The sequence below is a fragment of the Cololabis saira genome, chromosome 22 (assembly GCF_033807715.1).
Source record: "Cololabis saira isolate AMF1-May2022 chromosome 22, fColSai1.1, whole genome shotgun sequence".
Lineage (NCBI taxonomy): Eukaryota > Metazoa > Chordata > Actinopteri > Beloniformes > Belonidae > Cololabis > Cololabis saira.
Window position 1 is genome coordinate 4,108,049 of NC_084608.1, and position 72,089 is coordinate 4,180,137.

The following is a 72,089-nucleotide window of genomic DNA, read 5'->3' on the forward strand; positions in this document are numbered from 1 at the left end:
GGGAGATTGAACGGACGGACAGAGGCCCATGAGGGACGAGAGTTGATGAACAAGAGTGGATGGACTGACGTACAGAGGCCCATGGGGGCCCAGGTGGTTGGGGAGCCCCCGGCGAACTCGGACCGGGGATCCCTGTTGGCGTGGGCCAACAGGGAGGGGGCACTGAGAGGGCACTGGAGGACAGTGAGCCCAGAAAGACTGAGACTGTCCATCTTTAACCTTTTTTAACCTTTTATGGATTGGCCATTTTAGAAACAGTTCTATTTTTAGTGACTCCCCCACCCCTGATTTTATAACCGTCTTTTGCACAATAAATGTTTGTTGCTGCACCCCTGCTTTTTGTTGTGGGTTACTAAGCGCTGCTCACCCTCGAAAGTATTTAATTGGGGACTTGAACCACCCCTGTGACACTAACACTGGAGAGACGTGGTCTCTCCTGCTGATTCCTGTCAGCACTCGTGCTGCTGCATTTTGGATCAGCTGGAGCCTATTCAGCAAATTACTTGGACATCCTGCTAACAACACATTACAGTAATCCAGTCTAGAAGATACAAACGCATGAAATAGTTTTTCTGCATCACTCTGCGAGAGGATTTTCTTAATCTTTGCAATATTACGGAGATGGAAAAACGCTATTTTACAAACCTGATTAACATATGGTTTAAACGAGAAATCCTGATCGAAAACAACACCAAGGTTTCTCACAGTTGCACTGGAAGCCATCGCAACACCATCTAGTCCCTTCCTAAGATGTTCTGGACCAAGAATGATAACCTCTGTTTTATCTGAATTTAGAAGCAAGAAATTTCTGGACATCCAGTCCTTGATGTCCCTAAGACATGCCTGAAGTTTAACCAACGGTTCTGTCTCATCCGGCTTCATAGACAAATAGAGCTGCGTATCATCAGCATAACAATGAAAGTGTATGCCGTGATTCTGGATTATACTTCCCAACGGCTGCATGTATAAACTGAACAAGATTGGCCCTAGCACTGAACCCTGTGGAACACCATAACAGACCCTTGACTTTTCTGAAGAAACCCTATGTACTGAAGAAACCTCATGTACCAGAACCAGAGCCAATTACCCAAACTCATACAGAAATAGGGGTAAAACCCCTAAGACCAGAATCAGTGACCCAAATAAACTACACAATACTGGTTAAACCCCCAAAACCAGAACCAGTGACCCAAAGTCAACCAAAGATACTGGTAAAACCCCCAAAACAAGAGTTAGTGACCAAAACTGAAAATACTGAAAAAAAAACAGAATCCAAATTTGTACTAATTTGTACTAAATCAGTCACCCAAACTAACCCCAAAATACTGGTAAAATCCCCAGAACCAGAATCGGTGAAACAACCGTATAGAAATACTGGTAAAACCCACAGTGCCACAATCAGTGAACCAAACTCACCCAAAAAATACTGGTAGAAAACCCCAAAACCAGAATCAGTGACCCAAACTCACCCCCCAAAAAAGGTAAGCCCACAGAAACAGAATCAGTGACCCAAACTGACGCAAAGATACTGAGTAAAACCCCCAAAACCAAAATCAGTGACCGAAACCCACCCAAAATGCTGAAAAAAACCCAGAATCCAAATCAGTGACCCAAAACTCACCCAAAAAGTACTAGTAAATCCCCAGAACAAGAATCAGCCAAACTAATCCAAAAATACTGGTAAACCCCCCCAAACCAGAATCTGTTACCCAAACTCACCTAAAAATATAAGGAAAACCCCCAAAACCAGATTCGGTGACCCAATCTCTCACAGAAATACTGGTTAAACCCCCATAATCAGATTCAGTGACCCAAAGTCACCCAAAAAAACTGGTAAATCCCCAGAATTAGAATCAGTGACCCAAAGTACAAGATTCCGTTATCTAAAATTACCAAAAAAAAAAAAAAAAAACTGGTACAACCCCCAGAACCAGAATTAGTGACCCAAACTTCCCCCAAAAACTGGTAAATCACCAGAACCAGAATCAGTGACCCAATCTCACACAGAAATACTGGTAAAACCCCCAGCACCAGAATCGGTTTCCCAATTTCACCCCCAAGAAACTGGAAAATCACCAGAACCAGAATCGGTTACCCAAACTCACCTAAAAATACAGGTAAAACCCCTAAAACCAGATTCAGTGACCCAAAGTCACCCAAAAAAAACTGGTAAATCCCCTGAACCGGAATCAGTGACCCAAAGTACAATATTCCGTTATCTAAAATTACCAAAAAAAACTGGTACAACGCCCAGAACCGGAATCAGTGATCCAAACTCACCCCAAAATACTAGTAAAACCCTCAGAACCAGAATGGATGACCCATACTCACCCAAAAATACTGGTAAAAACCTCAAAACCAGAATCGGTGAAACACAACCGTATAGAAATACTGGTAAACCCCCCCCAACACCAGAATCAATGACCCAATCTCACACAGAAATACTGGTAAAACCCTCAGCACCTGATGCTGGATCCCCCTCTCTTCTCATTCTCCTGGATCTATCTGCAGCATTTGACACAGTTGACCATGACATACTCCTAAACCAGCTTCATCACACCATTGGTCTCTCCGACACAGCCCTAAACTGGTTCAAGTCATATCTTACAAAACGAACAGAACGCAACTCCCTTGGTAACTCCCAATCCAAACCCCATACTGTCACCTGTGGGTCCCCCAGGGGTCTGTGCTTGGCCCCACCCTCTTCACCCTCTATCTTCTCCCCCTTGGCCAAGTCATCAGCCGGCATGGAATTTCATTCCACTGCTATGCTGATGACACACAACTTTATGTCAAAATTCAATTCAATTCAATTTTATTTGTATAGTGTCTAATACAACAAAAGTTGTTTCTAGGCGCTTTCCAGAGACCAGAACATGACCCCCGAGCAATGATTACATAAACAATGGCAGGTAAAAACTCCCCTAGTGGGAGAAAAGCCTTAAGCCAAACAGTGGCAAGGAAAAACTCCCCTTTAGGAGGGAAGACTACAAAACTACAGCTGCAGCCCTGTCACCAGTGTCATCATCTTCACAACTCACCATTGGTCTGGAGGAGATAAAGGCGTGGATGGAGCAAAATTTCCTTCAACTGAACAGCTCCAAAACAGAGGCCATCATGGTTGGCACCCCTCACCAGATCCAGTCATCATAAATAACCAGCATCACCTTCTCTGGCCACAACATTCCCCTCTCTTCATCTGTCACAAACCTTGGTGTCAAAATGGACCCCCAACTCTTCTTTGTTTCCCACATAAATCACCTCTGCAAGATCTCCTTCTACCACCTTCGCAACATCGCCAAACTCCGTCCAACCCTCACCCTCCCAGATGCTGAAAAGCTTGTCCACGCCTTTGTCTCCTCCAGACAGGACTACTGTAACACACTTCTCATGGGTGAAGAGTCTCCAGAGGCTCCAGTACATCCAAAACTCTGCAGCTAGGATCCTGATGAGAGTGTGGAAATACGACCATATCACCCCATTCTTCACTCACTCCACTGGCTTCCTGTCTCCACCAGGATTGAATATAAGGTCTCCCTCCTCACTCACCAGAGTGTCCATGGAAATGCCCCCCCCCCCATCTCAAAGAACTACTCCTCCCACAACCCACTACATCTCCCTCCGCCCTTCCCAAACTAACCGCCCCCATGTTCCCAGGACCAGACTCTGCACCCATGGGTGATGGGGCCTTTAGTGTCGCTGCCCCACGTCTCTGGAATGCCATCCCTTACAACCTAAGGACACCACAAACCACGAACAATTTTAAAAGAGGACTAAAAACCTTTCTTTTTAGCAAAGCATTTTATCACTAAACAATGCTGTTGTTGTTTTTCCCTAGTTGCTGTTTTTAATTGTTTTACTGTTTTCTGCCATGTCTTGACTTTTTATCCCCTTTATCTCTTATCTTCATTTTATTATTTCTTTTTCCTTTTAATGATCAAACTGTAGCACTTTGAGATTTTCGGTAATGTAAAGTGCATTATAAATAAAATAATAATTATTAAACTCACCCCCAAAAAACTGGAAAATCCCCAGAACCAGAATCAGTGACCCAATCTCACACAGAAATACTGGTAAAACCCCAAGAACCCCCCAAACCCCCAGCACCAGAATCAGTGAACCAAACCCACCCAAAAATACGGGGAAAATCCCCAGAACCAGAATCAGTGGCCCAAAGTCACCCCATACAAAGATAATCAAGGTGCTGATTGTCACAAGTGTGTGTATGTGTGTGTGTTTGTGTGTGTGTATGTTTTGTAATCACTTCAGTGTTTCTCCCCAAACACAGAAAGTCATTACTCATCAATCTGAAGAGTGTTGCCCTGACGACCCATCCGTCTAATGTTGGCCCCCTCCACCCGTACAGTACATCCAGCAACGACACCTGAGACCTCTCCGTCCACGAAACTGTTGCATCTCTGGGCTCTGAGGTATCTGGGAGGGACCTGTTTGATAGTTGACACTGGTCTGATCATCTGGCTGATGGTTTCAACCAACCACTAAAGGTCAGTTATTTTTATTTTGAAGATATCATGGCTTCTTCTGCTGTTAAATGTACCAAAAGAACCGCAACAACCGGTTCTGGGTTGCTTTGGAAGGGCTTTAGGCAATAGGCAGCAGCTTCTTTCATCCATAGACAGACATCTATTAACTGGATTAAAGCAGCACAATGTAACTTTCAGTTTTTGTTGAATGTGGCGGCTCCTTTGGACAAAAGCGGTAGTGCTTTACCAGAAAGAACACTACATTTCCCATGAGCACCAGCGCGTACAGCCGGAAAGATCCTGTCCCCGTCGTGTGCATTTGTTTTGATGAGAGAAGACGGGACGGACTTTCAAAACTACTTTTCTGTTTTCAGCGGTGGTTTGCAGGATGGATAGTGAAGAGGTAATGTATCTATTTTTGGCTAAACAATATAATATGACGATGTTGAAAAACACTAAGTTCAACTTGGCTTTATTAAGTTGTTTCAGCGAGATAATGCGCCTACAAACTCATACGCTCTGCACCTTTTTCCTGTCACGTTTTTTAGAGGGACTTCGTCATAAATTAGTAGTCCAACATACTTACTGACAAAATAAAAAAATACTTTATAACCTGTGAATAAGTGAATGCCCATTCCTTATATTTTGCAGATCAGCCCTGCACAATTTTACAGTTCTCAGGAAAAATACTAGAACCCAAGACGAATATGTGAAAACATTCTAATTTTGATTCTTATTGAACATAGAACTCCACATTTACATTTGTATCATAACAATTCTGTCTCTCTTGTCGGACATCCCTCCTCGTCTTTCTGCTCACGCCACGGAGTGAACGCCGGGCCAATGTTTATTCTTGTCCGGGCATTTTAAAAAAAAATTAATTAATTTATTTTTTGTCCGGGCATTGTTACTCTCGAGCTTGTTACTCTCCCGCTTTCTTTTTTTCGCTTCCTCCAATAAAACTTTTATTTTCTTGGGTTTTTTCGCTGCTTCGGCCATGACACCAGCTTCTGCTGAGCTCTGCGCTCCACGCCCCGCCCAGCTTTGGTCTCCACTACGAATGGGGAAGGAGGGGGAAGTGACGTATGCCGTAAAACAGTCAAAGCCAGGCGCGCAGGAAGACGTTTTTGCCAGGGGGTGCGGGGGTTCTCCCAAAATCACTTGCCCCTCCCCTGCATGAAGAACAGCTGACAGTGCGCACAAGCTTTACCAAAACATAGCGAACCAACCATCTACAGTAAAAAAGCAACATCACTATAATTATTATCATAGTCACATAGGCGGCGGGTGACAGAAAATATTTGGTGAAGCTACAGGGAGGAATCCTCGGGAGGAATCCTCGCGCCCGCGCGAAAATTTTGAAGTTTTTTTTCACCCAAAACAGTTGCGTAACAATGATTTGAGCATAATTTGACCAATATTACCGGCAGTGCAGTCTCCTCCTCCCGGGTCATCACTGCTCATATAGCCGGCTGCACCATCAGGTGAGCCGGTGTTAGACACTGGGGGAGTCGCTGACGCGGTGACTGCAGGTGCAGTCGCTCTCCTCCGACTCACTGTCACATTGGCAGCAGCTCCAATGTTTTGTGTCTGTTTCTCTTTTGGTTTAAAAAATGAACTTATATCCATCTTGGTCTTGACTTGGAGCTTTGTGTTGTGTTTTGAAAGGAGCGCTGCTGGCTGTGCATTTGTAATTGGCGGACAAAAATGCGGATGTTTACAAACAACATTTGCGGTTCTGATCACCTGAGCGTTCCGCAGACCAGGGGGTGTGACTGGCTACTTTTCTTTTTTTTTAATTAAAATTACCCCTATATTCAGCCTTCATCTCAAATGTGGCTTACAATGTTGTGGAACAGAAACAGCAACCACAAATATTTATATATTTATAATCTTTTATTGTCATTTCAATTTTTCCAGGGGGTGCTGCAGCCCCTGCCGCACCCCCACTTCCGGCGCCTATGGTCAAAGCCGTAAAAATGTGTAGTTTTTTAGTGTGGAAGGGTTCCTACCATGCTCCTCAAAGTTACATAGTGCCAGTGAAGGTGATACAGACCCCTCAGACCATGACAGAGGTTCATTAAACCTGTTGTAAGTTGATGTACCATCACAATGATGATGATGAAATATTAGATTAAGGTGGAAAAGTTACATAGTGCTGCTTTAAGTGGTGGAGGGTCTCCAGTGTAACCTGTTGGCAGACAGAACCGCTGGTTCCTTCAGCGGAGACTCCATCTAGGTTAGCCTTGAACCTTTCTGGACTGAGTAGCTTTATCCAGATGTCTGCCTAAAAAAATCTGGACTCACTGGCTTTATTCTGACCTCCGCCTTGAACCTTCAGGACAGAGGACTGACGACCTTCCTCTAGATCTCCACCTGGAACCTTCTGGACTGACTATCTTGGTCCACTTGGAATTTTCTGGACAGGGGATTGACTAGCTTTGTCCGGAACTCCATTTGGAACCTTCTGGAGTGAGTAGCCTTTTTCACATCTCTATCTGGAACCTTCTGGACAGAGGACTGACGAGCTCCGTCTAGATTTCCATCTGGAACATTTTGGACTGACTATCTTCATCCACCTGGAACCTTCTGGAAAGAGGACTGACTACCTTTGTCCAGACCTCCATCCGGAACCTTTTGGACTGACTAGCATCAGCCAGCTCTCCACCTGGAACCTTCTGGACTGAGTAGCTTTGTCTAGACCCTCCAGCTGGAACCTTCTGGACAGAGGACGGACTAGCTTTATCCAAACCTCCATCTGGAACCTTGTGGACTGACTAGCATCAGCCAGCTCTCCACCTGGAACCTTCTGGACTGACTAGCTTCATCTAGCTCTCCACCTGGAACCTTCTATGACTGAGTAGCTTTGTCTATTACAGGGATCGGCAACCCAAAATGTTGAAAGAGCCATATTGGACCAAAAACACAAAAAACAAATATGTCTGGAGCCGCAAAAAATGAAAAGTCTTGTATAAGCCTTAGAATGAAGACAAAAAATGCTGGGGGAGGATTTCTTTTTTCATTAGAGTATGTACTTCGAGAAAAAAGTCGAAATGTCGAGAGAAAAAAGTAAAAATTTCGAGAAAAAAGTCAAAATGTCAAGATTAATGTTGAAATACAATCTTGAGAAAAAAGTCGAAATGTTTAGAAAAAAGTCAAAATGTTGAGAAAAAAGTCAAAATTTCAAGAAAAAAGTCAAAATTTCGAGAAAAAAGTCGAAATGTCGAGATTAAAAGGGAAAGGAAAAAGGAAGAAAAAAAGAGAAAAAAAAAGAAAAAAGAAGGAAAAAAAAGGAAAAAAAGAAGAAAAAAGGTCAAACTTTTTTGAAAAAGCTCCAGGAGCCACTAGGGCGGCTCCGGAGCCGCATGCGGCTCTGGAGCCGCGGGTTGCCGACCCCTGGTCTAGACCCTCCAGCTGGAACCTTCTGGACAGAGGAATGACTAGCTTTGTCCAGACCTCCATCTAGAACCTTCTGGACTGACTAGATTCAGCACTTTGGCCAGACCTCCACCTGCACCTGGAGTTAGCTTTATTGGTTACTGTGAGCTAAACTGAGATAGCTGACTGGTGGTAACTGGGACTAAGGTCAGCGTAGCTTCCAGTTCTGCTCTTTTTGGCCAATTTTGGATTAACTGGGGTTGGGTTGTCCCTGACTAGAAATGGATAAAAAAGGTAAGCTGTGTGTTGGAGCAGAGCAACATCTAAAACATACAGGACATACAATGAAGAAGGAAAACATACATACAGTATATATATATATATATATATATATATATATATAATTTTTTTTTCAGGATTATTTTACCCATTTCTGAAGGTTTTACAGTTTTTTTTAATGACTATGATGCAGCTGGAAAGAACTAAAGGACAAAAACGTCTCCTGTCATGATGAAACGTGGTCTTCTGATCCATTTGATAGAGGAAGCACCAAACTGCACAACATCTGTGAAGACTAGAAGCTTCTGACATTGTCTTCAACAAATCCATCCTTAGTGAACTTTTCAATAACATTTGTATGTGTAAAGCTGTTGTTTTAATCACGTAATGAAGTGACATCACGTTTGTTGTGGGCAGGTTAACAGCTGTGTCCTGGCCCATGTCTCCATCTAGTGGACAGAGGTCGTCATTGCATGTGTTCACGCAGCTCTGCAAGGACTTTTTAGGGCCCGAGCACTGAGGGTGCAAGGACCCTTCTGTATATGTAGTGGTTATTATTATTAGGTCCCGAGCACTTACAGTGCGAAGGCCCTTTGTATCTGTAGGAATTTTTTATTATTCTCATTTTTCTCGTTTTTCCTCCGACGAAATGAGGGCCTTTTTGCCCCCCTAAACATGACCCAAAAGTCACCAAATTTTGCACGCAAGCCAGACCTGGCGAAAAATGTGATATTTAATGGTTTGCATTAATGGGCGTGGCCTAATTGCTCAACAGCGCCCCCTAGAAAACTTTGTGCCTCAAGCCCCACAATACGGTTTGACGTACATGCACGAAAATCGGTACACACCTGTATCATGTCGCAACTTAAAGAAAAGTCTCTTGGCGCCATGGCCGAAACCGAACAGGAAGTCGGCCATTTTGAAATCGTGTAATTTTGGCGCAATTTATGCCATTTCTTCGGCCGCTTCTTCGCCCGAACCGTAACGTGCACCCAGGTGTGTTATACATCAAAATGTGCAACAATGCGCATTACTTTTCTCAGTCAAAAGCGTTACCGTGGTGGCGACGATAGACGCCAAAAAGCGCGCCCCAACTTCATCTGATTGGTCGATATTTGATATTCCTACTTTCTGTGATAACTTTTGAATGGTTTGATAGAGTCGTGGGTGGTGTCATTGGACTCGGTTTTGAGTCAGTGAACAAAATTGGTGCAAATTAGCCCCGCCCCTTCTTCTGATTGGTCGATATTTGATAGTCCCTATTTCCTGCTATAACTTTTGAATGGTTTGATATAGAGAGTCGTGGGTGGTTTCATCCGCTAAATGTCCAGGCCTGAAAAATCTACATGCAAGTCGTACAAGCTTCCACTGCAGCCTGAACGTGCACAAGGGTGGAGGGCCCGTTCATCGCTGCTTTCAGCTTTAATTGTACTTTTTATTTTATTTTTTTTACTCTTGGGGGCCCCCTAGTGGTCACGCAGCCCTAAGCAGCCGCTTAGTTCGCTTATGCCTTGGGCGCTTTTTGACTCTGACGTAGGCACAGAATGCAGAAATATATCTCGACCATCAATCAAAAAAGCTTTACATGTATAACATTGGCAGACATTACAGTATGTAGGGAAAATAAATTAAATTGATCATAAAAGCATGAAACTTGCTACAGTGTAGTGGCCTAAACATGTTCAGATATGAAACAGAATGGCCTTGTGGTTTCCATGGCTGCCAGTTTACATACAGGTGTACCTGAACCAAACTTAATATTATTGATGGTCAAGATTTACAGCGATACCAAGCACAACATCTGTTCAGACGAATAGTTCATTGTGAGTTCAGTCAAGCAAGAGGTGGTTCAAAAAACATAAGTAAGACTGTAGCATGGCGAGTGCTACGGGGCCCGACCGACAGGATAGAGAGGACACAGAGTTTAGTGCAGACCCTTTTATTACAGCAACTCACACCCACATGTGCCCAAGCATCACACAGCTCCTCAGCAGCAGCTCCTCCGACTGACCGAACCCAGCTGCAGTCTCCCAGTCCTCCTTATCAAGGCCAGCAGGGTGGAGAGGCTGATGGGACACACCTGTGTCCCGTCAGCCTGAGTGGCTGCAGCTCCTCCACTCTGCCACACACCCCCAACGCCAAACTCGCGCCGGGGTCCGTCCGGCCGAGCCTACTCCCCCCCCCCGCCCCTCTCGGAGCGGGAGATGAAGCCGTCCGCGCCCCCAGACCTTCCTGGTTCAGACGGCCGCCGAGCCCCATCGGGAGGTCGCCCTCGGTGTCGGGCCGACCAGCGGGAACGGTCGGGCGGCCGTCCTCGGCGACGGGCCGACCAGCGGAAACGGTCGGGCGCCGAGAAAGCCGCTCTCGGGCCCATGGTGGCCTCGGGTCAGACGGTGCATCCAGGACCCGCGCTGGCCGCTGGTCCGCCTCCAGGACCGCCTCCTTCACGGCGCAGCCCTGGTCTGGAGCTGGTGTGTCCAGGACCGCCTCCTCCGTCACGCAGCCTTGCTCTGGCCACGGGTCTGCCTCCGTCTCCGCGGGTCCCGCCGTCGCTAGCGCCGCCGCCTCCTCCGCAGCCGCCACCGTCTCAGTAGCCGTCGCCTGGCGACCAGCAGCCTCTGCCTCCCGGCCTGTGGGCTGCTGTGCCGCCAGCGCTGCCGCGGCGAACCTCAGGCGTGGTGCAGGGGTGGGCTGCTCCGTGGGTCCCGCCGCATCGGGAGCCGTCGCTTGACGGCCCGCAGCTTCTGCCTCCTGGCCTCTCAGCTGCGGCGCCGCCAGCTCCTCCCGCGCTGCTGCGGTGAACCTCGAGCGTGGCGCAGGGGTGGGTCGCTCCGCGGCCACCAGCGCTTCTAGTGCCGCGAGCTGCCGCTCCCTCTGGCTCTGAAGCACGGCTGCCAGGTCCGCCATGGCATGGGCGAGCGCCTCCAGGGCCCGCTCCGTGCCTCCCTTCTCCATCCCGTCGGGCCCCACGTTGGGTGCCAGTGTAGCACGGCGAGTGCTACGGGGCCCGACCGAGAGGATAGAGAGGACACGGAGTTTAGTGCAGACCCTTTTATTACAGCAACTCACACCCACATGTGCCCAAGCATCACACAGCTCCTCAGCAGCAGCTCCTCCGACTGACCGAACCCAGCTGCAGTCTCCCAGTCCTCCTTATCAAGGCTGGCAGGGTGGAGAGGCTGATGGGACACACCTGTGTCCCGTCAGCCTGAGTGGCTGCAGCTCCTCCACTCTGCCACAAAGACTTTGTCAAATCATGTCTATTTCATTAATGATAATTATAACAATAATAATAATACATTTTATTGTTAGGCGCCTTGAATGGCACTGAAGCTTGCATACAACAATCAAAACATAAAACACTATTAAAACAGCAGAGACCCGATTCTGAGAGCACCAAACCAGAACCTTCCACTCTTCTGCGCCTCAAATTCTGTTAAAGTCATGAACAGAATCGGTGACAGTCCAACCCCCTCAGGAATCCAAAATAGAAAAAAACAGGAATGTTACAGGTGAGTTTCATAAAGAAAGCAAAAGTACTTGTGGGAAAATTGGGTGAGAGCAGGAGTAATACTAATGGAGGACCTGTTCGATGGGAACCACTTACTCTCCTTTGAGCAGCTGGTGTCCAAATATGACATACCTAGGAAGGATTTCTGGAAATGTATGCAAATTAGGAGTTGTATAACTACAGCAGATAGGAAGAAACATGTTGCCCCTGTCACTGATATTCAGGAGTTGTGGCGATCGAGCTGGAAGCTTAAAGGAGGGACATCCAGGTTTTATCATAAGTTTAGAGAATATCAACTACCAAACTATGTGGGTGTCAAACTAACTTGGGAAAAAGATTTGGGAACAACTATTCAAGGGGATAGCTGGAGGAAGGACATGCAAACACGCCTAATTAATTTCAGAATAATAAATATAAATTACTGGACACCAGCAAAGATGTCGATCCACATGTTGTATGAATGTGAAATGGTACAGGACATTTGTTTTTTTTTTTTCAATTTTCAATTTTATTTTATTTATATAGCGTCTAATACAACAGATGTTGTCTCTAGACGCTTTCCAGAGATCCAGAACATGAACATAAACATAAACATAAACATAAACATAAACATAAACATAAACATAAACCCCCGAGCAATTATTATATAAACAATGGCAGGTAAAAACTCCCTTAGTGGGAGAAAAGCCTTAAGCCAAACAGTGGCAAGGAAAAACTCCCCTTTAGGAGGGAAGAAACCTTGAGCAGGACCAGGCTCATAAGGGGGGACCCTCCTGCCGAAGGCCAGACTGGGGGAGTCAGGGACGTCGACAGCACACAGCAGGCAGGTGGAAGCAGCAGCGGGATGACCAGAGGTGGGGGGGGGGGGCGTCAGCAGCACACAACAGTCATGTGGAAGCAGCAGCGGGATGACCAGAGGGGGGGGGGGCGTCAGCAGCACACAACAGTCATGTGGAAGCAGCAGCGGGATGACCAGAGGGGGGGGGGGGTGCAGGCAGGCGGAAGCAGCAACAGCAGACATCCACGTAGGCAGGTGGAAGAAGCAATGGGATGACCAGAGGGGGGGGAGGGCCGGGAACACAGGCCAGAACGCAGCTCCTGAGGCTCCGGCCTGCAAACATACACAAAAGAGAAAAAAGGGGGGCCGGCACAAGAAACTACAGGAACAATGGACAAAAATGATAGCTATGAGATATTTATAATAAATAAAAATGGTAATGGAGAAGAGAGGCAGGGAAAAGGAGAGGAGAAGAAGGGTGAGAGGCACCGCCCAGCGGATCATGTCGGTGCCCCCCTGCAGCATAAGCCTATAGCAGCATATCTACCGCGAAGCTATATTTGAGACTAACTATTATAGTTTTGTTCTATAGCTGCGACAATGACTACTGACTCTAACACACTAAAGTTTACACTACCTAGAGATTTACCAACACCAGCTAGAGGTTTACTTAACACTAACTATAAGCTTTACTAAACAGAAAGGTTTTAAGTTTAGTTTTAAAGGTGGAGGTGGTGTCAGCCTCCTTAACCCAGATTGGAAGTTGGTTCCAAAGTAATGGTGCCTGATAGCAGAACGCCCGCCCTCCAAATCTACATTTAGATACTCTAGGAACTACGAGTAAACCTGCACCCTGGGAGCGGAGAGCTCGGCCAGGAACATAAGGCACTATCAAATCTTGTAAATACTGCGGAGCTAAGCCGTTTTGGGCTTTATATGCAAGTAATAAAATTTTAAATTGAATTCTGAATTTTACAGGTAGCCAATGGAGCGACGCTAACACTGGAGAGACGTGGTCTCTCCTGCTAATTCCTGTCAGTACTCGTGCTGCTGCATTTTGGATCAGCTGGAGCCTATTCAGCAAATTACTTGGACATCCTGCTAACAACACATTACAGTAATCCAGTCTAGAAGATGCAAACGCATGAACTAGTTTCTCTGCATCCCTCTGCGAGAGGATTTTCCTAATTTTTGCAATATTACGGAGATGGAAAAACGCTATTTTACAAACCTGATTAACATATGGTTTAAACGACAAATCCTGATCGAAAACAACACCAAGGTTTCTCACAGTTGCACTGGAAGCCATCGCAACACCATCTAATCCCTTCCTAAGATGCTCTGGACCAAGAATGATAACCTCTGTTTTATCTGAATTTAGAAGCAAGAAATTTCTGGACATCCAGTCCTTGATGTCCCTAAGACATGCCTGAAGTTTAACTAACGGTTCTGTTTCATCCGGCTTCATAGACAAGTAGAGCTGCGTATCATCAGCATAACAATGAAAGTGTATGCCGTGATTCTGGATTATACTTCCCAACGGCTGCATGTATAAACTGAACAAGACTGGCCCTAGCACTGAACCCTGCGGAACACCATAACAGACCCTCGACTGTTCTGAAGAAACCTCATGTACATGAACAAACTGGAACCTGTCAGATAGATATGATTTAAACCAACGTAGAGCTGTCCCTTTAATCCCAACAACATGCTCTAACCTGTGCAGTAAAATGCCATGATCAACAGTGTCAAAAGCAGCACTGAGGTCCAGTAAAACCAATATGGACACTAATCCCTTATCTGAGGCCATAAGAAGGTCATTCGTAACTCGAACCAGTGCTGTCTCTGTGCTATGATGCATTCTGAACCCTGACTGAAAGACTTCAAACAGATCATTTCTATACAAATAGTCACATAACTGGCTTGAAACTGCCTTTTCCAGAATTTTAGATACAAATGGAAGGTTAGAAATTGGCCTATAATTAGCTAAGGTGTCTGGGTCAAGGGAAGATTTTTTAAGTAAAGGTTTAATTACTGCCACTTGGAAAACCTGTGGTACATATCCTAAGCTTAGGGATAGGTTGATTTGGTCCAGTATTGTCACACCAATAAGAGAAAAAACATTTTTGAATAGTCGAGTCGGGATGGGGTCTAACATACATGTGGTTGACTTAGCTCTATTAACGAGTGAAGTCAGCTCAGGGAGGTCTATAGGATCAAAACAGTCTAGAGACAAGTCAGAGCCTAGGGAAGTCGCTAAAGCTGAAGAAACGCCCACAACCGGCTGGTTGATTTCTTCTCTAATTCTCGTGATTTTACTGTTAAAGAAGCTCATAAAGTCCTCACTACTGAGAGCTGCAGGAATACACGGCTCCACAGAGCTGTGACTCTTTGTCAGCCTGGCTACAGTGCTGAACAGAAAACGTGGGTTACTTTTGTTATCCTCTATCAACGTTGAATAATAAGCTGTTCTTGCTTTGCGAATGGCTTTTTTATATACTATTAGAATATCTTTCCATTCACGATAAGAGTCTACAGACCTACAAGAGTACCACTTCCTTTCCATTTTACGCACGCTTTGTTTCAACATGCGAATATCTGAATTGTACCAGGGAGTTAAGCTCCTGTGGCTAGAAACCCTCCTTTTCAAAGGAGCAACTTCATCTAAAGCTGAGTGCAACAGATCAGCAGTGTTACTAACAAGAAAATCAACATCAGAGGTAGAACCCAGGTCACTGGCCTCTATTGCTTCAGTAGAGGCTTCACTATTTTCCACTGTCGCAAGACGAGCAACGGTCTCCTTAAATTTAGCAATAGCTTCATCAGACAAACATCTGCTAAAATAATACCTCCTGCCCTGCACTTCAACATCAACAACATTCAATTCCAACGTTATTAAATAATGGTCGGATAAAAGGGAGTTAACAGGTGACACCAACAGACCATCAGTTTCAACACCGTAGGTGAGAACGAGATCGAGAGTATGACCAAAACAATGCGTCGGCCCGTCCACTTTTTGTGAGATACCCATTGATTCTAGAAGAGAATTGAAAGCTAATTTAAGATTATCGCTTTCAACATCCATATGAATATTAAAATCACCCACTATGATGAATTTATCTGTACTGATCAATAATCCAGAAAGGAAATCTGAAAATTCAGACAAAAACTCTAGATAAGCGCCAGCAGGGGGCCGATACACTACCACTAACACAACTGGCTTCTCTGATTTCCAGCTCGGAAATTTCAGACTAAGCGTGAGGCTTTCAAACGTATTATGATTGCACTTAGGTTCAATTTTTGTTTGGAGACTGGAGTTATAAATTGCTGCGACTCCTCCGCCCCGGCCCGTGTTTCTAGGAATGTGATGATTAAAGTAGCCGGGCGGAGTTGATTCATTCAAACTAACATACTCTTCATCCTGTAACCATGTTTCTGTTAAGCAGAAAACATCACTCCTGCTCTCTGTGATTATATCGTTTACTAACAGAGACTTGGAGCTTAATGATCGTATATTTAGTAGTCCGCATCTAATTTTTCGGTCTCTTATTGGTACCAAATGTGCATTGGTTTTAATTTTTACAAGATTATTTTGGTTAACGCCTCTATAACGCCGCACCTGGTGAACTAGTGGAGGGCGGGGAACTGCAACTACTTCTATTTTGCTAGGCACCTGGTTAGAGTTACCAGTTACATCATGTAATCTTATAGTTTTGTTGGCAGGCGTTGGTCCTCGAGAAGCAGCAGAGAAGTGTGTTAAACTACAGCTCTGCATCCTGGCCTGGACCCTGCGATGTCAGGGAGAGGGTCTAATGAAACAGGCCAAATTACTAGAGACAAGAGCAGCACCATCCCGGGTGGGATGAATGCCGTCTCTTCTAATCAGACCGGGCTTTCCCCAGAACGTTTCCCAATTGTCAATAAAGGCCACGTCGTTTTCTGAACACCACCGATACAACCAGCGGCGGAGCGAGAGCATGCGACTAAACATGTCATCACTGGTCAAATTGGGGAGGGGGCCAGAGAAACCTACGGAGTCCGACATGGATTTAGCGAAGTTACACACCGAGACAATATTCATTCTGGTTACTTCCGACTGGCGAAGACGGGAGTCGTTAGCTCCGACATGGATGATAACTTTACCATATTTACGATTACCCTTTGCCAGTAGCTTCAAATTTGCTTCTATGTCGCCCGCTCTGGCCCCAGGGATACACCTAACTATGGTCTCTGGAGTCGGCTTCACATGTCTGACTATGGAGTCGCCAATCACCAGGGTCGGCTTCTCAACGGGTGTGTCGCTGAGTGGGGAAAATCGGTTAGACACGTGAAGCGGGTGGTGGTGTTCCGTGAGCCCTTTACTACGCTTCCCCCGAACCGTCACCCACCGGTCCTGACTGGCCGGCTGCTCGGGAGCTGCAGGGGAGCGGCTAGCCTCAGCTGCTATGGGCCGGTCCGCCGCTAGCTTAGCCTGGTTAGCTGAGGAGGCTATCGGACTATGGTCAAATTGGCAGAACCGGACCTCTAACTGACTGAGCCTCGCCTCCAGCCCTGTAAATAAACTACATTTTAAGCACTTACCGTCTTCACTAAAGGAGGCAGAGGAATAACTAAACATTTCACACACTGAGCAGCAAAGAGGTGAAACGGTGGGAGACGGAGAGCCCATGCTAAGATGCTAACGGAGGCTAACGGACAGAAAATGTATTGGTGATTGGTGACAGTGAAAGTTACGGAAGAGAAAATGAGCGAGTGTTGAAATAAAGACAGTAATGTACCAGATATAGTGCTATTTTACCAGAAAACAGTCTAAGTTTAGGACAAAAAAGTCGGGAGAGATCTGTGCCCGCACGCCGTGCAGCAGCAACGGACCGCAACACCAGGAAGTGACGCGATGCGTGACGCAGTACGTTACCCAATCAGCAAGCACGCAAGAGATCCAAGCACGCCCCTCAGCGGTGGTCAGCGGTTGTTAGGTGTATTAACAATATATTGGGAACAGGACTTACGGAAGATCCAGCACTATGTATATTAGGCATCATACCAACAGAAGATAACTTGTCTGCACATAAGTGTTCTTGGGTGAAACTGACCCTTTTATCAGGAAGCAGGATAGTACTTATGCATTGGAAGTCAAGAGAGAAGGTCAGTCTTAAGGAATGGAGAGATGAGTTGGCTAAAATAGCTTCATTTGAGCAGCTTATTCAAATAGTTAACAACAGTCTAAGGGCCTGATTTACTAAAGGTAAACGTGCGTAAAAATGTGTGCAAACTTGACATCACGCGCAAACCAATGTGCAAGCTGATCTACTAACAGCGTGCAAAGAGGACTGCGCCTCTCAAATGAGCAAAATAGCACACGCTGTTCATTTAGTACTTTTGCCCTGATGAATAATCAATATGGAAAAGTAGACATTTTCACCATCATCTGATTCATTCTGATAAAATATTGGCGCCTCATATTTACAGCCTGCTGTGCTGTTGCCGTCCCTGACCCACCAGTCTGGCCCTCGGCAGGAGGGTCCCCCCTGATGAGCCTGGTCCTGCTCAAGGTTTCTTCCCTCCTAAAGGGGAGTTTTTCCTTGCCACTGTTTGGCTTAAGGTTTTTCTCCCACTAGGGGAGTTTTTACCTGCCATTGTTTATGTAATAACTGCTCGGGGGTCATGTTCTGGGTATGGGTCTCTGTAAAGCGTCTAGAGACAACTCTGTTGTATTAGACGCTATATAAATAAAATTGAATTGAATTGAATTGAATATGGGGCGTACCCGCCAGAAAGCGCTAAATACTGGGAGGGGAAAATGCAAATATGTTCATTTACCACACGCAATGAGATTTACCAAGCCTAACAGTTTTGGCGGGGATTGTGATTGCGTCTGTATTTAATACGTTCGAAAGGAAGGTGCTAATCTGCCCAGCATTATGCAGGGATGCTTGTTGGTGCCTGATTTGAGGACTGGGGTGGGGATGGCTCAACTTGTGGTCAGGATTCTCCACATGCAAAAGGAGAAATATTTTATTTGAATGTTAAATCGAGTATTATTCAGCAAAAGGTTGCCACAGGAGGCACATTCATTTTTTTATTTGTGATAATAAATAAATCACGTGTTTTCATGGAGAAAAAAGTGTTTCTTATTGTGCGCCTATACTTGTTCTGCAGTTGTCATACCCCGGTGTTGTGCCGTATTCAGCACCTCTGCCGTGAAAAGCACCCCCTCGTCTGACAAAAATGATATTCTCATTCCGTGTCACGTTCTGTTTAGCGTCCAGTTTTGTGTTAATGATTCATGTTTAAATGCGCTCATGGATTCCACAATAGTCATACTTTCCCACAATCACAGTCACAGATAACAAAAATCGGGTAAATGGTTATTGATGTCATTAATTAATAGCCTGCTTACTGTGTTGTCTTCCATAATATTTGTAAATATATATAATATAAACTCCTAAGTATGTGTTTGTGTGAGTGTGTATATATAAATATATTGAAGTGTCAGTGTGTTGTTTTTTTTCTTGGTCTACTTATCATTGAATATACGAGGGGGTGCTTTTCACGGCAGGGGTACTGAATACGGCACAACAATTTGTCTCTTCCACTAATATCTCTAACTCCAACTCGTCAAATTTCATTTTGCGCTCGCAAACCGTAAGACATGCAACACCTCATTTAAATACTGCGGTTTGTGCCTGTTATCAATTGCGCAAGCATTCTTAGTTGATCACCCGCAAAACACACAACAACAGCACGTGCAAACTTTTTCAGTGCACACGCAATTTAGTACTCTTTATTTAGGATCTTAGTAAATCGGGCCCTAAGTGTGTTCAGAAAAGTCTGGGACCCCTATCTGGAAATGATGATTGGAGAGGTTAGCCATGATAATTGAAATCTGTGTGTCATATCCCTGATGTATGTGTATTATCATATAATGCGCAGTAGATGAATGTGAAGTGCAATGTTATATGAGGAAATGCGGTGTTGCATGTGGTGTCAAGAGGAATGTGCATGTTATCTATGTTTTCTGTTGGTTTTCTGTTTTGTTTTTTTTTTTTGTTTTTTGTCTTTTCTTTTCTCGTGTTCACAGCTTGGTTTTGTATGGCTGTAAACGGTCATATTATGGACATGTGAATTGCTTGATCGAGTGATGGAAAATCAATAAAAAAGTTTAATCACAAAAAAAGAAGGCAAAAGTACTGAAACTGGTCAATTTTCTTTTAAAAATGCATTATTTATTTTATTTCTGAAGACTTAAGAAAAGCTGTGTTTAGTTATTTAAAGACAAACAAACATGCATCCAGGAAAGTACTTTTTGCAAATATCATGAAACGTAACAAATAAAAACTGGAAACTTGACAAACTCCCTAATAGCATTTTTTATATATATATATATATATATATATATATATATATATATATATATATATATATATATATATATATATATATATATATATAATATATTGCTTAAGCATGATTTTCAAAACAGGGCCTGTGTTTTCAAAACACTACACACAATTAGCACAACAACACACCAAATTAGCAAAGCACTACAGATCCTTTGCAAAATTAAACACGCTTGTAAAAACTATACACTTCTTTTTAAAAACCACACTTTGTTACCATATGAAACACACACGTTTCACATTACTATACTCTGTTTGCACGAGTTACACTCTGCTGTGATAAACCTAAAACACTTTTAGCACTTTTACTTCCCTATGATTAGAGTAGGCTACTATCAACAAAGTACAAATATAATGTAAATTCACTAAACACTACACAAGACCAATGCTGCAGACTGAAGAAACTCATTTATTTCTCAACACACCCAAAATGTTGACATGGAGATTCACAATACTGTAACAAAACGTCACTTTACATATTGTAAGTTACTGTAAAAAAAACAAACGGTGCGGGGCTGCCGGGCCGTTCTCGCATCGCCTTCGCACAGTGTCTTGATGATTTGCAATTACAGGCTGAGCCTACCGCTAGTTTTTAAACTGTAAAAAGTGGGGGGGACAAAAACATGATTTTGAAAAGTTGGGGGGACATGTCCCCCCTGTCCCCAGGCACTCACAGCGTTTAGCACAGCAACGACGTGCTGCCACTCACTCGCTTTAATTTATACTATTTATATACTTTTTCTACTTTTACTGTGACCACCAAATAATGTGGTTTTCCTGCCTCCACCTCGTCCACAACATCTCCATCTCAGTCTCTGGGAAATTTAGTGGCACGGTGGCTCGACACGTCTCATTCATGCCCAAACAGACTGCAGGAAGCCGCTGTGCATGCTCAGCAGGCTCATTCATATGCAAATACGACTTTGCATTGCCCATTTATGGTAGAAAATGGGTGTGTAGAGGGCGGGATGAGGCAAATTCAGCTGCGCAACCTTCCAGCTGGACTGTGATTTATAAAGCGAACATTGCGTGCAAGCAGTTTTATAAATCCAGATTTTTTTTTGCGCCCGCCATTTTCGGCTTTTGGCTTTACGTGCACTTTTAGTATGAATCCTACACACTCTTTTATAAATGAGGCCCCTGGATTCCTTGCGAACAGAGCATGCGCAGAAAACAAATTCCTGTTCCTTTTGATGGGGATATTCCGTTTGGCGTTTACATGACCGAATATTCAGGTTTTAAAAGGAGTAACCCAGGGCTCATATTGGGGTTTTTAAAAACCTGAATATGAGTAAATTCGGGTTATTCAAAGGGGTTATTGGTGTTTACATGGCCGTGCAAATTCGGGTTATTGCCAATATTCTGGTTTTAAAAGGGTAATTGACTGCATGGAAACGCAGTCAATGTTCTTGGTTTGTTGCTATGTTGCTGGTAAAGACAGAGTTGTGTGTGTGCACGGCTGCTGGTACAAGTCCCCCAGGTTCACACTCCTTAGAAGTGTGTCAGAACTAGGGATGTAACAATATATCGTGCCACGAAATTTCGCGATACAAAAACATCACAATACGTGTCGTGGAGGTGACAAACTGTAGTACGATATTGGGTTATTAATATTAATATATTGTGTTGACTAGTAACATCCTATTGGTGCAGCGGGATCACGTGACGTGACCGCACCTCGACCCGCGGACCAAAATCTTCCTCCGCTCAGAAGAAACTAGTACCGTTTTGCGGCCCCGATCACGGGACACTTGCAGGGTTTTGAGCTCTGAACTTTTACTTCTAAGGTGAGCATGAATCAATCTTTTTTTATGATGTAAAGATTGTGTCGTCCCCAAAGGTGGGAGAATGAAACGATAACGGGGTTCACCTTACGGCCTCAGGCTGGAGCAGTTGAAGCTCTGAGCTTTGGCAGAAGATAATAACAGTCATGGTGCATTTGGAGTTTGGGACTTTTCATAGTTTATTTATTTACTTTTATTTATTTATTTAATTTTAGTTGTTACATTTCTAGAAAAGAAAAAAGTCAAGTCACACATGAGAGAAACTATTCAGTTTGTGGCAAAATATTTGTACTTGTATGAAACTGAAGATGCATAATGCAAACCTGACATTTACTTTTAGTTCAGTTTGTGGAAAATGGTTGGCCTGGCTTTCTCTTTAAAACTTAAACAGTTATAAAGCATTACAAACTGGAACAATAGGGCAAACGCACAGCATTGTTTTGTATTTTGTGTCTTTCAAATAAAAGACAATTTTTTCTAGTCATATGTTCCTCATTCAAGGTTGTTAAAAAAATACTGCTATAATATCGTATCGTATCGTTATCGTGACCTCAATATCGTGTATCGTAACGTATCGTGAGATTAGTGTATCGTTACATCCCTAGTCAGAACATACGTGAAAAACCAGGCTAACTTCCCACAAGTAAATGCGTAAAAATAAATGATAACGAAAGTGGCTGATCCATCCAGATGGCGCAGCAGCATCTCTTTCTCTGAAGCGTCCCGGTTCATTTACACCTGTATGAAGGGTAAAAAACAAAAACAAGCTCTTATTTTATTCCTTTGACCATGCCTGAAATAGTTCAGTTTAGTTTAGTTTATTGTTTTGCACAGTTTTAAAAATATACAGGAAATATCAAATATAAATACTATAGTTGCAGGAAGAGGCAAAAAACCCAATGGGCTTATTTGAAGCCTCCACCGAAGTTATTAAAATTTAATGTGTTATAAAGAACACAAGATTAACATACAAAAACAAAAATTATAACTACACAAAAGTGATGGCAAACTAATAATGCAATATATAAAGAATAAGGAATAAAGACAAAAAAATAAGTGTGTGTGTGTGCATGGGATATTGTTTTTACAACTTATATTATTTATATTGACTCCTGAGCAAATAAGACGGTACATGTCACTATGAGTGAAACACAAAAAAACAAACAAAAAGAACATGCATACATGTACAACATTACATTGGGAAAACAGTTACAAAACAGCAGTCAAGTTCCTTCAAACGTCTTTTGTAACATTTCAAAGAGGAAGAGCTCTTTGCCAAGTGGGAAAAATCATTCCACAATTTAGTCCCTAAATCTCACTGAAAATTGACGTCTGCAAGTGAGAAATTTAGGAGGATGAAGATCTGAGGATTGTCCAGTTGAATAAGAATGAATCTGTGAATTAAATTTAAAGTAAGTCTTGAACTGTCCAGGAATATTCCCTTCACTTGAATTTAGCTTATAAATAAAAACGCTGGATGGTTGGATGATGATGGCGCCGTGAGGAGGGCGACGTGTTGGGAGCTCCGCAATTGTTTGTAGTGACAACTGATATTTAAAAATATCTAGTTGATCATAGGACCTTAGGAAACTGATGTCTAGTAACATCAGTTTAACACAGTTTAGGGGACTTTTGACAGCTACAATGACGATAATCACCTACAGCAGAAACATGCTATTAAACATCAGAAGGAAGAGCCACACTCATCGCGGGACACACTCGGATCGCATCGCCCTATTCCCCGAACTTCAGCGGAGGAAAAGAGGCAGGAGAGCCGGCGTCCTGGTTCGAATGAGGCGGCGTGCACACCGTGCTCCTCTTCCTAGTATGCTGCTGGCTAACGTGCAGTCTTTGGAAAATAAACTGCATGAACTACGCGCGCGGATATATTTCCAGCCTGACATAAAAAACTGTAACATAATTTGTCTTACGGAGACCTGGCTGTCAGCTGCAGTACCGGAGCATGCCATCGATGTCCTGGGCTTCTCCGTCCACCGAGCGGATCGAGACACGGTTCTCTCCGGGAAGAAGACGGGAGGAGGTGTCTGTCTTTTGGTCAACCGGGCCTGGTGTGACCAGAGGAACATCGCGACCGTAGGAAAAGTCTGCACACGCGATCTGGAGAACATCATGCTGCAGTGTCGTCCTGTTTGGCTCCCAAGGGGAATTTACTTCGGTCACCGTCGCCGCTGTTTACATCCCGCCAGACGCCAACACAAACACAGCGCTTGAGGAACTGCACGGCGCGATCAGCAGGCAGGAGATACATCAGCCAGATACAGCGATGGTCGTGGCTGGAGATTTTAATAAGGCTAATCTAAAAAAGATTATGCCCAAACTCCAGCAGCATATCCACTTCGCAACCCGAGGCGTAAACACGCTGGATCACTGCTACTCTGCCTTCCGCAATGGTTACAGAGCCCTCCCCCGACCGGCTTTTGGCAAATCCGACCACTGCTCCATTCTGCTCCTCCCCGCCTATAGGCAGAGACTGAAACGGGAAGCCCCTGTCTATAGGACGGTACATCGCTGGTCAGACCAATCAGAAGGCATCCTTCAGGATTGTTTTGATCACACGGACTGGGATGCGTTCAAGGCTGCAGGGAATCTGAACGACTACACTGACACTGTCACCAGCTACATCAGAAAGTGCACAGAGGATGTGGTACCCACAAGGAAAATAAAAATCATGCCCAACCAGAAACAATGGCTGAATGCTGAAGTACGGACAGCTCTCCATACTAGGCTCATAGCTCACCGGTCTGGTTCTCAGGAGGAGTATAAAAAGGCAAATTATTCACTCAGGGCAACCATCAAACTGGCCAAGAGGGAATACAGTCAAAAACTGGAGTCCAAGCTCGTTACCAACAACCCGAGGCACCTATGGTGTGGACTCCAGGCTATAAGTGACTACAAGGGGAAAACAAACCAAACCCCACAAATAACATCTACCCTCCCAGATGAACTTAACTCATTTTATGCCAGGTTTGAGCCCTCTGTCAGCACAACTTCCCCCACCCACACCGTCACCTCTGCGGGAGAACAGACCCCCCCTCAACCCCCCTTGGACTGTCCCGTAACCATCAGCGAGGCCGACGTCCGCCGCTCCTTCAGCAGGATTAATCCACGTAAGGCAGCAGGTCCGGACGGCATCCCGGGACGTGTCCTAAAAGCCTGTGCCCACCAGCTGGCGGGGGTATTCACGGGAATATTCAACCTGTCTCTCTCCCTCAGAACTGTTCCCACCTGCCTCAAGTACAGCACCATCATTCCCATCCCCAAACAGCAGAAAGTAACTAGTCTCAATTACTGGCGCCCCATAGCCCTCACACCAATAGCCAGTAAGTGCTTTGAGCAACTGGTCAAGTCACAAATAACCCCCATGCTTCCCCCCACCCTGGACCCCTTGCAGTTCGCCTACCGTGCCAACAGGAGTACGGAGGACGCTATTTCTCACGTCCTCCACACTACCCTCTCCCACCTGGAAGGGAAGAACGCCTATGTAAGACTGCTATTTGTGGATTACAGTTCAGCGTTCAACACAATCGTTACATCTAGGCTAGTCAGTAAGCTCCAGGACCTGGGTCTGCACACAGCTCTGTGTGACTGGATCCTGGACTTTCTGACGGGCCGCCCCCAGGTGGTGAGAGTGGGCGACTGCACCTCCTCCCCACTGACTATTGGCACAGGAGCACCACAGGGCTGCGTTCTCAGCCCACTCCTGTACTCCCTCTACACCCACGACTGCATGGCCTCACACCCCTCCAACACCATCGTGAAATTTGCAGATGACACGGTGGTGGTGGGGCGGATCACCGGTGATGACGAGGCAGCTTACAGGGAGGAAGTCACCAGCCTGGAGCGGTGGTGTGAGGAGAACCACCTCCAAATGAACGTCTCCAAGACCAAGGAGGTCATTGTGGATTACAGGCGGGGGAGGGACCCACAACCTCCTGTCACCATTAATGGTGCTGTGGTGGAGAGGGTGGAAACCTTTAAATACCTGGGAGTACACATCCACGAAAAACTGAAATGGGAGACACACACAACCGTGGTGGTCGCGAAAGCGCAACAGCGCCTGTATGGACTCAGGCGTCTCAAACAGTTCGGCCTGACCAATAAGACCATCCTGAACTTTTATCGGGGGACGGTGGAGAGCCTGCTGACCAGCAGCTTCACCAGCTGGTACGGGAGCTGCACCGACAGAGATCATAGAGCTCTCAGGAGGGTGGTGCGCTCAGCCGAGCGCATCACTGGCTGTCAGTTGCCTACACTGGAGGAACTGTACACACAGCGCTGCCTCAGCAAATCCCTGAGGATTATAAAGGACCCCACACACCCCCAAAACACATTTTTTAAGTTGCTGCCCTCAGGGAAACGATACCAGTCAATCAAGGCCAATACCAGCAGACTGAAGAACAGTTTTATTCCACAGTCGGTCAGATTGCTGAACAAACTCAAATGAACACTATGATTTGACGGCCTTGTACGCTGATTTTAGTTCTTTTAAACGTTTTTTTTTCTTTTAGACTAGCATTTTATTATTATTGTTTTAACTATGTATTGTGGAGCACGACCCAGCATAAGTTTTTCACAATGCATGTACTTGTACATTCTGTGTGACAAATAAACACCTTGAACCTTGAACCTTGAACGCATATCTGAAAAATATTGATATCATAAATAGTAAGAATCTGGAGTTTGTGAAATAAAGGAGTATAAAAGAGCATGAAATAAAGATGTGTTTGAAGAGATCCATAAAGCCGGCTTCAACCCCCCCCACCCACCCCCCCCAAACTGACCTGAATCTCCACCAGATCCTCCACCAGATCTGACAGGTGCGTAGCTCCTGAATCCAGCTGCAGCTTGTTCAGATTCAGGTCCAGATGTTTCAGACGGCACGGTTTGGACTTCAGAGCAGAAACCAGGGAAGCCCAGCCTTCTGCTGTGATCCCACAGTCCTTCAACCTGCAGGGGAGGACGTCATCAGCACGTTTCCCAGAGCGCATCCCACCAGACCGTCATTAAACCTCTACTCAAACAATCCTGGTCATACCAAGTTTTGGATTTAAAAACAAGGGAAATTTTCCACCACCCGCTGTCCCACCAGCCCAGGGCTCGGCAACCCGCGGCTCTAGAGCTGCATGCGGCTCTTTAGCGCTGCCCTAGTGGCTCCCTGGAGCTTTTTAAAAGATGATTGACCTTTTTTTTTCTTTTTTTTCTTCTTTTTTTGCTTTTCTTTCTCTTTTTTTCTCTTTTTTCCCCCTTTTCTCTTTTTTCTTCCTTTTTCCTTTCCTTTTTAATCTCAACATTTCGACTTTTTTCTCGACATTTTGACTTTTTTCTCAAGATTGTACTTCAACATTAATCTCGACATTTCGACTTTTTTCTCGACATTTCGACTTTTTTCTCGAAGTGCATAATGAAAAAAAAAAATCTTCCCCCAGTTATAACTAATATAGAAACATGCAGCATGTGTTGCCTTCATTCTAAGGCTGATACAAGACTTTTCATTTTTTGCGGTTCATATTTGTTTTTTTGTGTTTTTGGTCCAATATGGCTCTTTCAACATTTTGGGTTGCCGACCGCTGCACCAGCCCAACCGAGGACCAGTATCTTACATTTTAAGACAGATTTACGGGAAATTTTAAATAACTACCTGTCAACGACTTACAAATAAAAGAAAATAAACACAATCTCAGGGGAATATGTAATTTCAAAAAACAGCATGTACGAACAAACATCAAAACCCATAGTGTATCAGTGATGGGAGTTAATCTGTGGAACAACTGCAAAGATGAAATGAAATCATGCAAATGTCCAAGTAAGTTACACAAATTTAAAGTAAGTTAAACAAATCTTTAAAATCAATACTATTAATGGATACAAAATGGAAATGGACACATGAACTGACAGCCAATGACCAAAGTGCCTTGCTCAGCTGAACCACCTTTTCTTTCTCTTTTATTCTTTCTTTATGCTTCATGCTTTATGCTTTATGCTTCTTTTGGAGTTCTGTGAAATGAAGAAATTGTAAAAACTTTGTAAAAAAAAAAAAAAAAAATTGCTTTGTTTTGCTCATGTTTTTTTTGTTAGTTTTTTTTTTGGTATATACATTTTATGTATTCTGATCATTTTTTATTTTTTTGTTTGAATAAAAAAAAAAAACTACAATTATGTGCTCATAGCCTGATAGTTCTACCTTTGTTGACACTGAAATGTTGTGGACATTCTCATGTAATTCCTATAATAGATCCTCAATGAAAACACAAAGGGGAATTAAAGCACACTTATTTAATTTAAATATTTTCAGTTCATATACACATTGATTGTCTTCAAGTGAAACATTTACATTTTCTTTTAATTTGTCATTTTCACACATGTGGCATCGGTCCTTCCCCCGTGAGACACTAGAAACGCAGTTACTCATCTTTCAGAACGGGTAACTGAGCCCCATCCTGCTCCTCTTTAAATGCACAGCCATGAACCTACTGTATTATATAATTTAGTCTTAGTAATGTCAATGAACATCTAACATCTTATGTATATTTATAATTGCTCTTTAACTAAACAAAAATATTTTTTATCCGAAAACTCGATTAATCGATGGAATTTTCAGTAGAATACTCGATTACTAAAATATTCGAGAGCTGCAGCCCTATTTAGCTATCTTAAGAAATTACACCTTTAATGCCACCAGCCAGATAGAAATGAACAGATGAAAGGACTGTGCACAAATGGGGAAGAAGATCCTTACTTCAGAGTTTCCAGTCGACAGTTTGGGCTCTGGAGTCCAGCAGAGAGATGTTTGGTTCCTGAATCCAACAACTTGTTGTGACTCAGCTCCAGTTCTTTCAGTCTGGAGATACCGAGGCTCAGAGTTGATGTGAGAGAAGCACAGCTTTTGTCTGTGAGGAGACAGCACTTCAACCTACCAAGAGGACCATGTTTTATCACTGTTATCACATCACTTTCAGAACCCAACAAAAGCAAAACATTTCTTGTACCTCAGGGTTTCCAGCTTGCAGTTTGGACTCTTCAGTCCTGGTGTTAGCAGCTCCACTCCAGAGTCCTGCAGCTGGTTGTAGCTCAGGTCCAGCTCTCTCAGAGTGGAGCTCCTGCACTTCAGAGCTGAGGACAGTGGTGAACAGCAGCTCCCTGACAACTCGCACTGGTTCAGTCTATGGACAATATTCAGTCACAATCAAACTTAAACAGTTAAATTAAACCACTTAAACTGTGGTCTGTTTCTGTCAGCTGTTCAGATCATCCATTTCAATTCAATTCAATTTTATTCATATAGCGTCTATTACAAAAGAAGTTGTCTCTAGGTGCTTTCCAGAGACCCAGAGCATTACCATCCATCCATCCATCCATCCATCCATCCATCCATCCATCCATCCATCCATCCATCCATCCATCCATCCATCCATGCATCATCCATCCATCCATGCATCATCCATCCATCAATCCATCCATCCATCCATCCATGCATCATCCATCCATCCCTCCATCCATCCATCCATCCATCCATGCATCATCCATCCATCCATCCATCCATCTGTCCATCCATCCATTTATCCATCCATCCATGCATCCGTCCATCCATGCATCTGTCATTCATCAATCCATCCATCCATCTGTCATCCATCCATCCGTCGATCCATCCATCCATCCATGCATCTGTCCATCCATCTGTCCATCCATTAGGGGTGTCACGGTACACACAAGTCACGGTTCGGTACATACCTCGGTACAGGGGTCACGGTTCGGTACGGGTTCGGTACGGGTTCGGTACAACGGGAAAAAAAATACAAAAAGTCCCAAATGTATAAGTCGAGTTTTTTCTTCCTTTATTTTGATCATAGCATTTGAAAGTTAAAGTTTGTTCAATTGGCTACAAAACTAAAAAGCATCTCTTATTAAAGTGTAAAATAAATAGAATAAAACATTTAACTTATGCATAAGTGTTTTTAATTTTACCACGGACTGGTTTATGTGAGCGGGATGGGACATTGTAACGAGGCTCCAGCACTTTTAATAAATACTTGAACCCGGACTCCTCTACTGCTGCATATGGGCAGAGCCGTCTGGGGGCGGAGCATTCTCCATGGGCCTTATGATAGTCATTTTAACGTTCAACAACACCTCATCCTACCCATCAAACTACATTTATTCTCACTTTTAGTGAGCCAAGCCTATAGGCCTATGCTGCAGAAAGCAGAGTAAAGTCACACACACACACACACACACACACACACACACACACACACACACACACACACACACACACACACACACTGAAAACTCAGGTAGTCACGGACTGACTCAGTTCATTCTTTGATACAATTTAAATACAAAAAAAACATAACTGGTCTAAATTACACAATCTATTTAGATAGATATAGACACAGCGGTCTATAACATCATTTCTGAGCTCTATAACAGAGAATAGACTCGGCGGTCTCGTTCACAACAACACAAGCTCATTAAAATAGGCAGCTGGTCAAGAAACTGATAAATAAATTATTTATGAAGGTTACACTCACTCACCAACGGTAGTTGACTCTTCCATAACCCAAAATAATCCACGTAACGTGGAAAACGGGGTAACATTCAAAACTTTGTACAAATTTAGTCCTCTTTTAAACTTTAGCGCTAATCTCCTTCACTGTGACTGTTAAGGCTGATTTATGGTACCGCGTTACACCAACGCAGCGCCTACGGCGAAGGTTGCGCGTCACCGCATAACCTCGCCGTAGACTGCGCCGTACCCTACGGCGTATGCTCTGCGTCGATTTAACGCAGAACCATAAATCAGGATTTACACCCAATCCGCGCTGGCACACGGCCCTGATGCGTTCAGGACAGTTGTAAATTAAGAATTAGAACATTTTATCGTTATCATAGCCTACAATTTATGATGATATATGAATTGCACATATATTTATTGATATGCACAGACTAGCACACATTTAGGTCTGTAATGGAACGTGACTGTTGATATTTATATGGGGGAAAAAAAACGATGATTGATTTTTTTTTTTTTTTAACTCAGTCAGACGTATTCGCCGTATGACTGCGTGAACCGAACCGTGACCCCCGTACCGTGACGGCACGGGACGAATACAAATACCGTTACACCCCTACCATCCATGCATCTGTCATCCATCCATCCATCCATCCGTCCATCCATGCATCTATCATCCATCCATCCATGCATCTGTCTGTCCATCCATCCATCCATCTGTCCAGCCATGCATGCATCTATCCATCCATCCATCCATCCATCATCCATCCATGCATCTGTCATCCATCCATCCATCCGTCCGTCCATCCGCCCATCCGTCCATGCATCCGCCCATCCATCCATCCATCCATCCATCCATCCATCCATCCATCCATAGATGCATCCATCCATCGTCGATCTGTCTATCCATGCACCCCTCCATCCATTTGTCCATCCATCCATCCAACAAATGACTACTTGTCTTGTCTTATTCCAGCGAGTGTGGAAGGAAAACAGCCGTTTTTTTAACTCTGATACATTCACAGAACCATTACTAATGTACAGTGTCTCTACTAAATAAACCCATAAATAAACAACTAAAACATGTCTGACCTCAGAGTGTCCAGTCTGCACTCTGGACTCTCCAGAAAACCACACAGATGTTTCACTCCTGCATCCTGCAGGTCATTGTTACTCAGGTCCAGATGTTTCAGATGGGTGGGGTTGGACTTCAGAGCTGAGACCAGAGAAGAGCAGCTGTTCTCTGACAACCCGCTGGAACTCAGACTGAAGAGAGAACGGCAGAAATGTATTTCAAAGTCGAACAAACAAGATCATAGGTTCATTCATACTGGACTGAGCACCAGTGCTGGTGTTTGGTTTCAGAATGCATATGTATGTATGTATGTGTATGTGTGTGTAAATGTATATGTATATAATAATTAAAATAATAAAAGTTAACATCAAACAAACAGAGCAAACAGAGGCCGTATGAAATTGCTTTTATTCTTTCCATTTTCAGTCTTTTTCGGTATTTCATTTTTGAGAATTTGGTTTTTAGCATTTTATGCGAATGTAACCCCAAGATGGTATGTAAATCAAAGAAATATAGACAATTTATGCAATTATAACTGAAAAGTTTAAGGTTTTCATACCTTTTAAACATATTTAAAGGCAAAAACATGGCACTAGTTATGCCCGTGTCCAACAAAACATTCCTTTTTTGGGCATAAACAAAAAAATACCAAATGTAATGATGAAAAAAAAAATATCGATCTTTAGACATACAAATCGATTTTTAGGAATTAATATGAGAATCGATTAAGAATCGGAAAATCGATTTTTCAACACAGGCCTATCCAGGATCCATTTCCGTTTAAATCCCCCTTTAAACAGCAAACCAACAAAGACAACAAGGAGAAGGTGAGTTAAAGCAAGTCTGACCCGAGAGTGTCCAGTCTACACGATGGGCTCTCCAGTCCAGCAGACAACTGTGCCACTCCCGAGTCCTGCAGGGGGTTTCTGCTCAGGTCCAGAGCTGTCAGGGTCGACGTGGACTTCAGAGCCGAGACCAGAGCAGCACAACTGACTTCTGACAGTCCACAGTTACCCAGCCTGTCGGTTAGAGGATGACAAAGACATCGGACGTTCTCAAGTTAAAAAGGGAACTTCGCCACACGACACAAACGTACCACAAAAACATCAAAACTTTCCAGATGTTGCATAAGAACAAAGGGAACTGACCAAAGTCGCTCCACTCGGCAATGTGGACTTTGCAGGCCAGCGGTCAGCTGCTGGACTCCTGAGTCCTGCAGTTTGCTTCCTGCCAGGTCCAGATCCGTTAGGTGGGAGGGGCTGGACTTCAGAGCAGAGACCAGGATTTCATAGTGGATTGCTGAGAGCCAACATTCAGGGAGCCTTGGAGAACAGAATGAATGCAAGTCAGCGACTGATATTTTGGCAATAAAACAGACTCGTCTTTTTATACCAGGAGGGACAAAGGCAAAGACATGTGCAACCACACAACTGTGTCCTTCACAGGTGGCTGGTTGATGAATGTGAACAGGGTGGCTTTTGGAATGACATCAGATAAGGGTTTGGTTGCTTTTTCTATTCTGTCCCTTACAAACTCTATGAACATGGTTTTATCAATGTTTGGTGCTTCCCTGAGGCAGTTCTAGATCTCATGGTCCTTGACCTCACCGGTATATAAAGTGATGAGCTCTGTACCCATTTCTTTGAAGGGATTGACAACTTTGTCATCCTTGACAAGATCACATAGAGCGTTCAGATGATTGAGGAACTTCTTTTGTTCAGCATCTGCAGACTCTGGGTGCTCCAGACTTTCCTTGTTCCTTGAGGCAGAGAAACAGGCCCCCTCAAACTCATCAATGGCCTGTAGGACTTCAGGTTTTGAGAGCTTGATGATCTCCTTCTCCTCTTGCTGACCATAGAGGCCTTTGATCCACTATCCTCCTTTAGAAACTTGAAGCTTCTGGCTTTGATCAAGTGCCATTAATGTGAACTTCTTTTCACCACGTTGTACGACAAACTTGCCCTCCATGAAAGCCTCATGGACTGATGGGCGGGTATCTGGTAGAGGTGCCATGTCTTTCAAGAAAACTGGCATCCAGCGGGCATAGTTTGTATGTCCAAAGGCAAATAACCACGGGCACAGATCCTCACAAGCTTTCAGGGTTAGTAGCCAATTGCCCACTCTCTGACCCCGGATGAGGCGGCAGTTGATCATCAGGTAGTCTCTCACTGTCAGCCAGTAAGAAATTGTTGGAGCATTACTCATAAGTTGATTCTCCCACATCTCCATGGTTTCATGAGGCCCATAGCCCTCTTGGCAGTATTATTCATATGCCTGTACTTTGAGTACACAGAGCCAGGCAAGAGTAAGCTGGTATGCATACCGTGTACGTTTGACATGCTTGCCACTTAGAAGACATGCTGCAACACCAGTGTTGAAAATCTTTGCGAGGGCAAACATCCGGTGCCAGCCAGACCCAGCCAACAGCTTACCCCCACACTCTTGGGACATCCTCTCGATGTGAAGGAAGCCCAGGAGGCACACCATATTTGATTCACCAACCTCATTAGGGAACTTCCACTGACATTTTTTCTGTAGGGCATACAGAGGACAGTCAGCCACTATGACTGGAATCTGGCCAGGATTCACAAACTCTGTTGCCTTCATGACCACAAGCATTGCATGTTTCTGCATGGCCATGGATGAGGCATTGTCATAAAAGACTGGGAAAACTCCAACTGTGACTGTTGGCCTGACATCTTCATGGCGTTGGCCATGTGAGAAAACCCAGAGTGGGTCACTGGTGTGTCTTGAAATGTTCCATCTTTTTCTATCAGGACCTTGTGGACTCCACCGGGAAAGGGTGGCGTGCCTTCTCCGGGTGGGTGGAGAAGTCCTGCCTCAGGTGGAGGAGTTCAAGTATCTCGGAGTCTTGTTCACGAGTGAGGGAACGATGGAGCGTGAAATTGACAGACGGATCGGTGCAGCGCCCGCACTTATGCGGTCAATGCACCGGACCGTCGTGGTGAAGAAGGAGCTGAGTCGAAAGGCAAAGCTCTCGATCAATCCCTCCCGGTCAATCTACGCACCTACCCTCACCTATGGTCATGAACTTTGGGTAGTGACCGAAAGGACAAGATCACGGATACAAGTGGCCGAGATGAGTTTCCTCCACAGGGTGAGGAGTCAGCTGAGGTGGCTTGGGCATCTGTACCAGATTCTCCTGGACGCCTCCCTAGGGAGGTGTTCCAGGCATGTCCCTCCTCCCTAGGGAGGTGTTCCAGGCATGTCCCACCGGGAGGAGACCCCAGGGAAGACCAAGGACACGCTGGAGAGACTATGTCTCTCTGCTGGCCTGGGAACGTCTCGGACTCCCCTGGAAGAGCTGGAGGAAGAGCTGGAGGAAGTGTCTGGGGTGAAGGAAGTCTGGGCATCTCTGTTGAGACTGCTGCCCCCGCGACCCGGTTCCGGATAAGCGGAAGAAGATGGATGGATGGATGGATAGATGGATGGATGGATGGATGGATGGATGGATGGATGGATGGATGGATGGATGGATGCATGGATGGATGGATGGATGGACCTTGTGGACATGGTCTAGCCACAACCACAATCGTCAATATTATCAACTCCACCAGTAGTGCAGACTCCTCGCTTAAGGCTTTTTTTTTTGTGCAAAAAATGACCTGGAAAATTAAATTTGACCTTGAAATAGGAAATTTATCTCAGAATTAAATTCCTAGCACCAAAAAGGGAGAGAAAGTGACAATATACAACAATCTAGGACTAAGAGAAGCTGAGATATGACCTTTGGTCTTTTCAGCGGGAGCCATTTCTAATTTTCTGAAAACTGGCCACTAGGGGGCCATCCCAATTTGTTTGCAGTGGTTTTTGCAAACCTTATGTATATACCTAACACCTTGCCAAATATCAAAAACTTGTCACCAAGTGCACAATCTTTATGATTTTTGACATATTCCCTCCCAGCTATAATCATGCTTGTATAGCATTATCCTCAGTCATATGATAAAAATAATAATAAGAAGAATATAATCAATAATAATAATAACAATAATAATAATAATAATAATATTTAATATAATAATAATAAGTGGCACCGGTCAGCACAGAGGCACCCTCCTCCCCTTTGGCCCTGCAGAAGTTCTCCAAAATTATTGATATACTTGTGTCCTTGTTACCGGAACATGAGACAGCCTTCAAAGCCCCAGAAGACTCAAACCATAGTCCTGTTGATGAAAAACTATCTTTTAAATCTTTTGATTTTGACATGAGCTTATAACTGCTTCCAGTACTAAAGAGGACTTGAGACTCTGGACTCACCGAGCCTTTCTGCAGTTCCTCACAGCTGGCATCAGTCTCAGTCGACCCATAGAGGATGTCTTGTACTTGTCCAGGTCCAACTCATCCAGAACCTCCTCTGACATCTGCAGCATGTAGGCCAGAGCTGAACACTGAATCTCAGAGAGCTTCTCCTCGGATCTGTTCTCTGACTTCAGGAACTCTTGGATCTGCTGATGAACTGAGAGGTCGTTCATCTCCATCAGACACTGGAAGATGTTGATGCTTCTGTCAGGAGAGATTAATCTATCTCTATATATCGTCTCCCTCAGGTTGTTGGTGATTGTCTGGATCATTTCTGGACTGTTCTCCGTCTGGTTCAGCAGGTCTCCTAACAGTCTCTGGTTGGACTCCACAGAGAGACCATGAAGGAAGCGGACAAACAGGTCCAGGTGGCCATTTTTACTCTCCAGGGATTTTTTGGTGACTAAGTGCAAAAGTACAGGTAGTGATGGGAAGTGGTAAATCTCATCATCCCAGTCACTGTCATCTTCTTCATCATTATCATCATTCTCCTCCTTAAGGAAGTTCCCCAGCACATCTGTGTTTCTGGTGGACCAACAGTGGAGCACGTAGACTGCAGCCAGGAACTCCTGGATGCTCAGATGAACAAAGCAGTAGACGGGTTTCTGGAAGACCTCACACTCTCTCCTGAAGATCTGGGTACAAACTCCTGAGTACACCGAGGCCTCTGAGACATCAAGACCACACTGCTCCAGGTCTTCTTGGTAGAACATGATGTTTCCTTTCTCCAGATGTTCAAACGCCAGCCTCCCCAGCTTCAGGAGAAGGTCCCTGTCAGCCTCCATCAGCTCCTGTGGATTCGTCTCGTGTCCCTCCTGGTACTTGTTCTTCTTCTTCTTGGTCTGGACCAGCAGGAAGTGGGAGAACATGTCAGTCAGGGTCTTGGGCAGCTCTCCTCTCTGCTCTGTGGTCAACATGTGGTCTAAAACTGTAGCAGTGATCCAGCAGAAGACTGGGAGATTACACATGATGTGGAGGGTTCTGGATGTCTTCATGTGGGAGACGATGCTGCTGGACCGCTCTTCATCCCTGAACCTCCTCCTGAAGTATTCCTCCTTCTGGCCGTCGGTGAAGCCTCGTACTTCTGTCACCCTGTCCACGTGTTTCTGAGGGATCTGATTGGCTGCTGCAGGTCTGGAAGTGATCCAGATGAGAGCTGAGGGAAGCAGGTTCCCCTGGATGAGGTTGGTCAGCAGCACGTTGACCGATGAGCTCTGTGTGACGTCAGACACCACCGGACCGTTGTTGAAGTCCAGGGAACGTCTGCTTTCATCCAGGCCGTCAAAGATGAACAACGGTTTCCCGGCAGCCAGCTGCTCTGCTGTTAGCTTCTGGAACGATGGATGGAAAACCTGGATCAGCCTGAGAAGACTGAGCTGCTCATCTCTGATCAGGTGCAGCTCCCTGAACGAGAGCAGAATCACCACGGTGACGTCTTGGTTCTCCGGGCCCTCGGCCCAGTCCAGAGAGAACTTCTGAACCGAGAAGGTTTTCCCAGCGCCAGCGACACCGTTGGTCAGAACCACTCTGATGGCTCCACGTTGGTCAGGTAAGGCTTTAAAGATGTCCTGGCACCGGATTGGAGCGTCATGGAGGCTCTTCATCCTGGAAGCTGTCTCCAGCTGCATCACCTCATGTTGGGTATCAACCTCTTCACTCAGTCCCTCTGTGATGAAGAGCTCCGTGTAGATCCTGTTGAGGGGGGTTCTACTTCCTCCTTCATCAATTCCTTCGGTCACATGTTCACATCTGCTCCTCAGACTGGTCTTGTGTTCATCTAGGACCTCCTGCAGAGCAGCATCTGCTGAAAGACAAGAACAACTCTGAAACTATTGAAGAACATGGGTCTTTCCATTTTTCAGAAATGAGTCTATCAGCAGACACATGGATCTTCTGATGGATTTTCAGAAGGAAATCTGTGGGTGGTATGAACCAGAGGTGGGAGGAAGTCATTGTTTTGCAAGTCACAAGTAAGTCTCAAGTCTTTGCCCTCAAGTCCCGAGTCAAGTCCCAAGTCAAGACTGACAAGTCACAAGTCGAGTCGCCAGTCAAGACTGACAAGTCACAAGTCGAGTCGCCAGTCAAGACTGACAAGTCACAAGTCGAGTCGCAAGTCCTACACTTTGAGTTTCGAGTCCTTTCAAGTCATTTTAACAACAGAGTAATAATATATTAAATTTACACAGATCATGTATGCTTTTAAAATCTATATTTATTTATCAAAACAAATGATAAAAACAAGTGCCATTGAACTTTACAAGAAAACTAGTGTCGACTAGTGCTGGGCGGTATACCGGTTCATACCGAATACCGGTGTTTATTTTTCTCATGATATGAATTTTTCATATACCGTAATACCGGTGAGTAGCGCACACAACGTTGGGAGCGCCGCGCAGCGCGGCGGAACGTAGCGCTGCTGGACACTGTTTGTGGGGACTGTTTAGCGAGTGAGCAGTGAGCAGAGCCGGCAGGGAAAAGTCAACAGTGCTGCGTGTCCGCGTGTAACTTAAATCTACCATGGCCCCAGCGTTAGGGCTCGGCCAAGTGAGGCTTTATAAATATATGGGCTTTATAAATTTATTAAATATATGAGCGCGGAGTTGGCGAGGAGCTGCGCGCGGCGCCGAGCACGAGCCGGGCGCACAGTGAGTCGCGCTGTGAAGCCTGATTTATGGTTCCGCGTTAAATCGACGCGGAGCTTTCGCCGCTGGGATTTTTTGAGTTATTTATGAAGAAGTTCTGAGTTCCCTCTGAGCAGTACTCGGGTTGAGGGGGGATGAGGGGTGATGTGATGGCACCCTCCCCCCTGAAATAAAAACGGTCCAAATCATCCCCCCCTGAAATAAAAACGGTCCAAATCATCCCCCCTGTATAACTGCCATCCCCCCTTTCCATCCCTTATGTCATTTCATCAATGAATGTGGTTTTACTGCTATTTCAACATTTAGAGTCATCACCAGAAAAATAACACCAGAAAAATAACTTATTTGACCATTTTCACCTTGAAATTTCACTTGAAATAAGTAGGAAAATCTGCCAGTGGGACAAGATTTATCTTCTTATTACAAGCAAAAAAATCTTGTTCCACTGGCAGATTTTTCTACTTATTTCAAGTGAAAATCTACTTGAAAACAGACTGATTTATTGCTTGTGTAGTTGAAAAAATACATGAGAACAGGACCTTGAAAAAAATAATCGCATTGTAAACGGCATCATTTTATGAGGCCATGCAAATCTGTATTTATACTACTGTGGACATTAATGTTTTTCTACAATATTCCGTCCTCATTACAGTAAAATAGGCCATTCTAAGTCAATTTACTGCAGCAATTCCTTTCCAAATCATTAGAAAATGTGGTTAACACCCAGTTGTGGATGAAAAAAAAAATACCGTGATATACCGTGAAACCGATATAATTTTGAAAAATACCGTGATATAAATTTTTGGTCATACCGCCCAGCACTAGTGTCGACATTGCACTATTAACCAGTATAATTTAACATTGAACTCATATTCTGCAAGAATATTCTACCTTTTAGACTAATTTCTTCACAGAATAAACAAATTTGATAAAGTGCAAATGAAATTAGTAGTAAAAGTACAAAAGTGCTGACATTATATTTCCATAGCATATTCCACTATAACTAGCACCACAGCAGTTTCTGACCAATCTTGTATTTATCTCATATTGTCTGTGTGTGTGTGTGTGTGTGTGTGTGTGTGTGTGTGTGTGTGTGTGTGTGTGTGTGTGTGTGTGTGTGTGTGTGTACGCATGTGTGTGTGTGTGTGTGTGTGTGTGTACGCATGTGTTTGACGGAGAGGGAAAAATATAAATACATGAACATAACAATGAACAGGGTTGAACATTTTCTGTTATTTCAGGGCCCTATGCTGCATTGCACTTGCAAAAGACCAAATTGGATAAAAGTCTGTCAGTCATTTGTGCACGATGGGGCCGTAGGATGATGCCACCATGGCTGAAAACTCGCTCCACTGGAGCACTGGAGGCAGGCACCGCCAAGACTCTGATGGCCACTTGGAACAGTGAAGGAAGAGTCTTCATGTTCATTGATCAAAACAAAAGAGCATTCTGTCCTTCTGCTATGTCAAGGTAGTGACTTAGCTGTAGAGCTGGAGTGGTCCCCACATCCTTCTTCTGTCTCTTATGGTATGCTGCAAACAGCTCTTCTCCTTGTCCAAGCTCTTCTGCCTGTTCTTCATCAATAAGAGGCACAAGTGTCCCTGCTGCATCCTGCAGGATCAGTTCTGGCAAAACAGAAAAATAGTAGAAACAAACAATCCCTTATTAGCATTAGTATGGGGGATGAAGTATGTTAGACTGAAAAAAATATTGTTGCAATCAATTAGATCAGACTGTGAGGGGAAAAAAAGTTACATCAAACTCAATAAAATTTACCTTTAACTCGATGTGCCACCTCTGCCTTGACATCACGACTGACGAGCACATGGGGCTCCACCCACAACAGAGCAAAAGCTGGATCCAAGACAGCTGCTTTGAGGTAGACTGGGTCTGAAAAGGGGGCAGTGACCCCATCTTGTGTCCTGGCCATTTTCACATTGATGAAGATTCCAAGAAATCTTTTGTTCAGGGATGCCTGGAGACTTCTGACCAGGCCGCTCAGGAAACGGACTTGAGGCTTCATCTTCTCAAGGTGGTGATTGAGGGACAAGATAGATGGAACAACAGCACTGATTGTGACTACTTTCTCCCCCTGTGTCATATCTGTTGCTTCTCCAAACGGCTTCAAGATGTCCACCAACTCCTTCAACAGATTCCACTCCCGTGCTGTGAATGACAACTCCTTGTGCCCAGCCTTTTCCAGAACAGCACAGAGTTTTGTATGATCACACTAGAGAACTGCCTTCACTTGCCTTAGTGTTGAGTTCCATCTTGTGTTCACAGCAGCAGGAATGCCTTTCTGTTGCCCAAATTCAGCATCAAACACATCTTTGAACGTCGTGCTTGTGTGCAGCAGTGAACTGAGTTTGGATAACTTTGAAAGAGAAGGAGATGCCACTTTCGTTTCTTTCAAGCCGTCTCCCACCACCAGCTGGAGAGTGTGCGCAAAACACTGCAAGCGCTGTTTCTTTGCCATGGCAGCATCTACTGTTAGCTGGTCTTCCAGGGTTAAGTCATGCCAGAGCTCTGGGTCATCTAGATCATCCCCGTCATCATCATCATCTTCTTGTTCGGCTGGGAAGCACACAGTGAAGGCTTTACGCATGTTAGCAGCGTTGTCACTAATAATGTAGTCCACTTTATCTTTAATGTTGTACTCATCGCATATAACATCAAATTGGTCACAGATTCTTTCAGCTGTGTGTGAGCCTTTGAAGCGGTTACAGGCCAAGAGATTGGACTTTAGCTGTATTGTCTCCACCTCTTTCTCTATCCAATGCACAGTGATACCAAGGAACCCCCTCATCTTTCGGTCAGACCAACTGTCCACAGTGACTGAAACATGGTGAGTGTTGCTCAGTTGAGTTTTTAATTTTGAACGTCTCTCTTCAGCGAGGTTCTCTGTTTTTGATGTCAATGTTCTGCGACACACTGGGCTGTACTTACGATCAAGTACTGTCAGAAAGTGGCGAAAGCTCTTGTTTTCCACGATAGACAGGGGCAAGTTGCAATCAATAATCAAGTCAGACAATATTGCATTGGTGATAGCTTTCTGTTGTGGATGACTCATGCTGTAATGTCCAACAGAAGTATCCAGGAATTGTGAGATTGAAGGCTGTTGTGGTTCATTTGGGATGCTTTTGTTCATCTGGTATTCGTCAAATCTGCAAGATACCAGCATATTAAACAGATGTCAGAAAATTGCTTATAGCCACACATGAAATACTTGAAAACTACCCTTCATTACTCACATTATTAATATATCAATCTTAACCAGTACTCGAGTTGTAAAATAAAATCAGGGGGGATGGTGGATTTTATCATATGGGGACAGATAATTTGTGCTGATTACAAATAATATAATATATTACAAATAATAGCAGTGACCTAACCACCTGCAGAAATACTGCAGGAATGACATAGCAGCAGTTAAATGCAGCCTTCTGTAAGATTTAAATATCCACTGGGCTTACATCAAATACATCAAAACACAACAATAAAAAACACTTTTCTGAACTTATCAATATGACTCTGTCCTTCACAGGATAAGTAAAATGGATCACTGCAAAAACTCAAAATCTTAAGAAGAATATTTGTCTTATTTCTAGTTAAAATGTCTGATTTTAGTAAAAGAAAATTCATTACATTTAAAACAAGACTCATCACTGGAAAAAACACAATTTTCACCTGTTTCAAGTAGATTTTCACTTGAAATAAGTAGAAAAATCTGCCAGGGGAACTATTTTTTTTGCTTGTAATGAGAAGATAAATCTTGTCCCACTGGCAGATTTTCCTACTTATTTCAAATGAAAATGTACTTGAAACAGTGAAAATTGTCAAGTAAGTTATTTTTCTGGTTTTATTTTTCTGGTGATGACTCTAAATGTTGAAATAGCAGTAAAACCACATTCGTTGATGAATTGACATAAGGGATGGAAAGGGGGGATGGCAGTTTTACAGGGGGGGATGATTTGGACTGTTTTTATTTCAGGGGGGGATGCCATCCCCCCTCATCCCCCCTCAACTCGAGTACTGATCTTAACATTGTCTTACTATTAATTTAATTGTGTACAGTGTTAAGACATTTATGAATGTTTATTGATTTTTTTAAAGCAAAAATAATGACTACCACTGCTTAGCCAGCCGTGTAGTAATAGGCCTACTGGATGCACTGACTATCAGACTGAAGCTGAAAACACTCCATCTGGATTGCATACACTGTAAATCCATGCAGTAACGTGAACGTTGCGTTACCTTCGAAGCTGAGGCTTTGCAGCGCTGGTTAAAGCCGCAACGCAACGCAACAGATTACCGTGTTTGTAATGTAACGTTACCAGTACAGCATCATTAACTACAACTAGCAAAGTTACTTTACTTAGCAGATAAAGTAACGTTAGCTGAGCATGAGCTCGCCAGCTCCACTTACCGTTCTTTGTGCAGCTTCAGATGTCGAACGAAGTTGGAAGTTGTTGCCTCTCCGTCTGTTATCTTCGACCCGCATGTTTTGCACACTGCAATTCGTTTTTTGTTCACTACCTCGTATTTTTTGTACCCAAACGAAATTACCTTCGGTATCATTTTTAAAAACTGGCGCTTTGGTTTCAATTTCTTCTTCATTGGTTGTCCTGCAATTTGATTGGCTGCTGTCGCAACGTGGCTCTAATCTGATTGGATGCCGCGCCAGCTCGCACACACACGAACGCACACACGAACGCACACACACAGAGAGAGAGAGAGAGAGAGAGAGAGAGAGAGAGAGAGAGAGAGCGCGTTCGTTATTAACATACTTTTTAATCTTTGTGTTTTGGTGAAAGTAGCAAGTCTTCTCGAGTCAAAGGGCCCAAGTCCAAGTGAAGTCACGAGTCATTGTTGTTAAAGTCCAAGTCGAGTTGCAAGTCTTTTAACATTTTGAGTCTGACTCGAGTCCAAGTCACATGACTCGAGTCCACACCTCTGGTATGAACACTCGGGCGTGTGATAGAGGTGACTGTGAGATACCCCATAGACCAAGGGTCGCAGCCCGCGGCTCTAGAGCCGCATGCGGCTCTTTAGCGCCGCCCTAGTGGCTCCCTGGAGCTTTTTCCTTTTTTTCTTCCTTTTTTTTTCTTCTTTTTTAATTTTTTTTCTTTTTTCCTTTTTTCCTCTTTTTTCCTTTTTTCTGTTTTTCTTCCTTTCTTCTTTCCTTTTTAATCTGGACATTTTGATTTTTTTTTCACGAAATTTTGACTATTTCCTCGACATATCGACTTTTTTCTCGACATTTCGACTTTTATCTCAAAATTTTGACTTTTTTCTCAACATTTCAACTTTTTTCACGAAATTTTTCCTTTAAGGGAAATCTCAAGGAATGGCTTAAAACTAGGGCTGTTAGTTTAGCCCGATAATTAGATTAATTCATTAGATTGCTTATTAACGCGTTATGAAAATTAACGCAATTAATTATGAGTGGCAAAATGCCCGAGCATTTGAAATTTGGCCCATTGAGTCAGGGGGCGACTCAGGGGAGCGACGCGAGCAAATCTTTGCTGGGGCCTTTGAACGGCAAGTTTATGTATAAAAAGAAAGAAGACGGGACTATCAACAAGAACGCAGTGATTTGTACATTTTGTAAAAAAGAATTTTCCTATCAGCGGAGCTGCTCCAGCCTGAATTATCATTTAAACGCTAAACATGTCCGGACAAGTTCCACTGTAAACGTTACAGCTACTAGTGCTTGAATCGCTGTATTGAATCAGCTTTAGTTTTAATTTTGAATTGAGAGTCTGCTTAAAGGAGCATGAGGCTCCTTTTAAGAAATTAGACTCTCTAGCGCCACCCTTCACCACGACGGCCGTTGGGGGTACTGCAGCCAAAAGCGAAGCCGGCACGGGAGAACGGGGAGAACGTGCATGCAGCGTCATGTGACGTCACATCCACAGGACAGCGGGGGAAATTCGGCGGCCAAATTGCAGCACATTTTGCAGCACACAGCCTGTTCAAGGCAACGGAGAGATACACTAGAGGGCTCATTGTTTTTGGTTTGGAACGCTTCATCTGACATTATTACTAGAAAACTTCAAACGTATACTAATTTTTTTCATAAATCCTGCCTCAAGCTCCTTTAAGTGCCTATTTGAGACTCAGCCGTATTTTATTTCTGAATTTTATTTATTTAACTGTATTTGTATTGCATTTTTGAATAATCCACCTGGCCTAATTGGATTGCTGATGTGCTTGAGCTTTTTCTTTTGAATTTCATTTATGAAACACACTTCACCAATAAAAATGTGGATTTCAAATCTTCTCTTCTTAGTGTATTCAATTGATTAGTCATGCACTGCAATTTTGCAATGTTCTAGAATTCAAATACTTTATTTGGGGACCTTTAGCAGATATGAGATTAAAATGTGATTAATTAGATTCATTAATTATAAATCCTGTAATTAATTAGATTCATTTTTGTAATCGTTAATTGTTTATTGTATTACCAATTAGAGTGTTGTGCGATTTTTTATTGTTTTTGATATTGTGTGTCGTGTAATGTTGCTTGTATCTTTTTACTGAGTCTTGCAGGGGGACAGCTAATGCAAATTAGCCTTTTGGCTACAATTGGGTATATTTACATTTTAAAATGTTTATCAATGTACAATGTCCCTCTACACCAAATAAAGTGAAATGAATGAATTAAATGATGTTCAGTCTTACCTGGTACAGTTCTGCTCTGACTGGCTGTCTGCAGTCCAGCTCTGGTTCTGGATCTTTCTCCACACTGTGGACAGGAGGACGGTCCTGGTGGAGCAGACTGGTCCCAGTACGAGCTCATGCAGCGTCTGCAGAACCAGTGTCCACAGCTGGAAGAGACTGGGTCCTTCAGGACGTCCTGACACAAAGGACAGCAGGACGGCTGCTCCTCCACACAAACTCCTCTCCTCTTCCTCCCTCTGTGAAGACATGTCTTCATCACTACAATCATCTTCGAACAGCTGTCAGAGAAACTGATCTCCAGCACATTACCTGGTGTTGCATCAGGAGATACAGCAAAAGCAATAAATATTTCTCATGATTTTCAGTTCTGAATAATTAAAAACAATATTTTCAACAATTAAGAAAAACTCCTTTATGGTTCTTTCTCTGGGTTGGAGCACCAGATAACAGCTCACAGTACCCTCCTTAGTTTGGTTCTCACAGTCACCAAGAAATTCTTGCACAGAGTTTGGCCTGCACGACTCAAATGCAGGAGATCTATGGGTTGCAGATTGCAGAAAAGTCTGTTGTTTTAACTTAAAGGGGACCTATTATGAAAAACAGGTTTTCTCTTGCTTTAACATATATAAAGTGGTCTCCCCTCAGCCTGCCAACTCAGAGAAGGAGGAAAGCAACCAAATTCTGCAGTGTCTGTACAGCCGCCCGGATGAGCGGTCCAGTGTGATGTGACTTCTACGAGCCGTTCAGATTTGCGCATTTTCGTTACGTAACCAAAATGCAAACCACGCCTCGTCAGCCCCTGCTGCTGAAACCACGCCCACAACTAACTCCGCCGGCCGGAGCTTCCGCCATTGTTCAGAAGCGGTGGCTGTTTGAACAACGAGGCACAGTAGAAATTAGGTTTTGCATCGACCCTCATAAAAGGATCAGTTCCCAGGGCCCCCAGCCCCCCATAGGCTGGGGGCCTATGGGGGGGTTACCTCATGGCAGTGGGGGGGGTGGCTGGGGGGGGGCTCGGGCGGGGGGCTGTGGCTAGGGCGTCTCCGGGTCTCCCGGGGAGGGCTGGGCCATGGGCGTGGGGGTCCCGCTCGGGGGGTGCCCTGCCTGGGTGGGGGGTGGCTGTCTGCGCTGGGGGGGCATTGCTGCCTTGGTCCTCCGTCGCTGGGCGGGGGCCGCATGCCCCTGCGTCTGTGGGGACTCCGTGACCTTTGGGGTGTCCGCCGGGGTGGCCCCGGGGGGGGGGGGGGGGGGGTGGGGGTGGTGCCGGGTCCGGGGATCGGGCCTCTCCTGACCGGGGGGTGCGCGGGCGGGCGCGGCGGTGTGGTGGCACCATTCCCAGGTGTCTATGTCTTATGTTGTCAGTATGCATGGGGGGATGTTGGACCGGTTCCCCCTCCGTCTGGGGGCTCCGGTGGCGCCCGTGGAGGTATGGTGGGGCCCTGGCCCGGCTCGGAGGGCCGGCCCCCGTCAACTGTCTTTTCACGGCCGACTCTGCTGGTCCTGCCTCCTGGCTTCGGTCGGGATACCCGGGCCTGGCGGGGCTCGCTGTGCAGCCTGGGGTGCCTTCTGGCGGTGCTGGACCCCCCGGGGAGGGGAAAACGGTGCGTGAATGTGCGTCTGTGTCGGTGAGAATGCGGTATGGAAGGGTCCTGCCATGGAGGATTTGGGCCTCCATTGGCAGGACAACTAAATTTAATAATTTATTAATATTATGTCATACAAAGATGGTTATTTATATTATTATTATTATTATTATTATTATATTACTACTATTATTATTATTATTATTGTGATAGTATATCATATTATTATTAGTATAGATATCGGATAGGTGAATGGATGAATGAATGGGATGCCTGGGTCTGGGGCCCTCCGTTGTCGGGCCCGCGCAGGGTGTCGCCCTGTTGGGGGGTTCCCTCTCTCCGGGCCCGTCTCCGGTCCCCCCCGCTGCCTCCGCGGCGGGGCGCCCCTCTGGTCTTGGAGGGCCACTTTCGTGGGGGTGGGTGCTCCTGGCCCCTCGCCGGGTGGGGGTCGTTGGCCTGGAGAGTGAGGGCCTCCTGGCCACGTGTCCGGCCCGGACCGGGTGGCCGGGGATTGTCTGGGTCGCGGTCCGGCGCCGCGAGATCCCTGGCTGCTTCTTCCCGTGTCGTGGGGGCCCACGCCCGCGGGCCCCCTCGGCCGCCGCCGGGGGGGGGGGTCTCGCTGGCAGTGGGTTGCCTCCTTCCTACCTCTCCCCTCTGTGGGGTTGCTGGTGGCCTGTGTTCCGGGTTTTTCCTGGTCGGCCCGTGGTCTCGCAGGTGGCGGGGTTGCTCCCCCCCTCCCCCACTATAGATACACTTCAGGTGGAGCTTTTTTTGGTTTATTACACACACACACACATACACACACACACACACACACACACACACACACACACACACACACACACACACACACACACACACACACACACACACACACACACACACACACACACACACACACACACACACACACACACACACACACACACACACACATACACATAGCCACATAGACATATACACACTCACGTACACGTATGCATATTCATACATTCATGCATGCACACATACACACACACACACACACATAGCCACACATATGCATACACACACAGTTACATTTAGCCACACATACATATACACGCTCATACACACACACACACTCAGACATAGTATATAGCCACTCAGTCACACACATATACATACACATACACACACATACACAGCCACACAAACATATACATACACACACACACATACACACACACACATAGCCACAAAGACATGTACACACACACGCACGCATACTCACACACACACACACACACACACACACACACACACACACACACACACACACACACACGCATGATCATATACATACGTACGCACACACACGCACACATAGACATACATACTGGCTTGTTCACCTGCATGCTCGCTCTGTAGTTTTTGGGGTTAGTTAGCGGTAGCTTAGCTCAGACTGTGATTTGGGTTGATTGCTGCTTGTGTTTTGGTCGGCTCCGCATTGGTTTTGTTGGTTTTGTGTTTTGTTTGTGGTTTTTGTTGCAGATTTCCAGTGCTTGACGTGTGCCTCCGTGTGTTCCTGTTTCCTGGATTGGCAGTGGATGTCAATAGTGCAAAAACATGTTATTTATATACAACTTATGTTCTTTTATTTTTTTTAACAATAAAGTTGCCATTTGTGAAAATTCAGTGTTGTGATTTCTTTACAGTTAACATGATTCAACAACATGCCTCTTGTTTTTGCACTATCCCCTTTGCTGCTGTAAACTGCAAATTTCCCCTCTGTGGGACTATTTAAGGATTATCTTATCTTATCTTATCTCTTATTCATTTGTCTTGTAACATAAGAAATGAAATGATGAGGAATCGGAGTAAAGAACTGTGGTGTACCTGTTTAGAATTCAATTAAATCTTCCTGTGTGAATAAGTGTGAAGACGAGGTGACCCGTTCCCTCTTCAGGGAACTAAAGGCTGATTTATGGTTCTGCGTTACACCAACGCAGAGCCTACGGCGTAGGGTACGCGTCGATTTAACGCAGGACCCTAATTCAGGCTTTATGGAATTGATTTTATCGCTAACGCTCGCTCGCATGGGACACGCTTTGTGTACGGAGCCGCTGCTCTTCAGCCCGGAGAGGCTTTGTTCCCTCCCCTGCTACACTTCATTCAGGCAGCCAATCAGCACAGAGCCTCATTATCATAGCCCCGCCCCTCAGAATCCCTCACAGAGAAGGAGGTTAGAAGCGGTAAAACTAGAGACATGGCCAACAGGCTGAATTGCTGATTTATGTAGAAAAAACAAGCTTTTGATTGTTTTTAAGACATTCAAGGCCTGTTTAAAATATACATTAAATGCCATAATAGGTCCCCTTTAAAGCGCTGCTCAGGCAGTAATCCAGAAAAGGAATACAAAACAGCCTCTATAACAAGAACAAAGGCCATTGAAAAGACAACTTATCATCCAGATAGAAAACAAACAGGACTGGAAAACAGTTGGACCAGCAGACAGGAAGTGAAAGACAAGAAACTAGGGCTGGGGATCGATTCAAATGTCAAGAATCGATTCGATTCCCATTGTTAGAATACCTTTAAACATATTTAAAGCCAAAAACATGGCACTAGTTATTCTCGTGTCAAACAAAACAAAAAAATTCCAAAAGTTTTTTGTAAATAAATAACTAAGAAATCAATAACTCAAATATGCCTTTCAATAGCCATTTAAAGTGCAAAAAAAGAAAGAAATTGCAACAGCGCATGTGTGAATTAAATGACGAGACTACTGGGATTAAAGTTCACCGTAGGGAAAATGTAATAAAAAAATAAATACATTAAAAAAATCTAAAAAAAGAAATTAAAAAAATCGATCTTTAGACATACGAATTGGTAGGGGTGGTTGCGCTGCCCGGGTCCTGGCGGGGCTCGCCGTGCAGCCTGGGGGCTACCTGGCGGTGCTGGAACCCCCGGGGAGGGGGAAACGGGGAGTGAATGAGTGTCCTTGTCTTTGTCGGTGAGAGTGTGGTATGAAAAATTATTATTATTATTAGTAGTATACTATATTATTATTATTATTATTATTATTATTATTATTATTATTATTATTATTATTATTATTATTATAGAATATAGATGTGTGAATGGATGGATGAATGGGATGCCTGGGTCTGGGGCCCTCCGTTGTCGGGTCCACGCGGGTCTTGTTGGGGGGGGGTTCCCTCTCCCCGGGCCCGTCTCCGGTCCCCCCCCCACTCCCTGTTGGAGGGTTCCCTCTCTCCGGCCCGTCTCCGCCCCCCCCTCCCTGTTGGGGGGTTCCCTCTCTCCGGCCCGCTTCCGGTCCCCCCCCTCCCTGTTGGGGGGGTTCCCTCTCCCCGGGCCCGTCTACGGTCTACCCCCTCCCTGTTGGGGGGTTCCCTCTCTCCGGGCCCGTCTCCGCCCCCCCCCCCCTCCCTGTTGGGGGGTTCCCTCTCTCCGGGCCCGTCTCCGGTCCCCCCCGCTGCCTCCGCGGCGGGACGCCCTTCTGGTCTTGGAGGGCCACTTTCGTGGGGGCGGGTGCACCTGCCCGCGTCGGCGGCCGGGGCGGCTCTGTCTCTCCGGGCAGGCTGGCCCCTCGCCGGGTGGGGGTCGTTGGCCTGGAGGGTGAGGGGGGTGGGGGTCGTTGGCCTGGGGGTTGAGGGTCGTTGGTCTGGAGGGTGAGGGGGTGAGGGGGGTGAGGGCCTCCTGACCACGTGTCCATTTATTAATAAAATAAATATATGTGACATATTAAAAAAATATATCATATGTATTTTATATCAAAAATGCACATATATATGCTTTAGGTTCTTACCAGCAGGGTATTAACCATTAATGTATGTGCAGACACGGGGAAAAAAAAAAGACATACGAATCAATTTTTAGGAATTAATATGAGAATCAATTTTTTCAACACAGGCCTACAAGACACAGATCCAAACAATCAGGAAGACAAGGTCAAATCAAACAAAACCGCAAAGACACACCTTCAAAGTAAAACAGGAACTGAAGTTAACAAAAACAGAAAAGGGCGGAAGGAAGCGCAAAAGATCAGAGATTACTCAGCCCACAGCCCTGGGGTATGCCTGACGTGAAAGGGGAAAGCTGGGATGTGAAAATTTGAATAGTAACTAATTTTATCAAGTAGTATAGAGATAAATGGTAGATTGAAAATAGGACAGGTTATTGAAGTTGGTAGGATCAACTCCTATCTCGGTTGTCTTACTTGGTGTCTGAAGGTCCAGGTTCATTACTGAAGTCTGGAGGTTGATCTTTGGACCAGTCACTCTTCAGAGACACACAGCTGGATACTGGAGACTCTGGTCTGTCCTCCTCTTCCTCCACGCAACCATCCATCTGGAGTTGAGTCAGTCTGAGAGGTAAACCAGACACTGTGAGATCCGAACCACACGTCATTAGTTTTAGTCAAAGTTCATGACCATAGGTGAGGGTGGGAACGTAGATTGGCCGGTAAATGGAGAGCTTTGCCTTTCAACTCAGCTCATTCTTCACCATGACAGTCCGGTACACCGACAACACTGCTCCGATCCATCTCTCCCTCACTTGGGAACAAGACCCCAAAATACTAAAACTCCTCCACCTGAGGCAGGACCTCTCCACCCACCCGGAGAAGGCACGCCACCCTTTCCCGATGGAGAACCATGGCCTCGGTTTTGGAGGTGCTGATTCTCAACCCCACCGCTTCACACTCGGCCTCAAACCGCCCCAGCACATGCTGAAGGTCCCAGTCCGATGAAGCCAACAGGACAACGTCATCCGCAAAAAGCAGAGATGAAATGCTGAGGTTCCCAAACCGGATCCCCCCGGCCCCTGGCTGCCCTAGAAATCCTGTCAATAAAAATTATGAACAGGACAAAGGGCAGCCCTGCCGGAGTCCAACATGCACCGGGAACAAGTCTGATCTACTGCCGGCAATGAGAACCAAGTTCCTGCTCCGATCATATAGAGACCGGACAGGCCTTAGCAGGGGACACGGTCAAATGCCTTCTCCAGATCCACAAAACCCATGTGGACTGGTTGGGCAAATTCCCATGAATCCTCAAGCACCCTGCGGAGGGTCCAGTGTTATACGACCAGGACGAAAAACGCATTGTTCCTCTTGAATACAATGTTCGACTATCGACTGAATTCTCCCATCCAGTACCCTGGCGTAGACTTTCCTGGGGAGGCTGAGAAGTGTGATCCCTCTATAGTTGGAACACATCCATCCACCTGTCAGTCCCCTGCTCCATCCTTCCCTCACTCTTGAACAAGACCCTGTGATAGTTCAACTACTCCACTTGAAGCAGGATCTGTTTGTGCCCGTCTCTTTAAAAGCAGATGAGCCACTTCTCTGCTCTTCCCTCTCCGTGATGGAGAAAGCAGTGTGGATGACACATCCCATCCCGCCTGAAAACATTTACAGATGGAAACAACGTACCTCCTTCAAAAACACAGCAGTGCAGCCGTACATGTTTGACTGGGTTCATGCTTGGGGGAATGGGGGAGTATTAACTTCGCAAAGACACATCTATTAACCTGCTCTAAGACAAAAGAAATACACCTCTGTTAAATATTTAGAAAATAGCTACATCTTTATCGTGTGTGGATTAGTCATGAACAGTATGGATCCGTCTCTTAATAGGAGATTGGTCGTCTGTTGAAGGCAGGAACGCAGAATATTTTGATGTTCTGTACAGACAACTTTTGGTCAGAACGAATCTCTTAACTGCTGCTCCCACAAATCTGACTTGTTTGGCTCTGTGAAGCCAGGACACGTCCAAAAAAGGAAGGTCTGCTGTGGATCATTATTGGTCGTCAGACTGAAGTCCTGGTTTGACGTAGGGACAGGACCAGAATCTGAAAGGCTCAGTTTCTCCCAATCATTGTGACTTGGGTAGCACCTCATCACACATCAACTAATTTAAAGAGACACACTTTTGGTCTGGTAGGTGCCCCAGATACCAAAGTTTCATACTCAAGCCTTAAAGTTACATTTCCACAATATGTCCCCTTTAATAAGAGTCATGTAATCAGTCAACACGGTTGTCTTACTTTGTGTCTGAAAGTCCAGGTTCATTACTGAAGACTGGAGGTTGATCTTTGGACCAGTCACTCTTCAGAGACACACAGCTGGATACTGGAGACTCTGGTCTGTCCTCCTCTTCCTCCACGCAAACATCCATCTGGACTTGAGTCAGTCTGAGAGGTAAACCAGACAATGTGATATCAGAACCACACGAGTATAGTTCTACAGACTATTCTAGAACTACCTTTAGAACAGTGCCGCTCATGGTGCAGGCTTGCTGCAGGAGATCCTTACAATGTTTGTATAATCTATTTTCAACAAAGTTTTTTCATTGATTTTCATTGGTTGTTGGATTATTTTTCATCCAGGTTTTGGTGGCGTGCTGCTTCAGGAATTTTCCTCCCGGGTGACTGAACTCCTCACCCTATCTCTAAGGGAATGTCCAGCCGCCCTGCGGAGGAAACTACTCTCGGCCGCTTGTATCCGCGATCTTGTCCTTTCGTCATTAGTTTTAGTCAAATTTCATGACCATAGGTGAGGGTGGGAACGTAGATTGGCCGGTAAATGGAGATCTTTGCCTTTCAACTCAGCTCATTCTTCACCATGACGGTCCAGTACACCGACAACGCTGCACCGATCCGTCTTTCCCTCACTTGGGAACAAGACCCCGAGATACTTGAACTCCTCCACCTGAGGCAGGACTTCTCCACCCACCCGGAGAGGATATGCCACCCTTTTCCGGTGGAGAACCATGGCCTCGGTTTTGGAGGTGCTGATTCTCATCCCCACCGCTTCGCACTTGGCTTCAAACCGCCCCAGCACATACTGAAGGTCCAAGTTCTGATGAAGCCAACAGGACAACATCGGATATAGGATAGCACCTCAACAAACATCAACTAATTTAAAGAGACACACTTTTGGTCTGGTAGGTGCCCCAGATACCAAAGTTTCATACTCAAGCCTTAAAGGCAAATTTCCACAATATGTCCCCTTTAATAAGAGTCATGTAATCAGTTAACACGGTTGTCTTACTTTGTGTCTGAAGGTCCAGGTTCATTACTGAAGTCTGGAGGTTGATCTTTGGACCAGTCACTCTTCAGAGACACACAGCTGGATACTGGAGACTCTGGTCTGTCCTCCTCTTCCTCCACGCAACCATCCATCTGGACTTCAGTCAGTCTAAGGGGTAAAGCAGAAACTGTGAGATCAGAACCACACTCTCAGAGGTAGAAGAACTTTAACAAACCCTGCGATCAACTAAACCAGAGCTGCTTTCGGTTAAGAAATAGAATTAGACAGGAGTTAACTTATTCAGACATCCTGACAGGTGTTGCATGCAGCCCTGCAGTCCCCCCTCTGACCACCTCAGTGTCTGCTGTCTACATCGGTCTATACAGTCATCCCTGTAGTGCACCAGTTAGCCATTGTGTCTGTGTCTCTCCTTTCTCTGTTCTTCATTCTCTCTGTCTGTTTTCTCTTTTCCTGCTCTACCCAGCTGGTCTTCAGCAGGAGGTTCCCCCCTTATGATCCAGATCCTGGTCCAGGTTTCTTTCTTCCTAAACTTGTATTGTTATAGATGCTATATACAGTTGTGTGATGAAATGTTTCAGATCACCAAACAAATTTAAATATTAGACAAAGATAACACAAGTAAACACAAAATGCAGTTTTTAAATGATGGTTTTTATTATTAAGGTGATAGAAAAAGTCAAACCTACACGGCCCTGTGTGGAAAAGTGATTCCCCCTAAACCTAATAACTGGTTGGGCCATCGGCAGCAACAACTGCAATCAAGCGTTTGCCATAACTTGCAATGAGTCTTTTCCAGCGCTGTGGAGGAATTTTGGCCCACTCATCTTTGCACAATTGCTGTAATTCCGCCACATTGGAGGGATTTCGAGCATGAACCGCCTTTTTAAGGCCACTTTACATTGGTGTTAAAGTACACATTATTATCATCATCATGCCGTTATGAGTTGTTTGTTTGTTTAACATTCCCCTGCACCTGATCACCTGTGTCTCCCTTACCTAACCTCTGATGGCCAATTACCTCCTATGCCCACAGGTGCGCAGGTGATGCAATGGCAACCTCCACCCACATCCACACATACATACACACACAGCACAACTCTAAATTGGCTACAACAATATATATATATATATATATATATATATATATATATATATATATGTATATATATATATATATATATATATATATATATATATATATATATATATATATATATATATATATATATATCCAAAAGGTGCATGTGTACGTATGTGTATATATGTATGTATGTATGTGTGTGTGTGTGTGTGTGTGTATATATGTATATATATATATATGTATATATATATATATATATATATATATATATATATATATATATATATATATATATGTATATATATATATATATATATATATTAGGGCTGTCCAACTGGTGCACAGGTGCGCAGGTGATGCAATGGCAACCTCCACCCACATCCACACATACATACACACACAGCACAACTCTAAATTGGCTACAACAATATATACATATATATATATATATATATATATATATATATATATATATATATATATATATATATATATATATATATATATATATATATATATATATATATATATATATATATTTATTTATATATTTATACGTTTTTACTTCTTCCTAGTCCTTTTCGAGCATGTTAATTACGGTGGATGCATGTTTTTATTCATATATTTGTTTATTTTGTTTTCTTATTTACATGTATTTATTATTGATTATTAGTTTTGTTTTGTATTCACTACTGTTTCATGTTCAAAATAAAATGTCAATTCAATCATCATCATTATTATTATTAACAGGCGCTATATTAAACTGCAGTTTCTGCTGCAGACATGGAGAACCTGGTTCAGCTTCTATGATCCACATGTCTGGAACAAACTCCCAGAAAGCCTCAAAAACACAGTTTATTCATTTAAGTCCAGGTTGGAGACTCACCTGTCCTCAGCTGCACCTGAATAAAGATCCAAACCTGAACTGGTACTTTTAAACTTAGAAATTTGATCATATTTTACCTACTGATTTTATCAATTGATATTTTTGTTACATTTTTAAAATCATGCTTTATATTTTTACAATGTGATGATTTAACGTCTCCACGATGCAAAATGAATCACCTGGTTGTTGAATTGTGACAGAGAAATAAACGTTGCATTGCTGATCATCATTTCATCATGTAGAAAAGGCAATCAAGGCAATCTATAAATGGCAAATGGGTAATCATTTATCACAAACTAAACATGTTTATGTCCATTTCTTTCAATGTGGAGAGTTTTTTTTTCCTGGTGATGAAGAGAGGTCTCAGGCCGAGATGCGGAGTTAAGGCTGATTTATGGTTCCGCGTTACACCAACGCAGAGCCTTCGGCGTAGGGTACGCAGCGACGCGCAGCGTAACGCGGAACCATAAATCAGGCTTTACGGAGAGAGAAACACGCAACCTCCCACTGCGGCTCCTTCACCACAAATACAGAGAAAGTGAAAGATAAAAAGAACGAGAAGAGAAGAGAAAGTGGCGACTTTTGAGTCTCGGCGCCTTTAAAAGCAGCAGAAGAGGAACGAGGGCAAACTCACCAGTTTTTTTCTGCTGACTGGAACATGAAGTCCAAAAAATGAAGACTTTAGGTTATGTTTTACAGGGAACCACGTGACCTAAGGAGGCAGGCAGAGAACTTGCAGCTTCCTGTCTCAAAACCAGTCCCTCCACATTTCTCCTGCGCTGTGCGGTTTTATTCTTACCTCTTCAATCTGAAGCCAAGCAATGTCAAAGCATCAAACAGTTTAAAAACTAATATTAAACAAATGATTTTTTACAAGATACAGGGATACAGTTTGTTTGTTTTCTTTTCTTTTTTGTATATTGTTGACTGATATATATTTCATAAATGGGTATAAAGGACTGTCTAAGAAAATTAGAATATTGTGAATATTGGCTTGCAATATTTCAGTTGATTTGTAATGAATCCAGAATGTATGACATTTTTTAGAAAATATATGACTTTATCACAATATTCAAATTTTCTGAGACAGTCCTGAATATTAATTTATAAATGGGTATATTTATATCAGTGTATATAGGTGTGAGGATGTATTATTATTGATTTTTATATATTGATCTTTTGTTTTTTGTATAGAAATTTAATTAATTTTGATCATAATGAAATATAGTATAGGGGGTAGAATTGAATACGTTTTTACTTCTTCCTACTCCCTTTCGATCTTGTTAATTATGGGGGATGCATGTTTTTCTTATTTACATTTATTTATTATTGATTGTTATTGTTTTGTGTTGTATTCACTACTCTTCCGTGTTCCAAATAAAATTTCAATTCAATTCAATTCAATTCAACTTCTAACGAGAAACAGAAGAAGGCTGAACTGCATCGCCAGATACTCGTCTATTTAGATGAAAAGGCAAGCATAACACTTTTTTTTTTTTTACATCCTCAGGGGATATCAGTTACGAAGTTCTATTTAATATGCTATACATAAAAAAACAAAATAAAATATAAAATAATTGGGTTATTTTAAAGATATAAATAGAAAATAGAAAATCTTGTGAAGATATCTAGTTTAATTGCAGCAGCTGACCTCCTCAGGTGATGTAATTTATATTTGACATGTCTACTTAAATTAGACACATTTGCAATACACTGAAATATACTTTTGTAATTTCATGGTTAGTTTAGGCTATTTAAAAACATTAGCTGACAGAATATACATTTTGGTATGAACCACCATATAGTGGTACTTTTGCAGTAACCCAAAGCAGCATACTAAGAATGACCATTTATAAGCAACTGTATACCTATAGCATACTTTTGTGCCTTGTAAAGTGATAATGAAATAATATTACATTTAAAAAAAGAATCCACCAATTACTTTTATTTCTTTATTTGAAATATTTTTATTTCAGAACATGAATCCAATGGTGTACTGCCATCTGAACACCACAGTGCCCATCATCAGGCAGTATTTTGATGACCCGGTTGACCTGCGCCCCAACCTCAGACTCTCCAGGCCTCCATCACTGCCTTGATTGCTGCCCTGGAGCTGGAGTCAGCCCATGGTTGGGCCAAGGACATTGAGATCCTTGTCTTTTTGCGTTTGTCACGGCTCAAAATGACAGAGAACCCAAAAGCACAACACCAAACAGAGTATCAGAGTTCAAAAAGGCTTTAATCAAACGTAGGCAGGAGTGAAAAACCGGGCAGACAGGCAGATCAGGCAGACAAAACCAAAAGGAGCAGGCAAAAATCCAAAAACCCAGGAATCAGGCAAAGTGGCAGGCAGGCAGAAACAGACAGACTCAGGAACGCTGGAAAGCTAAGCATGACCACTAGACAATCTGGCAGAGGGCATGTGGAAGTGGGCCGGTATATAAAGGGAACTGATGACAATGGAAACCAGGTGTGGAGATGGGCGGGGAAGCACAGGTGAGGGGAATGAGTAGATTGTCTGGCTGATGAGGCTGGCAGAATCTGAAATGACAGGAGAGTGAGTGATCAGGTAAAAACATATTCCAAACTGAGAAACCATGACAGTGTTTGCTGGCTCATGCTGCCTCTTACAGAGTTGTGTCTACAGCCAAGGAGAATAGGTGGGTTTTTAGAAGAGATTTAAAAACAGACAGAGAGGAGGCCTGTTTGATTTGCTGAGGCAGGTTGTTCAATAGTTTTGGAGCTGCAACAGCGAAGGCGCGGTCCCCTCTGAGCTTCTTCTTAGTTTTAGGTTCTCAGGAGAAGCTGATCAGCTGACCTGAGGGAGTGACTGGGTGTATAAGGGTGTAGAAGCTCAGACAAGTACAGCGGGGCAAGACCATTCAAGGATTTAAAAGCAAATAAAATAATTTTAAAATGAATCCGAGACTGTATGGGCAGCCAGTGAAGGGAGGCTAAAATGGGGGAAATGTGCTCATATTTGCAAGTGCCAGTTAAAAGGCGTGCTGCAGCATTTTGGACCATCTGGATACGGGAGATGGAAGAAGCACTAACCCCGACATAAAGGGCGTTGCAGTAGTCCAGCCGAGTGGTGACAAAGGCATGTATTACTATCTCAAGCTGCTGTCTTGAAAGAATTGGCTTTATTTTAGCCAGCTGCCACAAATGATAAAAACTAGATTTGACAACCGCCCTGATCTGGCTGTCAAGCTTGAGAGCTGCATCCACTTTTACCCCTAGGTTTGTGATGGTTTTACATGCTGAGCCAAAGAGCCCAGATCTGGAAGGCTGTTCCAGCGGCAGAACCAAAAACCATCACTTCAGTCTTTTTTTTCGTTAAAGTGTAAAAAGTTCAAAGACATCCAGGCCTTTATGTCATCAAGATACTTAACTAGGGCAGTAATTGAGTAATTGTCTTTCTTTTTAAGAGGGACATAAATTTGACTGTCATCTGCATAAAAATGATAAAAAATCCCATGCTTCCTAAGTATGGAGCCAAGCGGGAGCAAATACAGGGAGAACAAGAGAGGGCCGAGGACCGAGCCCTGCGGAACCCCACATGAAAGAAAGAAGATGGATGATTGGATGGACTCATAAATAATGATAATAGTAATAAATCAACCAAACGGCATTTTCATTTTCCTTTTCACCACCCCTCATTCTGTGACGTGATTAAAATGATAAATTCATGTTATTCATGTTAAACCAATATATACAGTCAAGGGTCTGTTATGGTGTTCCGCAGGGTTCAGTGCTAGGGCCAATCTTGTTCAGTTTATACATGCAGCCATTGGGAAGTATAATCCAGAATCACGGCATACACTTTCATTGTTATGCTGATGATACGCAGCTCTATTTGTCTATGAAGCCGGATGAAACAGAACCGTTAGTTAAACTTCAGGCATGTCTTAGGGACATCAAGGACTGGATGTCCAGAAATTTCTTGCTTCTAAATTCAGATAAAACAGAGGTTATCATTCTTGGTCCAGAGCATCTTAGGAAGGGATTAGATGGTGTTGCGATGGCTTCCAGTGCAACTGTGAGAAACCTTGGTGTTGTTTTCGATCAGGATTTGTCGTTTAAACCATATGTCAATCAGGTTTGTAAAATAGCATTTTTCGGATTAGGAAAATCCTCTCGCAGAATGATGCAGAAAAACTAGTTCATGCGTTTGTATCTTCTAGACTAGATTACTGTAATGTGTTGTTAGCAGGATGTCCAAGTAATTTGCTGAATAGGCTCCAGCTGATCCAGAATGCAGCAGCACGAGTACTGACAGGAATCAGCAGGAGAGACCACGTCTCTCCAGTGTTAGCGTCGCTCCATTGGTTACCCGTAAAATTCAGAATCCAATTTAAAATTGTATTACTTGCGTATAAAGCCCAAAGCGGCTTAGCTCTGCATTATTTGCAAGACCTGATAGTGCCTTATGTTCGTGTCAGAGCTCTCCGTTCTCAGAGTGCAGGTTTACTCGTAGTGCCTAGAGTATCTAAATGTAGATTTGGAGGACGGGCGTTCTGCTATCAGGCACCATTACTATGGAACCAACTTCCAATCTGGGTTAAGGAGGCTGACACCACCTCCACCTTTAAAACTAAACTTAAAACCTTTCTGTTTAGTAAAGCCTATAGTTAGTGTAGTAAACCTCTAGCTGGTGTTGGTAAATCTCTAGGTAGTGTAAACTCTAGTGTGCAGAGCAGTGTTTTACATTGCAGTCAATGGAGACAGAGGCAGGAATTCGCGTGGCAGTTACCCCCCCCGTTCAAATTGTGTGCATACCCCGACTGTCAAAGTCACATTTTATGAATCACAACACGTATGTCTACATTCTGACCAAAAATTATCCATCTACCTTTTACGGTTTGGCCGTGAGCCCGAGTTACAAATAAAAAATCATGTTTTTTTTTTCCAATTTCCAAAAAACTTTTCTTAAAAAAAATCTCACTTTGTTTTCGAACTGCCGTTACTCAGACATTTTAAGGAATATCTGAATAAAAATAAGATTGACAGAATCGGCCAGGTTCTGTGTCTCTCACGATATCTTTATTTTTCTGCTAGGAGCTACGGTTTTCTCACAAATCTGGGTTTCTCTCACAGCCAAACTGAAAGCTGCTGACTCATTCAGCCAGAACTGGTCACATGACTGAAATATGATCCCTGAGCTTCAGAACTGGTCACATGACTGAAATATGATCCCTGAGCTTCGACCTTAGCCGACCCCCAGTCCTGCAATCTGATGGTTCCGGGGGAACCCCCCAGTAAATACACAGTAAATACCCACCACAGTAAATACATAGTAAATACACAGTAAATACTGAATGAATGCTGAAGCTGGTAATGAATGAATGAATGCTGAAGCTGGTAATGAATGAATGAATGAATGAATTAATGAATGAATTAATGAATGAATGAATGCTGAAGCTGGTAATGAATGAATGAATGCTGAAGCTGGTAATGAATGAACGAACGAACGAAGGAACGAAGGAACGAAGGAACGAAGGAACGAACGAACGAACGAACGAACGGACGAACGAACGAACGAACGAGCTGGTAATGAATGAATGAATGAATGCTGAAGCTGGTAATGAATGAATGAATGAAGTTGGTAATGAATGCATGAACGAATGAATGAATGAATGAATGAATGAATGAATGAATGAATGCTGAAGCTGGTAATGAATGAATGAATGAATGAATGAATGAATGAATGCATGAATGAATGAATGAATGAATGAATGAATGAATGAATGAATGAATGAATGAATGAATGAATGCTGAAGCTGGTAATGAATGAATGAATGCTGGAGCTGGTAATGAATGAATGAATGAATGAATGAATGAATGAATGAATGAATGAATGAATGAATGCTGAAGCTGGTAATGAATGAATTAATGAATGAATGAATGAATGAATGCTGAAGTTGGTAATGAATGAATGAATGGATGGATTGATGATGGATTGATGGATGAATGGATGAGTGAATGAATGGATGAATTAATTAATTAATTAATTAATTAATTAATTAATTAATTAATTAATTAATTAATTAATTAAGCTGGGAATGAATGAATGAATGAATGAATGAATGAATGAATGAAGCTGGTAATGAATTAATGAATGAAAGAATGTATGAATGAATGAATGAATGAATGAATGAATGAATGAATGAATGAATGAATGAAGCTGGTAATGAATGAATGAATGAATGATGCTGGATGCTGAAGCTGGTAATGAATGAATGAATGAATGAATGAATGAATGAATGAATGAATGAATGAATGAATGAATGAATGAATGAATGAATGAATGAATGCTGAAGCTGGTAATGTAATGAAAAAGTCCAATAACTTTTGAATGGTTTGACATATAGAGTCATGGGTGGTGTCATAAGACTCAGTATCGAGTCCTTGACCTTCATTGGTGCAAATTAAAAAAAAAAAAAAAAAAAAGCCCCGCAATCATCCGGCAGTAGTCCCGTGGCACTTCAAAATTTCCTGTGAATTTTGTCTAGTTCTCATTATTCTCTTCAATGTCTGTAACACCTTAGACATAAAAGTGACTCTTCACTTTTAGGTACCAGATTTCCCTTCATAAATATCCACTAGACATGCAGCTTGTTGAAACGCCCAACCTGTACACAGAACTACACTATATTGGAGAACACATGAAGGACAGATTATACATGAAGAGATAGATTCTCACAACTAGAAAGTTGTGAGAATCGGTTTCTTCATGTATAATCTGTCCTTCATGTATGTAACAGTGGAATTGAAGAAAACAGTGAAAACGCCTTCAAGGTATATTAACATACAATTAAAGTTAAATCCTAAATTAAGTTAGGATTTCACTATACAAATACACAGGGCATGACAGAGTGGGATAGAGCTTTTTCATTTTCATCACAGCTTTTATTCTTTATTCAGGTTGAAAGACTGCTGTGTTAGGGTTTGGCACACCCTTCCTCCTCCAGAGGGCGCCAAAGCCTGTTCAGGCTTAGCCAGAGCACCCGCAGCTGATCCTCATCACCTTCTCCACACCTGACAACTAGTGATGCACCGAAATGAAAATTTGTGGTCGAAACCGAAAATAATAATAAACACTTGGCCGAATACCGAATAATACCGAACAATGGTTCTTCGCAGTTTTTCATTCATTTTGCCAATTTTTGAAAAAAAAAAATTGAGAATTATCTTTCACAATCTCTAATAGGCTATGTTCTGCTCTTACATCTGGTGATGCTTGTAAGTCCCATTGTTGGGCATGTGTAGGCTATGATAATGAGACGGGTATTTTTGCAGCCTGACGAGAAGCTCCAGGCTGCAAAGGGCCCGGTCCTGATATGCCCCGCCCCCCGGCCATATGCCCCGCCCCCCGTCCCGGCTCTGATATGTTCTACTGGCGAGAGGGTTCTCGCTCCTGGAGATGGAGACTCCTGAAAGACTACCATCTAACTGTTGAGCGGCTGCGCTTGTTGTCTGCATCTGGGTTATTTTCTTGGAGGATCTCGTCATATCACACAGTGAGGCGCACCGCATCGGGCCCTTTTCCCTGCGCTCCACGATCTCCTGCGCTGTGCGTCCCGTGGCTGTCTCCTTCACCAAGCGGTTTCCCAAATACAACTCTGCCCGGATCATTTCTTGTGTGCTCTGCTTTTTCCCCACATCCAAGTAATGATCTGACATGCTGACATGTTTGCTGCATTTAACACCACCCGCCCCTCACTCCACGCTGTTCACTGTTTGATTGCGTCATCTAAACTTGCCGTTATTAATTGTTCGTTTTTTTCCCCACTTATTCCACCGAACACCGAAAGTGTTTTTTTGCTATTTTCGGCTGAACAATTTTGGTTACCGAACAATCGGTGCATCACTACTGACAACCATTCAGCCTCATCACCCAGCCTGCTCTTAAGCCTGCCAAGCTGCGGTGTTGGATTATTCTCCTGCTCAGAGCCCCGCACGCTACCGGTTTTCTGGACCTGCCTTGCCAATTCCCAGCTTCCTGTTGTGGACCTTCCCTCCCTCCTTTTGGATTTTACCCCGCCCTGCCGGGACAGCTTTGGATTACTTTTTCCAGCCATGAGTTTCCCTCCGGTCTGCGCCTTTTGTTGAACTTTTGCTTGATCCCTGTCTGCTTCGTTTACCCTCGCTGATTTGTCTACCCGTGTCTACCAACCTGGCCGCTGCCTGAAAAAAAAAAATTCAGACTTCTATGACTTCTGTAACAGTGTTTCCTCCAAAACGTCCTGGCTGGTTAGGAGGGTGTAGAAACGTATAGGTCTGAGAGCCTCCTGACTAATGGAACAGGGCCTATTTTGTGTCTTTTTTTGCATAGTTCACTAACGCTTATAGCTAGGAGTCTGAATTTTTTATATGTTGTTTGGGGGCATCCCCTGAACAGACATACGTTAGTTAGGTGCAGATCTGACATGTACTTTTCGATGGGCGGGGCTTTGAAACTTCACCTTTTCCAACATTTGAATGGACGCCGTTGCCACAACATTTGACCAAACCAAGTAAAACTTGACCTGTGGCCTCCATATGGGGCCTAGATTGGGCTTGCCAAGTCTCAACTCTGTGAACCCTCTGCAACGCCAACTAGCTCTGTGGAAGTCGTACAGCCACGGGACCAAAAGATCCTAGCAAAGGGCCTTCTGCATCGCAACATAGTCAAAAATCAGCCTCCCAGCTCGAAGCGTTAGTGAATTATTCAAAAAACACACAAAAAAGGCCAGAAAAAGGCACCGCACACAGTGACCTTTGGCACTTCCGAAGGTCGCACCGGTCTGGACCTCGGCACAGTGGATGAGAGTCACCTCCTGATACAGAATCTAGAATTTCAGCCTCCTAGCTCAAAGCGTTAGTGAACTGTGCAAAAATAGACACGAAATAGGCCTCATAGGCAAACCTATAACAATACATAACACACCTCCTGTGCCTACTGAGCATTTATAACATGTCATAATCGAAGGAGAACTAATTAAAACGGATGTCCTTAACATGAACCTATTGTATTATTGAATTATCAAGGACACTTTCGTGTTTTTGTGTTTAGAAATGTTAAAGATATTAAAAGAAAACCATAACACAATGAGGAAAATACTGTGGCGAACAAGTCGTGCCCAGAGCGTGTCTCGAACCACAGTCTCCCAGACCACAGTCAACTGCACTAACCAGTCGGCCAAAAAGGCCTTATCTTATCTGTGGTCGTTACACTATGTTCCAAAAAGTATTGTTTTTAATGGACAAGATCTGGCATTTTACGTTGAATTTTATTGTTCAGGTTTTAAAATTCTAGCTAAATACATGAAAAAGGGAGGTGAGGTGTGAGCTTCATAACAAAACTTCTGTGCCTACTGAGCATTAATAACATGGGGTTAGCCATAGAAAGGGGCGATAATGAGGTGTGAGCTCCATACCAAGCATTAATAACATGGGGTTAGCCATAGAAATGGGCGATAACAGCCTCCTGCGCCTACTAGTAGGTAGAGTAGGGCCCTACTGGCCCATATCTATGGGATGATTGTTATCTTTTTGTCCTTCATTCAATGGTATGACAGCAGTCAAATCGGGATGACGGATCCCATTGACTTCGCATAGTACTATATCCGTGGTGCTCCCATTAAAACCTCAATAAAACACTGCTAAAACAGCATTAAAAACATGCTTTTACAAACTGACCATAACAAACAGTACCTTGCGCGACAAAATCTAATAATTTAGCCACTATAACAAAGAATAATATATGAATAATGATAATGTCATAATCCGTGTATATATCACGACCACAGATCCCATTGACTTTGCATGGTACAATATCCGTGGTGCTCACACGGAATTATACCACTTTCCGTGTTGGTACCACGGAAAATAGTGTTGAGAGGTCGTGGGCATTTCACGGATTTTTGTGAGATCAGGTTGGCTCTTCTCTGGTGAAAGAGCTCCAGGTGCCATAGCAGAAAACTCCGTTATTCAACAAAACCAGACAAAGTAAAACGCACCAAATCACCGTGGCTGCCATCCTCTGCGGCGCCAGAAGTCGAGATTCATAATTCAGGACAGAAGTCAGGACAGAAGTAAGAACTGAAAGCAGAACTGAAGACAAGACAGAAGACAAGACAGAAGACAGAACTGAAGACAGAATTGAAGACAGGACTGAATACAGGATTGAGACAGAACTGAAGGCAGGACAGAAGACCGGACTGAAAATAGGACAGAAGGCAGAATAAAAACCAGGACTGAGGTCAGGACAGAAGTAAGAACTGAAAGCAGAACTGAAGACAGGACAGAAGACAGGACTGATGTCAGGACTGAAGACAGGGCTTAATGCTTAAAAGGTCGTCACTAATGTACACGTATCCGTGTACATTAGTGACGGAGATCTGCAGCCACTCACATCTCACAGAAACCAGCTGACTGACAGCTGCATCTGTGTGTGTGTGTGTGTGTGTGTGTGTGTGTGTGTGTGTGTGTGTGTGTGTGTGTGTGTGTGTGTGAACTCCAGCGTTTATGTCAGAATGGAACAGACAGTGATTTAGTGACTGCACTGCTCTCATGATCTTCCTCGTTTCCTGCATTCTTCCGTCCTTCACCACAGCTATATGAGGACTTTTCAGATGTTTAATGAGGTAGGGAACCATTTAAGGTGTGTCATTGAAACCTTAAAACTAAAGTCTTGAGGTGACACGATTAGGGAGTAAATGTTTTAATGGGAGAATAAAATGCACATATCCACTTGACTAAAACTAAAATGATGACATTGTGAAGAAAATGCAGCTGTTATCAGTGGTCGTCCAGACTGATTTGGAATTGTCATTATTGTGAGTATTCTTACTATGACAGTGCATAACTGCATATTGATCAGAGACATACTTGTAATTTAGGATAAACCCTGAATATACTGGCTTCTAAATAATATATATTTTCTTTTTTTTTTAATTTTGCTCTTCATTCTCAGACTTATTTAATCCTTTGGATTAATAGTTTCACAATAAACATATACAGGACTGTCTCAGAAAATTAGAATATTGTGATTTTCTCTAATGCAATTACAAAAACAAAAATGTCTTAAGAAAACTCAAATATCCTATCTCAAAAAATTAGAATATTCTGGGAATCTTAATCTTAAACTGTAAACCATAATCAGCAATATTAAAATAATAAAAGGCTTGCAATGTTTCAGTTGATTTGTAATGAATCCAGAATGTATGACATTTTTGTTTTTTTTAATTGCATTACGGAAAAAAAAGAACTTTATCACAATATTCTAATTTTCTGAGACAGTCCTGTATGTTCTATTTTATTCTATTATAAATTCTATTCTGGGGAAATACACGAAGCAAAGCTTGAAGGCTTACAAAAGTCTTGACGCTTGGTCCGACTTCAAGGCAGGATTTGTTGTAGAAATTAAAGTGATGAGGACACCAAACTTTATGATTTGACCGTTTAACGTTAGCTACCCAAAAATCCAACATTACCTGATACAAAATGGGAACCACAAATCCACGTTTCGGTGCCTGGAATCCAGTTGTTTCTGTGAATTGCAGCGATCCATTTGTCTCTCTTAAACTTATTTATCGGCAGTCTGTAAAACGATAACTCCAATTTCTTGCTAAATCTATGAGTACAGTCGATCGCACAACAGCTCTTTCCCATTTTAGATGTTTTCCATTTGCTCTACGCTGCCACTCAGTCTTTCTGCCACTCAGTCTTTCTTTTTTTTTTTTTTTTTTTCTTCCCTTGTCTGCACACATATTAATGATTGATACCATGACGGTAGAAACCAAAAGTATATATATGTGCATTATTACTATATTTAATATATATACATATATATACGCATACATATGCGTACACATACATATACACATACAAACCCAGTGATTTTTTTTTTTGGGGGGGGGGGGGGGGGGGGGGGGGGACACGGAAACACACGTCAAGCACTGGAAATCTGCAACAAAAAACCACAAACAAAGCACGAAACCGGCACAGAGCCAACCAAAACAATAACCGCAATCGACCTAAATCTTGAGATCTGATTGCAGTCTGAGCTAAGCTAGCGCTACCGCTACCTAAACCCAAAAACTAGAGAGCCAGCATGCAGGTGAACAAGCCAGTGTGTATGTCTATGTGTGTGTGTGTTTGTATATGATCATGTGTGTGTGTGTGACTATGTGTGTGTGTGTGTGTGTGTGTGTGTGTGTGTGTGTGTGTGTGTGTGTGTGTGTGTGTGTGTGTGTGTGTGTGTGTGTGTGTGTGTGTGTGTGTGTGTGTGTAATAAACCAAACAGAGTTCCACCTGAAGTGTATCTATAGTGGTGGAGGGGGCCACTCAGTCTTTCTGACACTCAGTCTTTCTGACACTCAGTCATTCTGACACTCAGTCTTTCTGACACTCAGTCTTTCTGCCACTCAGTCTTTCTGCCACTCAGTCTTTCTGACACTCAGTCTTTCTGACACTCAGTCTTTCTGACACTCAGTCTTTCTGACACTCAGTGGGCAAAACCTGCTGTGAAGTCGCATCTGTGACGTCATGTGCATTCTCTCTATATGTCTGTTGCAGTATTTGTTTGCGATGAATAATGAATTACAATTGAATAGTCTGCAGTCTGCAGAGGGTGTTCCTTTAATGAAGCCTGTTTGACATGACAATGAAACAAAGGAAGCATCAAGGTTTTCACGCATAGATGAGGATGACGTAAGAATGATAATTCATTCTTACGATTCTGGTAGACAAAACTTAATTAAGGTTGATGTTAATCTTTTTTGGAGCAGAGTACCAGTGTGTATGCTTAGTCGTCCGAGGCTACATTTCCATCAAAAAGGCTTACGTGTAAATACGGGGGTGTAGGACTAACCCTCCCCTCCTTTGATCTGGAGCCCCCAGGTGGAAGCCGGGCTGGGGGTGGGATTGACAGCGAGCTTCGTAGGTGAGACATCCAAAGGCGTTTAAGAACGTATTAGGCATGTTGTCAGGCATGAGTTGGAGTGCTTTATTGGAGTGCTGTTGGAGTTAGCAGCTTATCAAGTTCTTCAGCCTGGTCCTCTGTAAGGGGACGTAAGTGGGTTTTGTTGAGAAAAGTATCAATATCTAGTACGTTTGGTTTGTTTGTAGATTAATATGGGTTTATATAAAAAGTCCCTGAATTGATAATTGATGTCTTCAGGTTCTTGAATAATGTCGCCTGTTGAGTTAAGAACTGTGGAGGTTTTTCTTTATTTTTCTTTCTAATCAGATACTTGCCAGACTTATTATTGAACTCAAAATTTTCAAGTCTAAATCTTTGGATGAGAAATTTAGTCTTTTTATTTAGGTATTCATTCAGTTGTAGTGTGTATTTTCACAGATCTGACTGATTTTATAGGAGCTGGGTTGTTAGTGCTCATAGTTTCTAATTCTTTTATATTTTTTCTTCTTGCTGTTCCTTGTTTTTCTTATGGGGAGAATATGAGATGATGTGTCCTCTTAGCACAGCTTTGCCTTGTTGTGCCACAAAGGGGATGCTGGTTCAGTTATTAAAAAGTTATTAATAATTGTCCTTTGATAATTATTAATAATTAATAAAGTAGATTACTTATCAAATTGAATTATCAAAATGAATTAATCAAAATGGGACACCACCTGACTTATCACGACAATAATAACTATCAGCAAAATCAGTCTCAAAATAGCTGTTATTCCATATGTGCCAGCCTGTTGCCAGGGGTGGCGTTACAGAATAACAGTGAAGGAAGGCGTCTGAGCACAGACATTTGAAACCAGCAGCTGTGACAAATATGTATAAAATAAACACAAACAACTTCTCTCATTCAAATTAATCAGAATTCATTTACACAAGTGTTAAAGTATGATAAAACAACACTTAGGATACATTCCGATGCAAACTTCAGATTATATATGTGTGTGCATGTGTGTGTGTGTCACGATGGCTGTTCATACCATGGATGTATAATAATAACTGGATAGGAGATAGGAAAATGGCCGCCCATTCATTTCAATGTAAGTTGCTTACCTAGCGCGTACGCCGAAAAATTTCCTGACTTCCGGGTTTACTTCTGCGTTAAGGGGCCCATAGAGCATGCACAGTTGAGTCACCTCCCATGATGCTCTGGGGCCTCCCATCATGCCCCTGGGCAATGACGCAAGTATTAATATTATATGTATTAATACTCACTCACTCATCACTCATCTTCTCCCGCTTTATCCGTTACCGGGTCGCGGGGGCAGCAGCCTCAGCAGGGATGCCCAGACTTCCATCAGCCCAGACACTTCCTCCAGCTCTTCCGGGGGGAGTCCGAGGCGTTCCCAGGCCAGCCGAGAGACATAGTCTCTCCAGCGTGTCCTGGGTCTTCCCCGGGGTCTCCTCCCGGTGGGACATGCCTGGAACACCTCCCTAGGGAGGCGTCCAGGAGGCATCCGGTACAGATGCCCAAGCCACCTCAGCTGACTCCTCTCAATGTGGAGGAGTAGCGGCTCGACTCCGAGCTCCTCCCGGGTGACCGAACTCCTCACCCTATCTCTAAGGGAGCGTCCAGCCACCCTGCGGAGGAAACTCATCTCGGCCGCTTGTATCCGCGATCTTGTCCTTTCGGTCACTACCCAAAGTTCATGACCATAGGTGAGGGTAGGGGCGTAGATTGACCGGTAAATCGAGAGCTTCGCCTTTCGACTCAGCTCCCTCTTCACCACGACGGTCCAGTACATCGACCGCATTGCTGCGGACGCTGCACCGATCCGCCTGTCAATCTCACGCTCCATTGTTCCCTCACTCGTGAACAAGATCCCGAGATACTTAAACTCCTCCACCTGAGGCAGGACTTCTCCACCCACCCGGAGAAGGCATGCCACCCTTTTCCGGTCGAGAACCATGGCCTCGGTCTTGGAGGTGCTGATTCTCATCCCTGCCGCGTCGCACTCGGCCGCAAACCGCCCCAGCACATGCTGGAGGTCCCGGTCTGATGAAGCCAACAGGACAACATCATCTGCAAAAAGCAGAGATGAAATCCTGAGGTTCCCAAACCGGATTCCCTCCGGCCCCTGGCTGCGCCTAGAAATCCTGTCCATAAAGATTATGAACAGGACCGGTGACAAAGGGCAGCCCTGCCGGAGTCCAACATGCACCGGGAACAAGTCTGACTTACTGCCGGCAATGCGAACCAGACTCCTGCTTCGATCATACAGAGACCGGACAGCCCTTAGTAGAGGGCCCCGGACTCCATACTCACTCAGCATCCCCCACAGAATGGCACGAGGGACACGGTCAAATGCCTTCTCCAGATCCACAAAACACATGTAGACTGGTTGGGCCGCGGCTGGCCACTGGGAAAAATCGGCGTGCCTGCTGAGTGCCAGACTGGGGGGCTGGTTCATACACATGATGAAGCAAAAGAAAAGATGGCTGACGAAGTCACATGGTGACTGAGTCTCGCGTGATTCAAAATGGCGGATGAGATTTCATCTTATGAAGTGAAAAACAAACTCTGGGGCTTTATGGCCAAGATAAGAATGTGTGTGTGTGGGGGGGGTTAGTAGGAGAGGATGAGAGGAGAAAAGTAAAACCCAAGACACTAAACTAACTTCTCACTACCGGAAAACCAAGTTCTTCTGATGTTTCCCACATAGAGACGCACCAATGTGAAACTAACTTCACATGTGTGCTCTGGTCGTTCACCTGGGAAATGAGGAAGGGCTTTTTTTCTGTTGTGGAAGAACACGTCATCAATATCCAGCAACGTGGGTGCAACAGTAGACAAACGATAAAATCAGGGCTCTCAAGTCTCACGCATTGAGCGTGAGACACACGCATTTCAACCAGTTCACACGCTCACACGCCACACCTGACATTTCTCACGCTGAGAAGTGATAAAGCCGAGCGCACAGAAATTAATAGTGAACGGGCGGGGCGGAGGAGGATTTCTCTGCTGAGTTTACAGCGGTCCCGCGTCAGCGACCTACCAGCCAATCAGAAAATAGTATGTCTTGTTGCTGGGCAGTTTTTTCCCCCGCTGCATGTTCGTTCCGTGGATGCGCGTGCACGCACAGGTTGCAGACGAGTTGGAAAAGCAAAGCAAGGTATACGGTAGGTAACTATTATCATTCACTAGGTTAGTCATTGGCAAACTGTAAGTCTTCACTTATTGGGTGTCCTAATGTTGGTTTTATTAATTCAGTGGCGGTTTTGTAGTCTGGCCTTCACTGATGCTTCATTTATTGACAAAAAAAAGAATAGCGTGGGAATCTAGTACACCTGTTTTGTATGGAAACCTAATGATGCAAATCAAATTAAAATGAGTCACACTACCAAATAAACCACCATTTATGTGTGTTCTATTTGAAATAAATCCAAAAGTTGAGTTCATAAAGTAACTTTCATTCATTTGATTCCCAATCAACATACACTGGTAAGAGTTGCTTTACATTGTTAATATGGTCTTAAAAACTGTTGTGAAATGCAAAATAATAGAATTTTATACATGCAAATATGTGATTAATAACTGAAATTCAGCCATTAAGCACGATTAAAGAAAAAATCATCACTTGACAGCCCTAGAAAAAAGTAATCATGTATTCTTCCAATCCTCATATGTGAGTTTGTCTACCCAAATAGCCCACAATTGTGTATAACGTTATTTGAGC

The 72,089-nt window shown here is 43.8% G+C and overlaps 1 protein-coding gene across 1 annotated transcript; it reads right to left on the reverse strand.

Moving 5' to 3' along the window:
* Window positions 1-22,109: 22,109 nt before the first annotated feature.
* On the reverse strand, window positions 22,110-56,145 carry LOC133423535 (NACHT, LRR and PYD domains-containing protein 12-like). Its single transcript, XM_061713744.1, has 12 exons — window positions 56,089-56,145; window positions 53,488-53,634; window positions 50,653-50,799; window positions 44,869-45,104; window positions 35,501-37,346; window positions 32,368-32,541; window positions 32,068-32,238; window positions 31,237-31,410; window positions 28,622-28,795; window positions 28,372-28,545; window positions 26,417-26,582; window positions 22,110-22,352 (listed from the first exon to the last, which is right to left on the reverse strand). Exons 2-12 carry the CDS (start codon window positions 53,616-53,618, stop codon window positions 22,347-22,349), a joined length of 3,399 nt encoding a protein of 1,132 aa, XP_061569728.1. The 5' UTR covers window positions 53,619-53,634; window positions 56,089-56,145; the 3' UTR covers window positions 22,110-22,346.
* Window positions 56,146-72,089: the final 15,944 nt, after the last annotated feature.

Coding starts and splice junctions, on each gene's coding strand:
- LOC133423535 (XM_061713744.1), bottom strand. CDS start 53,618: ATGGATGGTTGCGTGGAGGAAGAGGAGGACAGACCAGAGTCTCCAGTA. Junction 32,542..35,500: donor AGGAACTGCAGAAAGGCTCG/GTGAGTCCAGAG, acceptor CTGTTCTCCAAG/GCTCCCTGAATGTTGGCTCT. Junction 32,239..32,367: donor TGCCGAGTGGAGCGACTTTG/GTCAGTTCCCTT, acceptor TCTAACCGACAG/GCTGGGTAACTGTGGACTGT.